This window comes from Phoenix dactylifera, unplaced genomic scaffold (assembly GCF_009389715.1).
Source record: "Phoenix dactylifera cultivar Barhee BC4 unplaced genomic scaffold, palm_55x_up_171113_PBpolish2nd_filt_p 000281F, whole genome shotgun sequence".
NCBI lineage: Eukaryota > Viridiplantae > Streptophyta > Magnoliopsida > Arecales > Arecaceae > Phoenix > Phoenix dactylifera.
Genome location: NW_024067765.1, coordinates 76900 through 144428, shown reverse-complemented (window position 1 = coordinate 144428; position 67529 = coordinate 76900). Strand labels below are relative to the sequence as shown.

The 67529-nt window shown below is 40.8% G+C and overlaps 2 protein-coding genes across 25 annotated transcripts; both read right to left on the bottom strand.

Moving 5' to 3' along the window:
• Positions 1-18153: 18153 nt before the first annotated feature.
• Positions 18154-41723, bottom strand: LOC103698185 (telomere repeat-binding protein 2-like). 23 transcript variants are annotated; one of them, XR_005507795.1, is made up of 7 exons: positions 41272-41723; positions 35716-37386; positions 30821-35542; positions 22590-22691; positions 19012-19220; positions 18841-18910; positions 18154-18466 (listed from the first exon to the last, which is right to left on the bottom strand). XR_005507795.1 is itself a non-coding variant. In XM_039117838.1 (4 exons), the coding sequence occupies exons 2-4, from the start codon at positions 19085-19087 to the stop codon at positions 18248-18250; spliced, it is 375 nt and encodes a 124-aa protein (XP_038973766.1). In that variant the 5' UTR covers positions 19088-19220; positions 22590-22934; the 3' UTR covers positions 18186-18247. The 23 variants fall into 23 exon arrangements, 6 of the variants coding, with proteins under 6 accessions (XP_038973765.1, XP_038973766.1, XP_038973768.1 ...); XR_005507800.1 differs by having other exon boundaries at positions 30821-31097; XR_005507802.1 differs by having other exon boundaries at positions 30821-30869.
• Positions 41724-43554: 1831 nt separating this feature from the next.
• On the bottom strand, positions 43555-49868 carry LOC103698186 (5-methyltetrahydropteroyltriglutamate--homocysteine methyltransferase 1-like). Of its 2 annotated transcripts, none has more exons than XM_008780173.4 (14): positions 49691-49868; positions 48205-48558; positions 48035-48122; positions 46831-46958; positions 46559-46750; positions 46269-46471; positions 46023-46186; positions 45708-45788; positions 45457-45623; positions 45261-45366; positions 44795-45045; positions 44628-44700; positions 44406-44534; positions 43555-44271 (listed from the first exon to the last, which is right to left on the bottom strand). In XM_008780173.4, exons 2-14 carry the CDS (start codon positions 48552-48554, stop codon positions 43903-43905), a joined length of 2301 nt encoding a protein of 766 aa, XP_008778395.1. In that variant the 5' UTR covers positions 48555-48558; positions 49691-49868; the 3' UTR covers positions 43555-43902. The 2 variants fall into 2 exon arrangements, with proteins under 2 accessions (XP_008778395.1, XP_008778396.1); XM_008780174.4 differs by lacking the exon at positions 49691-49868 and adding an exon at positions 49494-49647.
• Between the last annotated feature and the right edge of the window lie 17661 nt (positions 49869-67529).

Below are 67529 nucleotides of genomic sequence, written 5' to 3'. Positions count from 1 at the left end.
GAAGAAGATCAAAAGCCCCTGCAGCCTTCTTCTTTTTCCATGCGTTGGAGCCAAGGAAGAAGACCAAGAGGAGGGAGACGCCTCCTCTTCTTTTCCCTTTGCTGATGGCGGCTGAACCAAGGAGAGATGGAGAGGGGGTGGCCACGTGATGAAGAGGAGAAAGGTCCATCTAGGGCGCCGGCCCTAGTCCTCCTTTAATAAGGATGAAGGGCTCCTACAAGTTAGGAGCCCTTGACTACTTTCCAAGAGGGGGCGCCGGCCCCCCTTCTCTCTTCATGTTGCGCCAACTAAGTGAAGAGGGGCTGATGCCCCTCTTACTTGGTTAACCCAATCCTCTTCCAAAGAGGATTAGGTGCCTCTCTCATGGTTTAATCCTAATCTAATTAGGATTAGCCAAATTTGGGTTCAATCTACGCTAGTCCTAATCCAATTAGGACTTGAATGAATCATGACTTAATTGAACTCTTCAATCCTAATCCAATTAGGAGTCATGTTGATTCATTAGATTAATAATTAATTTAGACTTAAGGAATCCTAATCCAATTAGGATTTGTTTAATTTTAGTCCTAATCCAATTAGGACTTTATTTGAATTCGAAGTCCTAATCCAATTAGGATTTCTAGGAATCCTACTCCAAGTAGGAATCCAATTTTAATTCAAAGTTCCTAATCTCATTAGGATTGTAGGAATCCTATTCCAAGTAGGAATCCCAGTCCTACTCCAACTAGGATTCTCAGTCCTAATCCAATTAGGACTCTAGGAATCCTACCCAAAGTAGGATTCTTGTTTCAAGTCCAATTAATTAATTCTCTTTCCTTCTTCAACTTCTTATCAATCAAATTGATTACTTGTGATTCCTAATCACGATTTCAACCATCGGATCGGTCAATACTTCTAGTGTGTGTGACCCCATAGGTTCTACTCTGACTGGTAGTGAGATATATTGTGATCTCTATCTCAATATCATTGAAAACTCCTTTTAATGGGTTGGAACGATTCCAACTCAACTCATTAGGGTTTATCGATCATCAAGATAATCCCTATGAGTCCCACCATCCACCAGTGACACCTAGCAGCATGTAGTGGCTACCCAGTAGAATAGAAAGATGAACCTCTAGGTGCAGTTAACGTGTGATACAGTCCTACTATCGTGGATCCCTACAGGACGGAGGTCATGGACAACTCGTCAAACCCCATCGTTTGTCATGTGTCAAGATTTATTCGACTTGAGTTCGCTAATGGAAAACTCTTTTTCCACTTTATATTACTGCCCTGGCCAAGGTCTTAGAACTCAGTCTAACAAATCACATAGGATCACTCCTCTTCTATCAAGGTCGATAGATTCCTTATAGGTGCATACCCTACTCCTACAGTGAACTTACTACAGCCAATCTACACTGCATGGACCCATATGGCTAGAGACCATGTATGTGTGCAGTCAAACTACAATAACCTCACTGTGAGTAGCCGAAGCACCGCAGGTCAAAGGACCAGTCACACTACTGCAACATCAAGCAAGTCACTGACGAGTGGATAGACATCCAAGTGACTTCTTGTCTTGGTCACGCTCAGTACCCTTGTTCTCTAACAAGCACCTGCACTATCACTTCAGTGTCCCTACACTGTGGACTCAAGTCTCGTCCATCCAGAAGGAAAGTGATCTGTGCACTGATCGGATCGATCACCGTCCTCGTGATGATCCATTGATCAGGAGCATTTAGAAATTAATCACCAATGATACATGGCTTAAATTCTCAACTCTTGAGAATATGTATCATCATCTTATTAATTTCTTGGACGATTCATAGACACATAAACAATATGAATGAAAAGATGCCTTTTATTTATTCAATAATAAATAGTCAAGTACAAAATTATGTCCCTAGAATCAACAATGTGTCAGCCAAATTGGCTTCTAGGGCATACATCTAACAATCTCCCACTTGCACTAAAGCCAATTGGTCATATATCTTAGGCCCATCTTCTCAAGGTGGGCTTCAGTCTTTTTCTGACTCAGCTGCTTAGTGAACGGGTCTGCCACGTTATCCGCGGAGTCTACTCTCTGCACCTCTACATCATAGTCGCGTATGAAATGGAAGCGCCGCTCTATGTGCTTGGACTTCTGATGAGACCATGGCTCCATAGCTAGTGCTATGGTGCCAATGTTATCGCAGTAAAGTGTTATGGCATCTAATGACATTACACCCAACTCTGCAATTAACTTTTAATCAGAAGGTTTCCACTGCATCCTTAGATACGGCTTAAGATTCAGCTTCTAAGGTAGAATCTATAATGATCGGTTGTTTGGAACTCTTCCAATTTACTGAACCACAATTGCACATATTCTGATGTAGACTTTCTATCATCAATATGTGTGCATCCTTCTACCTTCAACTCTGATCTTCTTTCAAAGACCAAGAACATGTCCCTAGTTCTTCTCAAGTACTTAAGACTGTTCTTCACAGCTATCCAGTGCTTCTTGCCTGGATCCGACTGATATCTGCTTGTGACACTCACAGCAAGAGCTATATCAGGTCGTGTACACAGCATGGCATACATGAGGCTTCCTATTGCCGATGCATAGGGAATCTTGCTCATGCGTTGAATCTCTTCAGATGTGTTGGGGCACATCTTCTTGGAGAGATGAATTCCATGCCTTAGGGATAAGAGACCCCTCTTGGAGTTTTCCATGCTGAACCTCTTCAGCACCTCCTCTATGTACATCTTCTGTGACAGGCCAAGCATCCTTTTAGATCTATCTCTATAGACCTTTATTCCCAAAATATAGGATGCTTCCCCAAGGTCTTTCATGGAGAATTCTTTTGACAACCAGACCTTGACCGAGGTTAGCATGGAAATATCATTCCCAATCAGGAGAATGTCATCTACGTACAGTACGAGAAAAACGACAGCACTCCCACTAACCTTTTTGTAAACACATGGTTCCTCTTTGTTTTTGATGAAATCAAACGTTTTGATTGCATCATCGAAACGAGTGTTCCAACTCCGAGAGGCTTGCTTTAGTCCATAGATGGACCTTTGCAGCTTGCAGACCTTGTGATCTCCATCACTGGAAGTGAAACCCAAAGGCTGTTCCATATAGATATCTTCATCAAGATGTCCATTCAGGAAAGCAGTTTTCACATCCATCTGCCAGATTTCATAATCATGAAATGCTGCAATGGCAAGCAATGTTCGGATGGATTTTAGCATGGCTACAGGTAAAAAGGTCTCCTGATAGTCAATGCCTTCGCGCTGACTATACCCTTTCGCCACAAGCCTTGCCTTATAGGTCTCTACCTCTCCATCCGAACCTATCTTCCTTTTGTAGATCCATTTGCATCCAATAGGTACAATACCTTCTGGTGGATCTACTAAGGTCCAGACTTGGTTGGAACGCATGGAGTCTAACTCTGACTTCATAGCTTCCAGCCATTTCTCGGAATCGATATCAGATATCGCCTCGTTGTAGGTTTTGGGATCCTGTATGTGATCCCTATCTCCCACTAGGAACATTTCCTCGGTATCCTCTTCTAGTATACCTAAGTATCTATCGGGAGGATGGGAGACCCTACTAGATCTACGAGGTGGTCGAGGGACATCGTGTACTGGCTCTTTATGAATGGGTTCTATAGGATCCATGACTCGTTGCTTTTCAGAGACTTTCTCTTCAAGCTCAATTTTCCTCCCACTGCCTCTATCAAGGATAAACTAATTTTCCAAGAAGATGGCATGACGGCTCACAAACACATTGTGATCCTCTGAGACGTAAAAATTGTATCCTAATGACTCTTTAGGATATCCTATAAAACGAGCACTTATGGTCCTAGCCTCTAACTTGTCCGCCTGTAGTCTCTTGACGTGGGCCGGACATCCCCAAATCTTGAGATGACCCAGACTTGGTTTCTTACCATGCCATATCTCATACGGTGTGGTAGGAACGGATTTAGAGGGAACTCTATTCAATAAATAAATCGCTGTGAGTAAGGCATCTCTCCAAAGGAACATAGGTAAATCAGTGAAGCTCATCATGGACCTGACCATATCCAATAGGGTCCGATTTCTCCTCTCTGACACCCCGTTGAGTTGAGGTGTACCCGAAGGTGTCCATTGTGAGACTATGCCGTTTTCTTTGAGATAGTCCCGGAATTCTCCACTAAGGTATTCTCCTCCCCGATCTGATCGAAGAGCCTTAAGAGGTTTTCCAGTTTGTTTTTCTACTTCATTCTTGAACTCTTTGAACTTTTCAAAAGACTCAGACTTGTGTCTCATAAGATACACATACCCATACCGTGAGTAATCATCGGTAAAGGTAATGAAGTAAGAATAACGTCCCCTGGCTAGCACATCGAATGGGCCACATACATCTGTATGTACTAGGGCAAGTAATTCAGTGGTCCTCTCCCCATGTCCTACAAAGGGCAGTCTTGCCATTTTTCCTTGAAGACAGGACTCGCAAACTGGATATGACTCGGAAGTCAATGAGCCTAAAATCCCATCTTTATCCATTTTGTTCATTCTGTCTTCTCCAATATGGCCAAGTCTGAGGTGCCACAAATATCTTTGGTTTATCTCATCTCTGGATCTTTTGGATCCTTTGGCACTCACATCTTGCTCGGTAACATTCACAGATACATCCATATGTAAATGATAGAGACTGTCAATCATGAAACCGCGTGCGACTATTTTATTTCTTAAATAAATAGAACAGCAGTCTTTGTCAAATGTAAAAACATGACCTTCCTGTGCTAGACATGAAACAGAAATCAAATTTCTGCTAGCAACAGGTACATAATAGCAGTCTCTAAGTATTAAACTAAATCCAGATGGTAGTCGCAGATGGTAGGTGCCCACAGCCACAGCAGCAACTTTTGCCCCGTTGCCAATCCGAAGGGTTACCGCACCTTCCGCCAGCCTTCTACTTTCCTTTAGACCCTGCATGGTAGTGCACAAATGAGCACTAGAACCAGAATCTATAACCCAACTAGAAGTAGAAGAAACCGTTAGATTAGTTTCAATTATGAGCAAGTCTATACCTTCCGAAGGTGTGTCACCTTTCTTGTTCTTCAGGCTCTCGAGGTATGAAGGACAGTTTCTCTTCCAGTGGCCTTCGACATTGCAGTGGAAACATTTTCCTTTGTCGTTAGCCTTTTTCTTTTGAACTTCCTTCTTTGGCTTCTTGTCTTTCTTCTGCTTCTTTGCAGGCTTCTTTTTCTTCCAAGTAGACTTTCTCTTGGAACCAGAAGTCAACTCAGCAGCAAGGACATTGCCCCTTGAACCTTTCAAGGCTCCCTCAGCAGTTACCAACATGTTGATTAGTTCAGTCTTAGTGCATTCAATCTTATTCATGTGGTAGTTTACTATAAACTGACCAAATGAATCAGGAAGTGACTGTAGGATCAAATCCACTTGCAATTCCTTGTGCATGTCCATACCGAGCTTCTCAAGCTCCTCTAGGTCCTTGATCATGGTCAAACCGTGATCATGGACAGACTGCCCTTCGCGCATCTTCGCTTTGAAAAGCCTCTTGGACACTTCAAAACGAGCTGTGCGACTCTGCTCACCATACAACTCTTGCAGGTGCGCCAGTATGTCCCTAGCAGTCTTCATATTTTCATGCTGGCATTGGAGTTCATTAGACATGGATGCCATCATATAGCATTTTACTCTAATGTCATCATCCAACCACTTTTTATGCAACTCACGCTGAACATCAGTAGGACGTGCTGGTAGTGTGGGGATATCTGAATCGAGTATGTAGCCTATCTTCTCACAGTCCAAAACTATTTTGAGATTTCTAAGCCAGTCTTTGTAATTGGTTCCGGTCAGTCGGTTGGTCTCAAGAATACGGGTCAGAGGGTTTGAAGCCGACATTGTATCTGCAGAGAGTAAAGATTCTAGTTAGACTTTTGTACTTGATCCTAATCTGTTCTAAGGTCTTTTTAGAACAAATGTAACTCCCACTATTTTCTCGAATTCCTTACACTCCCCTGGTAGGAAGACGGAAGTCCCACACGACTAGGGTTTCTAGTGGGTACTGCGGTCCCACCGATTTACATGCCACCTCACCTAACAGTTATTGGTGACACATAGATGGATGAGTGTACAACTCTTGTACAATGCTTCTCAAGCATGTTGCAGTGTAACTTGGTCTCTAAGCCATGAAGACCTCACCTAACAGTTATTGGTCCCATTTCTTAGTTAAGTCAGACCCACCGTATAACCGTAGGAATAAAGTCGTCATTGGGTCCTCACCTAACAGTTATTGGTGCCCAACCCCACCTTTACCCTACAACATCTCATGTCTATAGAGAGGTCCAGCCCCCAGATGCAACTTGACCACTGTGTCCAGCCGAGACAAATCAACATCAGAAAGGCCTTAGCAGCTCTACTACAGTGGAAGACCTATTGACTTAATATTGGTTAATCAGGTCTTAGTGTTTGCAACTTGAGCCCTTCATAAGAGGTAATCGAACAATTGGCCAGGTAAGCAGGTGGGAGGCTCCCCTTACTCAGAGAGTAAGGTCCTAATTAAGTAACCACCTTTCATGCTTTCCTAGACACCAATTAGATCAATTAATCTAATATGACTTGCTCATGTCGGTTCACTCTCGACTTGATTGAGGAGGTTTTGATTTAGGTCTCAATTGGGTTTGCTACATCACATGTAAACCTATCTACCCGACTCGCATTCACATCACATGCAAACGGCACATCACAGGCAGTTATAATCGCAGCATCAAATTAAAGCTAAACTTTAAATAGGTGATGATCATGGATTCTAATTAGGTCGTATTACAAGCACATGCACATCAATCGATCAAGTGGTCTTCAACTCTTGAATTGGTTCCAAGCCTCCTTGATTCGATCCTTGATCAACTCTTGATCCCATCGCCATCAACCGCTTAGATCACCTTTCATCTCATGTCTTTGATTCAGCTTGATCGTTGATGTACATCACATCACAGAAATACAACCAGATGTAAAATAAAAATAAAAATAAATTACATCTCCTTTTAGGAGGCACGCAGGCCTCTCAAAATATCAAATAAGATGCATGCAAGCATCTGAAAAATTACATGACATCGCAGATCACATCGCAGGTCATTACATTTGATACCAAAAGGGTTTGAATCCTATGATCATCACCGTATGCAACAATTATAATTTTCAGATCTGAAAACTAACTGATTGTATCATGACATAGGTCGCTGATCATGCTAATCATGATTCTAAACTTTGTAATCCCATTAACAATGCATTTAGAATCATCTTTTTATCACATAAAAATCAGCATGCAAAAAATCAGCACCCCTGAAAAATCTGCATGCAGAATTTTTCAGCATGCATGATCATTCAATTTTCAGATCTAATAAGCCTTTAAATATTTAATTCCTACCTTAATCTACGAAGCCTAGGCTCTGATACCACTGTTGGGAACCCGCCCATGCCGCTGATATTTCAAAACAAAAATCAGATGGCAGCGGAAAGGGGCATGTGCGGGATCGACGTTCATCGCATGAACGTTGTTTCTAGACCTTTCGTAATTAGGTAAGAATTAAAACTTTTAAAACTATTAGGAAGATCAAATCTTCACCTTGCGCGGGTAGATGATCACCGCAAATCTGAATTCGTGGTTTTGGAAGAGGGTTCGCTTGAAGCCGTTCAAACGTCCGGCCTCTACGGGTATCCACACGAAGCAGGATCCGATCCAAGCTCTCTATCTCACCGGGGTGCTAGCTCCCTTGCAGAGATAGCTTTTGATGGCTGATCTCCTCTCTTTCAATCAACCCTTGATTGTGCTTGAGAGGAGAAAGAAGAAGGATGAAGATGGGAAGAAGATCAAAAGCCCCTGCAGCCTTCTTCTTTTTCCATGCGTTGGAGCCAAGGAAGAAGACCAAGAGGAGGGAGACGCCTCCTCTTCTTTTCCCTTTGCTGATGGCGGCTGAACCAAGGAGAGATGGAGAGGGGGTGGCCACGTGATGAAGAGGAGAAAGGTCCATCTAGGGCGCCGGCCCTAGTCCTCCTTTAATAAGGATGAAGGGCTCCTACAAGTTAGGAGCCCTTGACTACTTTCCAAGAGGGGGCGCCGGCCCCCCTTCTCTCTTCATGTCGCGCCAACTAAGTGAAGAGGGGCTGATGCCCCTCTTACTTGGTTAACCCAATCCTCTTCCAAAGAGGATTAGGTGCCTCTCTCATGGTTTAATCCTAATCTAATTAGGATTAGCCAAATTTGGGTTCAATCTACGCTAGTCCTAATCCAATTAGGACTTGAATGAATCATGACTTAATTGAACTCTTCAATCCTAATCCAATTAGGAGTCATGTTGATTCATTAGATTAATAATTAATTTAGACTTAAGGAATCCTAATCCAATTAGGATTTGTTTAATTTTAGTCCTAATCCAATTAGGACTTTATTTGAATTCGAAGTCCTAATCCAATTAGGATTTCTAGGAATCCTACTCCAAGTAGGAATCCAATTTTAATTCAAAGTTCCTAATCTCATTAGGATTGTAGGAATCCTATTCCAAGTAGGAATCCCAGTCCTACTCCAACTAGGATTCTCAGTCCTAATCCAATTAGGACTCTAGGAATCCTACCCAAAGTAGGATTCTTGTTTCAAGTCCAATTAATTAATTCTCTTTCCTTCTTCAACTTCTTATCAATCAAATTGATTACTTGTGATTCCTAATCACGATTTCAACCATCGGATCGGTCAATACTTCTAGTGTGTGTGACCCCATAGGTTCTACTCTGACTGGTAGTGAGATATATTGTGATCTCTATCTCAATATCATTGAAAACTCCTTTCAATGGGTTGGAACGATTCCAACTCAACTCATTAGGGTTTATCGATCATCAAGATAATCCCTATGAGTCCCACCATCCACCAGTGACACCTAGCAGCATGTAGTGGCTACCCAGTAGAATAGAAAGATGAACCTCTAGGTGCAGTTAACGTGTGATACAGTCCTACTATCGTGGATCCCTACAGGACGGAGGTCATGGACAACTCGTCAAACCCCATCGTTTGTCATATGTCAAGATTTATTCGACTTGAGTTCGCTAATGGAAAACTCTTTTTCCACTTTATATTACTGCCCTGGCCAAGGTCTTAGAACTCAGTCTAACAAATCACATAGGATCACTCCTCTTCTATCAAGGTCGATAGATTCCTTATAGGTGCATACCCTACTCCTACAGTGAACTTACTACAGCCAATCTACACTGCATGGACCCATATGGCTAGAGACCATGTATGTGTGCAGTCAAACTACAATAACCTCACTGTGAGTAGCCGAAGCACCGCAGGTCAAAGGACCAGTCACACTACTGCAACATCAAGCAAGTCACTGACGAGTGGATAGACATCCAAGTGACTTCTTGTCTTGGTCACGCTCAGTACCCTTGTTCTCTAACAAGCACCTGCACTATCACTTCAGTGTCCCTACACTGTGGACTCAAGTCTCGTCCATCCAGAAGGAAAGTGATCTGTGCACTGATCGGATCGATCACCGTCCTCGTGATGATCCATTGATCAGGAGCATTTAGAAATTAATCACCAATGATACATGGCTTAAATTCTCAACTCTTGAGAATATGTATCATCATCTTATTAATTTCTTGGACGATTCATAGACACATAAACAATATGAATGAAAAGATGCCTTTTATTTATTCAATAATAAATAGTCAAGTACAAAATTATGTCCCTAGAATCAACAATGTGTCAGCCAAATTGGCTTCTAGGGCATACATCTAACAACTATCATTCAAATGAGATAGATTTAGATAGGGATAGGGGTATAGCGTTGGGCTAAAATGTTAGAAATTCTAAGTTACAGCTACTTAGGATAGAAACTACTGGTAGATTAAGAAATAAGATAAAATAAGTTGTATTGATTTGGATTGTTGAAGAATTTTTACAAAGTACAAGTTCCACTTATTTATAGTAAAAGATAATAATTTTTCTCTTTGATAGTTGCCACCATATCTGGCCTCCACTTTTGGCGATTCCAGTAACTAACGCTGATTATCCTCCACCACACATGTTTGTTAGCATGTTCGCCCTACATCAAATGTTAGATCAATAATCTTATCAGCCTTAGCTTATCTTGACATGGCTTACATTTGCCATCTCTTTTATTCAGTGTATAATACAATTCTTGTACTTGGAAGTATGTGTTAGAAGTATGCCCTAGAAGCCAAGGTAGCTGACGCATATTTGTAATCTGGAGCATAAATTTGTATTTTGATACTTATTAATAAATAAGATTGGGCAATTGTTCATCATTCATGTTTATATGTATCCATGCATCGTCCAAGAAATTAATAGATGATGACACATATTTTCAAGAAGTTGAGAATTTGAGGCACGTGTCATTAGGGATTAATTTCTAAATGCTCCTGATCGATGGATCCATCACGAGGGACGGTGATCGATCCGCTGAGATTAGTGCACAGATCACTTAGTCAAATGGACGAGTCTCAAGTCCACGGTGTAGAGACATTGGAGTGATTGTGCGAGTACTTGTTAGAGAACAAGGTACTGAGCGTGACCAAAGAAAGTAGTCACATGGATGTCTATCCACTCGTCAGTGACTACTTATGCTGCAGTTGTATAACTAGTCCTTTGACCTGCGATGCCTCAACTATTCACTATGAGGTTGATGTAGTTTGACGAGCATTTGAACTTGGGCCCAAGCCATTCGGATCCTTGTAGTGCGGATTGGCTGCAGTAGGTTTATTTTGGAATAGGGCTGCATCTAGATGGGATCAATCGATCTTGATAGATTAGAAGTGATTCTATGTGATTTATGAGACTGAGTTCGATAAATTTCTGATCAGGTATTTTGGAAAAAGAGTTTTCCATATCTCGAACTGGAAGTCGAATAAATTTAATATATGACGGACGATGGGGTTTGACGAGATATCCATAACCTCCGTCATGTCGGAATTCATGATAGAGGGACTATATCATATGCTAACTGCATTGAGAGGTTCAAACATTCCATTCTGCTGGGTTGCCACCACATACTGCTAGATGTCACTAATGAATTGTGAGACTCAAAGGCATTCACCTGGTGATCAATGAATCCTAAGAGTAGAATTGAAATAGTTTCAGTCCACTAAAAGGAGTTTCAGTGATATTAAGATAGATATCTCAATATGTCTCATACCAGTCAGAATAGAACCTACAGGGTCATACACATAGAGGATTTAATTAGTCAGACTATCATAATTGTGATTTAGAATCTCAATTAAAGTAATTATCAATATGATTGGTAATTGAATTAACCCACTAAGTGTTAGTGAGTTAATGGAAGAATAATTAAGTCGAATTGATTGCAATTAGATTGCAATTGGGCTGATTTAATGAGCCAAATCAAATTGGGTTTGACCCAAATTGATTTGGGTTCATGATTGGGTCAATTTGATTAAACCAGAATTTGTGTGGATTTTAAAGTCGACATGTCGTCGTAGAATGAATATGACTTAAGTCGTGTTCACACTATGCAGATTTTAAAGTCCACATGGCGTCGTAGGATGCATGCTCCCAATTAATTCTTCTAATGTGATTAAGAGTTAGCCTAAGTCCTAAGGTGAGGAATTGAGGATTAATCAAGTTCTAATGTGATTAAGAATTGGAGATTAATCAAGTCCTAATGTGATTAGGAATTGGAAAACCCTAGGGCCCTCATCCATAAATAGGAGGCGTGTGAGAGCCTTCTTTAAGATTTTCTTCCCACGCCTCCACCCTCTTCCTCTCCTCCTTCTCCAAGGCAGCAAGAGGAGAGCTTTCTCCTCTTCTCACGTCAGCAAGGAGAAGACCATCTTTTTCCTCCTCCAAGGCGTTGGAAAGAGACAAGAAGAATCAAAGGGAGAGAGCCATATGCCAAGGAAAGGAGAGTCCTTTCTTCCCATGCCTTGAGCCCTACTTCTTCCTCCTTGTCTATGGCAGCAAGAGGGATCTTCCTTCTCTTCCTCCATGGTAGCAAGGCAAGGAAGTTCCACGGTAAAAGCATCATCCTTCTCTTCCTCCATCGCGAGCAAGATTGAAGTAGAAAAGGTTCTTCTTCAAAGAGGTATGCTGCAGATTTTTATCTTCCAATCTATTTGATAGTAATGAGAGGTCTTTGCAAGGAGCTAGCACTCCGGTAAGATCCTATCTCAGATGATTAGATCCTTGTGTGGATATCTGTAGAGGCCGGACATGTGTGCGGCTTAACTAGAAACCTAAAAAGATCATCAGGCTACGGTGTTCTACACCTGCAGAATTTTTGAAGATGAGATCTTCAAATCTATAACTTCTGATTTTCATTTTAGTTTTATGAATCTTAATCAACCCTCCTCAGATCCTAATCTTTCCTTCCTAATGAGTTCAAAGATCTTCTGGATTTGGATCCAGAAATTTTTTTGAATTCTACGATCCGAGGCACGTTCATGCGATGAACGACGTTCCGTGCGAATTCCGCTGCGAATGTCGCATCATACGGGGCGTATCTCAGCAGTATGTATCTCTAAGACCTCTTCAATCGTCTCTGTATACTTCTACGTATTGTAGTTGATTATGGCTAGGTCTTAAGCTTTTTAGCCTGCTTATAATAAAATGACCAAACCCTCCTATTTCGATCTGTGCCTTCTCACTTGGTGAAATTTATGACGACCCTCATCTGCTCTGATTCCATCAACAACGATCCACGTTGTGTTTACACTCAACTGCCACATAGATTGCTATGATGGGATGGAAACAATGCTCTCCATATCTCATTAGCCAATGATCGAGGGGCTGATGAGATATTTGTCATCATCCTCTCGATACCTAGAAAATAAAATTCTGCAATTATAGTCTTGATTTGTTAACTGAGTATTGACGTTATGTCGAAGCATCACTTCTACTTTTGATAATCTGCTTACATCTTTTTTATTTCTGTTGAGCTCTCTGCTTTTGCCACACATCTTCCTTCATGGAACACTCTTGTGTATTGGATCATTGCACACATTACTCAAAGGATCTTCCATATCCATGGGGATCCGACGTTATCTTTTGTATTAATGGAGATTTTGATTTACTTTCCAATAAGGCTTTCTTTTTCTCTATAAATAGGCACTATGTCTTTCTCCTTGGTGCTTATCTTTCTTCCTTCTCCCACTACTCATGCCTCTCCTTGATCTCCTTTTATTTATTATGATGAGTAGAATTGAGTATTGGTTGGAGCAACCCATTTGTTTTGATTTATCGACTTCTAACTGATTGGCCAAATTGGAGTACCATCACAAATTGGGGTATCATCACAAACAAATTGTATTGCCGAATTGGAATACTATCACTAGAGGCTTGCTTGATTAGGGCTTCTAAATCGATGAATCAACATCTTTTCAACTGGCCTTTGGCCAATCCCATGCCCTCAACTTTTTTAGGCTGGTTCAGATGGACCCTTTCCCATTTTTGCTTCTATCAGTTGGATCCACACCCAAGCTCTAAGCTTGCTGCACACAATTTACCTCCACTGCAACTGAAGATGATGTGTAAGGGTAGACCACTGGATCGTCCTAAAGCTTTGACGAGACAACGACAAAGGACCTATTAGCATAGTTTAGGAGGGAAATGGGCATCTTGAGAGTATTAGTTCATTTGTTCTTGTGTTTATGCTTGTGATACTGATGTAGTTGTATTAGTTGAAAGTAATAAAGTAGCATGGCCTTCTAAATTTTGTGGTTTCTTGTGTGCCACTCGCAAGGTTACGTACTTCTCATTAATGGTTCAGCCATGAATATGCTTCAACATTCAGCCTACTTTCAACGGATTAAGCCAATAATCTTCAACACAAACTCGCAAAGATTTTTTATTTTCATAATTAATTAGACAACCCAGAAGAATTGGATTGAGTCTCTTGAAGTAGAGCTGATGTTCACTAAGAATAATGACTTCTAAAGAGAGAACAAGAGTAGCCTACGACCTGACATCCAAAACTCTCCAAGAAGAGTGGAAGAGACTAAAAGAATTGTGAAAAGAATGTAGAATGGAATCCATCATAATAAGGCATTATTATTTGTATGAGTCTCTTGGCTGAAACTTTTATAGAATTACTTCTTACTAGAAATATAAAATTATTTATTTATTTCACTTTCAAACCAAATTTATCACTTTTCTAATCTTCCAATGGCTTTTTTATATTGTATCGAGATCAATACTATCCAGGATAAATCGACGCTTGTGTTGTCATGTTGCCCTTGGCATACACACTTTGAATACATGTCATAGTGAAAAATTCTAGAAATACCCTTTGAGTAGGTTGTTCCCCAGCCCTCGTGATGTTTATGGCTCGTGTTATAATGCCATTATAATTTTGTCCTTCACTCTTGGGCAAATGATCATGAATTATTGTTGGCATGGACTTGCTAACTACACCGGTGATCCTCTGCAGTTCACCATGATCGATAATTTCCAATATCGTCCAAGTATTGATAGAAGTATCCCTCATTAGTTTAGTCTGACATAACCTTGCTAGCGTAAATTCCATACTACCTCAGTCAATAGATTCCAAGGGCTCAAACGAATAGTCTTCGGTCAATCTCTCCTAATGAGTGGTCTTCAATTTAGATTGTTCACAAACCATAGTAAATCTATATAAAATCGATTCATTCCCCATGAGGATGGAATTGGTTTCCTCTTCCACAATATATGTTGAATGTACTATGGTTGAACATATTGGCTTTCACCATAGAAATACGTTTTTCAATATATTATACTTTGACGCCAAAGATGCTACATATCATTCCATAAGTGACCTTAACACAACGGTTACTTTTGTTAGGAGTATGCCCTATTAGCCAATTTGGCAGACGCATTGTAATAGTTTTGGAGGCATGAAATTTGAATTTGATCTTTTATTAATTAATAAAATTAGGCATTTTGTTCATTCATATTATTATGTGTCCATGAATCATCCTAGAAATTAATAAAATAATAATACATATTCTCAAGAGTTGAGAATTTAAGGCATGTATAATTAATAGTTAATTTGAATAGCTCCTGATCGATGGATCATCACATAGAACGATGATCGATTCAATGAGATTAGTGCACAGATCACTTTCTTTGATGGACGAGTCTTAAGTCCATGGTGTAGGGACATTGGGGTGATTGTGCAAGTGCTTGTTAGAGAACAAGAATACTGAGCGTGACCAAAGCAATAAGTCACTTGATGTCTATCCACTCGTCAGTGACTTACTTGATACTGCAGTTGTATGATTAGTACTTAGACCTGCGATGCCTCTGCTAATCACGATAAGGTTGCTGTAGTTTGACGAGCACATAAACATGGGCCCTAAGGGTCCTTGTGATGCAGATTGGCTACAGTAGTTTTACTGTCGGATTAGGGTTGCATCTAGATGGAATCTATCGATCTTGATAGACTAGGAGTGATCCTATGTGATTTATGAGACTAAGTTCGAAAGACCTTGGCCAGGGCAGTTCTGGAAAAAGAGTTTTCTAATCTCGAACTTGAGTCAAATAAATTTGACATAAGACAAACGATGGGTTTGATGAGTTATCCATAACCTCTGTCATGTCAAGATCCATGATAGAGGTATTGTATCATACGCTAACTACACCTAGAGGTTCATCCCTTCTGTTCTGCTGGGTTGTCACTATATGCTGCTAGGTGTCACTAGTGGATTGCGAGACTCGAAGGCATTCACTTGGTGATCAGTGAACCCTAAGAGTAGAGTTGAAATCGTTTCATCCATTGAAAAAAGTTTCGATGATATTATGATAGGGATCATAATATATCTCACTACCAGTCAGAATAGAACCTATGGGGTCACACACATTAGAGGTTTTGATCGTTCCGACGGTTGGATAGCGATTTAGAATCGCAATTAAAATTGATTGTCAATTGAATCAACCCGCTAAGAGTTAGTAAGTTAAAAGAAGAAGGAATTGTAATTGGATTACAATTTAATTGATTTAATTGGACCTAATTAAATTAGGCTTAACCTTATTGAATAAGGATGGGAAGGCCTAATTAATTAAGACTCCTTATTAGATAAGGAACTTGATTCATGAAGTCCAATTCAAGTCCTAATTGGATTAGGATTCATATAAATCAATTTGGAGGACACATTAGGTTCTAATTGGATTAGAATTCAATTGATAAAGTGGGACCATATAATTCCTAATTAGATTAGGAAATCAATGCATGAAAACTAGGAAAAAATCTTCCTTTATGCCGAGTGGAGCAAAGAAGGAAAGAAGGAGGTCTGCCCCTCCTCCTTCCTAGTTAGGTCCCATGCCACATGGAGGGCCAGATGCTCCTCCTCCTCGTTCACGCGGATTGCCACATGGCATGAGCACATCCCTTGGATTCTCTTCAAACTCTTTTAAGTAAGGGTTGTGATAGAATTAAGTAAGAGATGTTGCAGATTTTAGAGGGATGAATCAAGAAGTTATTGATCTCTGAAATTATTTCTTGTCTGTATAAGTATGAGATGCCTATTTAAAGGACCCTGGTGTGAAGCATAATAGCATTGAAGCCCTCTGCTGCCGCCACCCTCTCCCTCCTTCCCTTTGGTGTGAGCAAGAGAGAAAGAAGAAGAGCCGCCGTCTTCTTCTTCCTCCCCTTCGACGTTCGTCATCTTCCTTCTTCTTCCTCTCAAAGTGATCAAGGAGTTGATTAAAGGAGAGAAATTTAGCCATCAAAGGTGATCTCTGCAAGGGAGCTAGCACCCCGGTGAGATCTTGGAGCGATCTGTACCTCGTGTGGATACTTGTAGAGGTCGGACGCTTGCGCGGCTTCAAGAGAACCAGAAATCCTGCGATCATCAGATAGCGATGAAGTTCTATCCGCTCAAAGGTAAAGATTAGATCTTTATAAATTTTATATAATTAGGAATTGTAGTTTATCTGAAATTAATCTAGTCTTTTAATTTTAATCTTTCCTTTAGATTTCATAAATCCGAGTTAGAGAACTCTAATTTTTTTTTGAAATCTACGTTCCATAGAACGTTCATGAGATGAACAACCCTGCGTGTGTCTTTCCGCTGCGATCGTCGCAACGTGTACGGGGTTAATCCGACAACTTTCTCTATAGCTACTTTTTTGTCTTCCTTCTGTAAGAGAATGATGGCAACTACACAATGTTCCAAAAGGCATGTCATAAAATTTATTTGTGCTAAGTTGCTTCCGCACCTCCAAAAGGGGATAGGCGTGCCAAAGATCTTGTTAGCACAAGTCTAATATCAAAGGTAGATGGATTTATAGACATGCTACTAATGCTGGATTTGCTGGAAAGATAGTAATTAAAGGGAGGATAGAGAATAATGTGAGTCCAGATGCCTTGACCTTCAAAAAGTTTTGCCACCATCACACCACTATTTTGAAAGAGATCAATCTAGCTAGGGATAGAGGTAGATTAAGAACTAAGATAAGTTAAACAACATTGATTTTGATTGTCAAAGAATTTTTACAAGGTGCAATTTTCACTTATTTATTTTAAAAAATAATCAGCGCCAACTCCAACAATTGCCACCATGTCTGGGCCCCACTCCTAGCTATTCCGATAACTAATGCTAGTTATTCTTCACTATGTATGTTCATGAGCATAGTTGCCACTACAAAAGAAGGAATAACTCCCGACGGTTTTTTTTGCCTCTACCGACGCTTATAAGCGTCGGCGAATTCCTAGCCCACGCTTCACAAAGCGTGGGTCAGACGTCGGGCAGGTGGGCGTGGGTCGGGTTTAACCCGACGCGTTAAAAAAGCGTCGTCGGTCTTTGCCGACGCTTTTAAGCGTCGTTCCGCCGACGCTTATAAGCGTCGGCGATAACGGTTGGTTAGGCCGACGCTTAAAAGCGTCATTAAAGACGTGCCAGTTTACGTTCCGGTTGGGCGTGGGTCGGGTTTAACCGGTCTATGCCGACGCTTTTAAGCGTCGTTCGTTTCCTAAGACGCCGACGCTTATAAGCGTCGTTAAAGGCGTGCCAATACTTTACGTTCCGGTTGCTTTTCCCGACGCTTATAAGCGTCGGCATTAATTTTTTTTTAAAAAAAAAATTTTTATGAAAGTAATTTTTAAGTACTCTGTGTACATTAAATTCTAACAAAACAATAGAAACAAATACACTGAATCACATATATAACAAAATACGAGTCACAAACAAGAACTTTGATTACATTCATATTATCATATTTGATTACATTGTACTTCAAAAACATTCTAAAAACATACAAGTCAAATTCCTACGTACACAATCTACAATATGTATCAAGGGTCGGCATCATCATCTCTACAATATTGTCATTAAGCTTGGGGCGAGCCCAGTCAACCAAGCTCTGCTCCTTGCTCGGGCGAGTCTTGTCCACAGACCGGAGTCTTCTTAAGCTCTGCTCTGCTCCGCTCCTTGCTCGGGCGAGTATTGTCATTAAACATTCTAAAAGATATTGAAAGAATTCTTGCGACTGCAACAACAAAAATTACCATTTATTGGGTTAGATTATATAATAATAGAAAGTGTGTGCTGCAAAACTACAATGAGCCTTGAGGAAGTAGGGTTTTAAGAGTCATAAAACATTAAGTAATCTCCACGAACGTAACATTCACAAATTCACATGATAACCTGTCAGCTATAGTAAAACAATTATAAGATTATCGGGTTATCGATTTCTATTGCATTAATACAGGCAGCTTAATACAATAAAAATATAAAAATCCTGTCAATGCGAGATTCCAAAGGCTTTGGTCTGTACCAAATGGAACAGATAAAATAAAGAATGTGCATAATGTTGGTAACAAAGCAGAACATGAAATAAAAAGATATTAGGGGATCATGTACCTTCAAGGAACCAATAGTAGCATTTTGAGGAATCTCAACAAAAAGTTCTGGCACCTTGAAGGACTTGATGCTAAGTTTCATTGAAAGAAAAGGACAGTACACCTCAGAACCTTGCATCAAGAAACAATATGATCAATAATTTGAAAATGGTATCAAGTGATCCGTACGTACAAAGTCGTCCATAAATGCCAATCTGTAGTGATCCTGGGACAAGCTGGCAATCACAAAGCATAAGCCCTGCCTCCATGCCTGTTCCATTCAGAAAAAAGATTGATACAATCAGAAAATATAGAATATCTTGTCCACAGACCGGCGTCCTGTTAAGAGCTCAAGAAGGACAACCCCGAAGCTGTAGACATCACTCCTAGCTGTCAAGTGACCTGCTCATAGAATAAAATATGATTCAAAATGAACTCACAGCAATTAATTAGAAAAGCAAATGAATGGATGTTGCATTCCATTCTAACAATGAAGGAAAGCGGAAGAAGGCACATAGGTTTTGATAGATTCTACTTATCATGTTGCTCAAAAAAGATCTCATGATCATCATACAAGATTAATCAAAGGAATCTCCAAAATTTTAAAAACATACAAGTCAAATTCCTACGTACACAATCTACAATATGTATCAAGGGTCGGCATCATCATCTCTACGAGTAGATGAAGTATCATCAACCTACAAAAAAAAATATTTTAGAAACTAAAAATACGAAAGTCATCACGCTCATACAAGAATACATTATAATTACATAAAATATTCAAATAGATTTAGTTATGTACCGGAGGAGCAAATCTCTGCAAAAAGGATGAAATATGGTCAAGCTGATCTTGCAAAGATTGTATCTTCAACTCTTGGCTCTGCTTCAACTCCTCCATATCGGTCCTATGACTCTGACTCATCTCCTCTATCCTTGTCTCATATGACTGCTTTATCTGTGCCATCTCTGCCTTCAGACTACAAACCTCTGCAGTGCTACTACCTTGTCTAGCATCTTGGGTATATCGGCTCACTGCAGACAACTGAGTGGGGGTAACTCCAACACCATAACCCCTCACTCGACCATAACGTTCTGGGCCCATTAATTCGGTATAGACCTGAGCCTCGACGCGACTGGCCGCATCGGATGATGATGACTCCCCGACACGCTCTGAAATAAGAGTTGTAGCTCTTTCCTATATATCTCTCAAAAAAAATGTCACATTAATATTTAAAAAAATTTAAATTTTTTTAAAAAAATATTCTGAACAAAGCAAAAATGAATACATACAACTATATCTCTCGACTCGTCCCGGACAAAGCTGCCATCTTGGTGAGTGTGGGTCATCTTATAAAACTCTACCTCACCAGGCTCCCTTCCATGCTCTACTATCTACACATACGGAAAGTATATTGGCAAACTATATATTATGATACGTGCTATATGTTAGTAAAATTTCAAATAGTTTCAAAAGAACTTACGAATTCATTTCTACGTCTCGCATAACTCTTCGAGCCTGAAGTATGAGGAACTGCTTGAGATGCTCGTGCAGCTCTGCCAATATTAGAATATGTCTGCCAAAATAAAAGCACACAGTATAATATGATTCAATGTATATATTTGCAATCTATATTAATAATAAAGATAATATAAAATATTGAAACAATATACGTGACCTGTCCTCTTTCAGAAAACCAGTAGTGAACAAGCTCCCTCCACTGCTGAGGGTATACATCAGGAGGAGTCACACGAGCAACCTCCTCCTCTGTCATACCCTCGCGCTTGAAGTCCGTCTTCAATTTTGCTTTATATTCTTTCCATTTGCGATTGAGGGACTTTAGCACCCAATCATGGCTCTCTGGAGGGAGTACAAACTTATCCTACAACAAGATTCAGAATGTTATAATAATATTAAACATCTAAAATAAAATTATGATACTAAGCAAATTAATATACAGGAGGTGTCGAATTAAAAAGAATAAATTCAATTCATTACCTGTATAAGTCTAAGAAGCTCAACCTTATACGAAGGAAGCATGTCATTCCACTTCGTATAGTTGAGTGGACACAGCTGACCCTTGCGTGTAACCGATCCTAAAAAGCTTGATAGTAGACTTCCAGCTCTATTGATGGGCTGCCCTAATTCGTTGCATCGGATGATGATCTTCTCACCCGGAGGAAGCTTCCACACATCCTTTGCTTGAGTGGGTCCCCGTCTCGTCCTCACCGTCCCTTGTCCATCTATTAAAATTAAAAAGTCTTAAAAAGTTGAAGACAAATATGAACATAAAATATGAACTTTAAATCGAATTACCCTGGATCCGGAGCTCATCCTCCGGACAATCAGCAGGAGGCTCGTGCTGAGATCCTGACTCGTGCTGCTGGTGCTCACATGGCTGCTGGGACTGCAGGGACTGCTCAGAAGTAGATCCCACTTGAGAATGTTGGAACTCCATATCTCTAAATCGTCTCCCTCGAGGTATATTGTTACCTGGAATGCACAAAAAAGAATCGTCTCCCTTTTGTTTTTTCCTTATTTTTTGATTCTAACAACAGAACATTCAAAAGTCATACAAGGATAGGTGGTTGATTGCTCTAATTCTATTGGCTTCTTGAATCTTTGCAGTAAAGGTATTTAAGTGTGAAAGGGTTTTGGTTGATAGCTAAAAGAACTTTGGCTTTAGATTTGTTCTATAGTTTAATTTTCTGCAATTTCATGGTAACTGAACTTGTGGGAAAAAGCAGAACTCGGAATATGATAATAGAATACACATAAGTAATGTTATCCTAGACTGCCAAATTTTAGTTTCTAGCCCTTTGACATGAGGTTAAGGTTCACTCATATATAAGGACCACCTTTTTTTTTAATTCTGCATGCATTTACCATTTCAATAAATTGTTCTCCATTTGTCCTCAACTATTGCAATCATACACCCACTACCATTGTAACCTTTTCTTCTCACCATGCATTACCTTGAGCTTTAATATCCTTACCACACTCATTTGATTGGATCAACTTTATTACCCAACATTTTGTACTCAACTTTCTGAATGCTCTACTGCCTTAACTACGACTCTCTAATGCATGTGCTGGTTACATAATTTCCAAAATGCATATAATCACATCTATAATTCGGTACAACTCATCGTTGTCTACTTCTCTGTTGTTTTGTTTGATTGGTCCAATGAAATTAAAATGAGTTTAGTGGAAGAATTTATAGCTATCCCTTGAAATGGAGCATCATATCTGTATCTGCTTTCATTGAAGTTGCATTCCTTGTACTTCTTTCAGTTATATTGATCTTTAGAGCCTTATCATACTAGATTTCATTGCATTCCCTTAAAAACATTAGACAGCAAATGACAAGGAGTACCTCCTAAAAAAAAATAAATTAATAAATTAACCAAGCGTCCTCTGTTACTTCATGCTTTGGTGATGGCATTAGCATATGATGTATACTTCCTGTCAAGTGTTTTTTTTTTTCTTTTATGAATTTATCTTTTAAGAACCCAGGACCATTGATATTTCTGCTCGTTAAATGCATATCATTAAATGCAGTTGCTTTGAAGGGAAAGGCACAAGTGGGCTTCTTGTGCCATATCATATTCTTTTCTTGTGTCATGTCATAAATGTATATTGGAGCAGGAGAACCCAAGAAATTTACTTGGAGCATGAGAACCCAAGTAAATTTTCACATGTGTATAAAGTAAATGTATAAAGAAATGCTTTGTAAAATGAAATAATTAATAAATAGGGCATTTTTTTCTTACTTCTGAATCAACAACAGTAATTGTAAAATGTGATTGCGGATAACTTCACGGCTCTTTCTTACTGCAGATTCTTTGCACAAAAGAACAAGCTCATCTACCAATCTGAGCAGAAGAATAACAAGTCAGCAGTAGCTTCTATTCAACAGAATCCACAACTAAATAATTAATTAGCAGACTATCTAAATTATAAACGAGATTAAAATACAAAATATTTTCACCCAAGATTCAATCAAGAGTTCAAGATTTCCATCTTGTTTCCTAATGGGAAGGATTGGCTGTCAAAAAGGAACTAATACAGATAGAGACAATTAACACCAAGTAAATTCATCCAGGTTCTATATACACCCCCCCTATTGCTCAGGACACCCCCCAAAAATTAAAAAAAAATTAAATACTCTCTACACCCCCCCATTTGCTAAGGACACCCCTAAAAAATTAAAAATACCTAAATTACCCCCCACCCTCCCCACCCCCTCACCTAAATTGCTCTCTACACCCCCCAAACCCCCCCCCCCCACCCCGCTCTTCCCCTCCAAAACACCCGTAACCCTTCCGCCCAAAAAACCAGCCTCAAGCACCTCGCCGGCGGCCAAACCCCCTCCGTCTCCCCCTTCTCCCTCTCGTCGCCGGTCGGTGCAGTGCACCTCGCCAACGCCCAAAACCCCCCCGTTCCCCCTTCTCCCTCTCGTCGCCGGCATTCTCCCGATCTCCGACCACCTCGCCGGCTTCTCCCGGAACCACCTCCCCGGCCATCTCCCGAGCAACGAGCACCTCGCCGGCGCCTCCACGACCACCTCGAGGTAGCTCCCCCCCCCCCCGCCTCCAGTGCTCCGTTCGGCACTGGATCGCCGAACAGAACCCTTCTGTTCGGCTGAACAGTGCCGAACAGAAGCCCTCTGTTCGGCAACCCTCAACCGAACAGAAGGCTTCTGTTCGGCTGCACGGTGCCGAACAGAAGCCTTCTGTTCGGCTTCTGTTCGGCTGCACAGTGCCGAACAGAAGGGTTCTGTCCGGCACCGTGCAGCCGAACAGAAGCCTTCTGTTCGGCTCTGTGCAGCCGAACAGAAGCCTTCTGTTCGGCACTGTGCAGCCGAACAGAAGGCTTCTGGTGCCAAATCGCGTGCCGTGCTGAATTTTGTGCCGAACATTTATGTATGCAATTGAATTATTTTCTTTGATATAGCCTAACATTGAATTTCTATATTTTCAGACATGGATCCCCGTCCCGCCAGAGTTAGACCTACGGCGTCAGCTAGGAGACGTCGTGCTAGGATTGCTTCTCCCGAGCCTGCTCATATGCCATCGGACTCTCCTGAGTCAAAGCATGATGATATGCCCGCTAGGGGCGAAGACGATGAGTCCGTTGGACCATGTCCAGGAGGTCCAGAGGATGAGTCCGTCCTGATCAGTTTCAGGACGCATATAGCAGCTTCCATCTGGAGGCAACAGGTATTGTTTATTTGTTATAGCATTATATTTTGTTTATTGATGTTTTATAAAGTAGTAGTAATTATACATTTATATTACAGGAACGAGCTCCACTAAAGTGCATGAACCATACTGCCAAGGTTGGTGAATGGAAGTGGTGGTCTTCAAACCAACCAAATACCAGGTTCAGAGCACTATTGAGGCAGTCGGGCCTCGTAGAGTTAGTACAGTGCTCTTATCGATTCATCGATAAGATTCTGATTTCGGGCTTCGTAGAGAGATGGCAGCCCGAAACGAACACCTTCCATATACCATTTGGCGAGATCACTATCACGTTGGATGATGTATCCGCCATTTTAGGGATTCCTGTCGCAGGTTCCTCAGTATCAGTTTCTCCTGAGAGGATGAGTGATCGGGATGCTGAGGAGCTACTTGTGGAGTTGTTGGGGGTGTCAGCTGGAGACGCGCGTCAGGAGGTACTGTCATCGCGCGGTCAGTCTGTGAGGATGGAGTGGCTGAGGACTCAGTTTCACTCTGTATCTGATAGAGACAGGCAGCAGAGGATAGAGTGTGCAGCACGAGCCTATTTGTTATTTTTGTTAGGCTGCACACTCCTTTGCTGATAAGAGTGGGACCAGGGTGCCTATAGCGTATCTGTGTTTACTGCGGGATCTGGATAGGGTGAGCACATATGCCTGGGGTACAGCTGCCTTAGCATATTTGTATCGGCAGTTGGGGATTGCGTCGAGGTCATCAGTGAGACAGATCAGTGGTTATATGACGCTTCTGCAGGCATGGATTTATGAGCATTTTCCAGCACTCAGTCCTCACCCGTCGCTCGAGTATACTGATGCCAGTCCCCGCGTGCACCGCTGGATGCCCGGTACTCCATCCCGTACCACAATGGACCATTTAGTGGTTCTACGTGAGTCATTGGACCTTTTGAGCATCGATGAGGTACGTATCATATTACCATTTGCTTGTGTTTGTCAGTACTTTTAATATGCGATATAGTATAAAACTGAAATGGACCTTTTGTTTTGCAGGTTATTTGGGATCCCCATCATCGGCTTCGGGGAGATCGCCCATATATACCCGTCGCATTTTTTAGTGGCTCCATCAAGTGCCTTGATATCGTAGAACCCTATCATCCAGAAAGGGTTCTTAGACAGTTTGGTCGTATTCAGACCATCCCTCGAGCGCCACTAGCCCCTACGCGAGCCAACAGAGGTTCCACAGCAGGCTCGTACCGGATACATTACTCCTATATGGATCAGCTTTGGGAGCGGTGGGAGGACCACGTGCTGAGCCAGGCGAGCAGGAGCCACCCAGTTACCCGGCCATCAGACAGCGTACCGGGATACATGGAGTGGTATCTCCGTATCACGCACGTTGCAGTTCAGCCTCCTCATCTGCGCTCGAGTACTCATTCTGGAGCTAGGGGAGGTCATGATGATGCTGACATGCACCGGCGGCGTAATGCAGCTGCACTCGGTATCAGTACCGACATTGTACGGATGGGTCCCTCAGAGGCTACGTCACTAGGTGCCGGGCACCTATATGAGCTATTTCTCAGATGCATCAGGTACTTCTGGGTGATGAGCCTGGCCCGAGTACAGCACCCTCTCATTCGGATCCAGGACCCTCTCATTCGGACGTACAGCAGTACACGCGTCGACGATGGCGTCATAGGGATTGATGATGGAGCCTTTGTAATCTTTGTAAAGCCTTTGATATTAATAAAAAATATATATTTTTGGTACATTTACGTGTAATCTTTGTAAAGCCTGGCCCGTTCTATTTTACACAAATATAACAGTGCACATAACAATCAATCTAACAATGCGAAGACAGATATTTTTTGATTTATATTGATGATGGAGTTTCACAGTACATGACTCTAAGAGGCCAAAAAAATTTACAACTTTCAAAAATTGTACATATATAAACAATCAATCTAACTCTACTGTCTTGCCTCCACCTCCCCCTGAGGAGATGGAGTCCCGTGGGGGGTTTGACCCTGAATCTGATACGACTGATGTTCTGCCTCCACCTCCCCCTGAGGTACCTCCAAATGTTGTTCCAATCAAAGCTGACCCTGGACAAAGTTCCCCTCCAAAAAAGGCAGCAAAGCCTAAGAGGGTGCCAGTGGCAAGACCTGGCCTTGCAAGGAGAGGGCAGCCGATTAACCTCTTAACCAAGAACATCACAGAGCCCTCTTTTCCAACAAATGTGTTAATCATCTGCTCAAGCTTGTCACCGTTAAGTTCTTGTACATCAGAAAGGTCTATTAGTTCCCCTGTTTGATTTGTTTGCTCCCACCAGCTCTTAAGTATGTTTCTGTTTACATCTGAAATCTCAACGGAAACAACAGTCGTCATATGTATTCCCAGCTGATGATGGAGTTTCACAGTACATGACTCTAAGAGCCCAAAAAAATTTACAACTTTCAAAAATTGTACATATATAAATAATCAATCTAACTCTACTGTCTCGCTAATTATAACATTAGGTGAGATGCTCTCTTTGAACTGTTGAATCCGTGCTTCATATGAATTTTCCCATCCGGTAGCACAAGGAAGATGATATTTTCGCCAGTTGGTCGCTACTGGCGGAACGGGATGTCCCGGCAACAAGAACACCTTCAAAATTAGAAATAAGAAAATATTAATAGCTACAAAATTATAAATAAGCAAAATTAAATAAGCAAAATTAAATATTCGCAAGTGTTGTGAACGTAGTACCTCAACAAAATGATTTCCATTTACGAATCCGATAGCGATATCTTTGTGGGATAGAAGAGGTACTGGCACAGAACGGAGAGGTAGGAAGGTCAGACATTGTTGCAACGAGAGATGGTATAGGACAACATTATAGTAGGATGCTATAAGATGACCCATGTCCGGCATAGTCATCCATCTGTCATATGGTGGACAATCATCATAATATGATAATGCATGAGTGATCTCAGCAATCGTCCCTTCCACACCATATAATGTGCGATAGTGGTCCGAATGACATTGCAACTCTTGCAATAAATCCTTCCTAACACGCACCCAGTCATCTTCTCCAAATCCCAGTAAGTCAGCTATTGCCCTAAATCCGCAATTCCCATCAGCTTTTACATCCTTGATATGCTGGATGTATGGTCTCAAGGCAGAAGGAATAGCATCAATATAGATAATGGGCGTATGTGACTGGGCTCTAGTACGAAAAACCTGCAAATAATATCAAATGATAGAAAATATGTAACAATGGCAGAAATATCCAAATAGTTATCCGTCTCAGCACATCCCGTACCGGCACGGCACGGCACGTCCCGACATGTCCCGTATCGGCACATCTCGGCACGGCACGTACCGACATGTCCCGTATCGGCACATCTCGGCACGGCACATTCCGTATCGGCACATCTCGGCACGGCACATCCCGTATCGGCACATCTCGGCACGGCACGTCCCGACATGTCCCGTATCGGCACATCTCGGCACGGCACGTCCCGACATGTCCCGTATCGGCACATCTCGGCACGGCACATCCCGTATCGGCACATCTCGGCACGGCACGTCCCGACATGTCCCGTATCGGCACATCTCGGCACGGCACGTCCCGACATGTCCCGTATCGGCACATCTCGGCACGGCACGTCCCGACATGTCCCGTATCGGCACATCTCGGCACGGCACGTCCCGACATGTCCCGTATCGGCACATGACATACCGGCACGGCACGGACCGTCCCATAGACGTTGTGATACCTATTGTAAGGAAATAAATATTTGGTACTTACCTTTTGCTTGGGCCGCCTCTTTTGAATCTGAGTAGATGGATTGCGGATGGTAACTTTCTCAACACCAGGTGAATAACTATCCTGTCCAGATAGAACCAACTCAAACGCAGACGGGTCACGTCGAGTAGACGTATCAACCTTCATTGAAGCGCGCCCACGTGAACCGGTCTTCCGTTTTGCAGGCTCTAAAAGAGGTGTACTATCTGGACTTGCAATCTCTCGTAACTTCTTGATCATCTGCAATTGAGAAGCCCCATCTAACTTCTTGAATCGTAGCGCAATCAAATCTAACTCTGCATCACAACTCAACTGAATTGGCTGCACGGGGGGGGGGTAGGCAGAATATCAAGTTTCCTCCAATGAGGATCTATGCAGTCGAGAGGAATGGGCCGACCTTCCACCCTGTACCGCGCAATCTGGTGAGCACATGGTATACCATGTGTGCGTCGAATAGCGCACCCACAATTTGAATCATCAAACCCAACTGAATTGGCTCGTTTCGATTGGGCGAGGACATGATTTAACGCACTTATAGATATGAAACCTCGCAACTCTTTGAATTCAGCTGGCTTGAAGTTGTGCTGCACTACCAATAAACTCTTCTCCAATGAGGCTTTAACGGAGCTGTGCTGCAACTCAATCAATCCATGTATTCTAGTCCAAGATGACTCGAAACTTCCTTGGCTTGATCCAAGCTGCTTTTTGAGCTTTGCATGTGCACTCTCGACCCTAGTAAACAAATGAAAGTTAGATATAACAATTGAGGCAAATTAAAATTAAATGAGTCTTTATTTGTGATACCTATTTGTCGTCACATTTCCGTAGTGCCTGCATGTATCCGTCCACGCCGCAACAAATCTTTCCTTGTATTTGCTCAGCCAAGTATCTGACACATACTGTAGTGCATCTGGATAGGTACCGAACTCTCTCTGCAGTGCACTCCAGCGATCATTATACTCGTCTTCCGTGGAGGACAGCACTAGTACATTCCAACTCATAATAAATTTATCCCATTTCTCCTTCAATTCGAAAAATTTTTTACACTTGGCCAAAACATTCCTACTAATATGCCATCTACATAATAAATGTCTAGCAGTAGGAAATACTCTATGAATTGCATTCATCAAAGCCAAGTCTCTATCTGTAACAATCAACTCAGGCAAAACATCATCAGCTATGACACTGCGCAATCTCTCTAATGCCCAAGTATAGCTTTCTTCCCCCTCAGAATTTAAGTATACAAAAGCAACTGAAAATGTCATGTCAGTAGATGTCACCCCCACAATCTCTAAGAGCGGAAGACGATACCTATTCGTCTTGTACGTGCAATCCATTATCAACACACGGGGAAATGCACGGAACAAATCAATGCTGCCAGGGTGTGCCCAAAATAAGTCATGCACAACATCCGTATTAGTACAATTCCTATGCCACTCAATATATTTAGCCTCTGATAATTTACCTAATAGATGTTGCATTTCAGACCTCCCGGCTTTCTCTGCAATCTTAAACCGTTGACGTACATTGTAGATAGTCTTGATAGTCGTAACATTGAGGGCATCTCTTTCCTTCAATGTGGATAATATGTCCTTTGGACGAACCAAACTCTTCGACATATCCACTAACAATTCCGTCTCCTGCTCAGATAATCTCCCTGCATATGAGTGCCCCTCCAGATTCTCTGTAGCGGGATGATTGTGCACTCCACATACGACCAGTAATATCCAATCATCCGCAGTATCCAATTTCTTTCCTCTTAATGCAAAAGGGCATCCACACTTCTTTGTCCCACAGGCAGTCTTTATTCGCTTTTCTTTTTTGGTTCGGTACGTCCCACCCCTCTCACAACCTAACGTAATTCTGGGTTTCTTAGAAATGGTACCTGCATCAGATGATTTGATTACAACAACAAAACCATTTCGCCTCCCAGCTTCACGACACCAATTACACAAGTCCTCTCTACTCTTGAAGATCTATACATTAAACAATTTATATAAGTACACAGTTGTAAAAATAGCTCGCTAAACTAATACAAAATTGCACAATACATTATAATACCTCGTAAGTTGTAAATTCGCTTGTGTAATCCAGTACAAATTCTGATCCAATTATACTCGATTCGGTTGTAGCATAGCCCTACATATAAAATAATTTATCACCAAGAATTAATGAATCAGAGGATCTGTTCGGCACAAAATTCAGCACGGCACGCGATTTGGCACCAGAAGCCTTCTGTTCGGCTGCACAGTGCCGAACAGAAGGCTTCTGTTCGGCTGCACAGAGCCGGACAGAACCCTTCTGTTCGGCACCGTGCAGCCGAACAGAAGGCTTCTGTTCGGCACCGTGCAGCCGAACAGAAGGCTTCTGTTCGGTTGAGGGTTGCCGAACAGAAGGCTTCTGTTCGGCACTGTTCAGCCGAACAGAAGCCTTTTGTTCGGCGATCCAGTGCCGAACGGAGCACGAACCGTGAAAAAAAAAATTTCGAAACAAGGTGGAACACGTACCTTTGCGGCCGATTCTTCGTCCCAAATCACTAGTTGCTTGTCCTTGCTTCGAATGGGGCTTAAATCTCCTTCAAAGATCGCCTAAACGATGTAAATGGATCGAGGGGTTTAAAGGGGGTTTGAGGGGGGGTTTTTTTTTTCTTTTCAAAACGAAACGGAGGAGGAGGAAGGGGGGGTGTATGAGAAAATCTCAAGGGCAATATGGTAATTACACTAAAGGTTAGTTTGGGTATTTTTTTTTTGGTTTTTGGGGGGTGTCCTGAGCAATAGGGGGGGTGTATATAGAACTACCCATACCATTGGCTTCTTCCATGATAGATGATATTAGATACATTTATATGTGCTTCTAAACTTGGGATAAACCTAATAAGCAGAATAAACTTTGGGAGAACAAAAGGAATGATTATATACAATTAGATGGACACCGGCTGAATTTTTGAGCAATCTCAATTTTCATCTGAATAGAGTTGTACAAGACAAAATCATATCAACATGAACAGTTAAGCATACCTTTCAATATATGGTGATTTCCTGATCCATGGCACCTCTATATGCTTATCTGAGAGCATCCATGTGAGTTATGAACATAAATGCATGCAAACACATGTATATATATCCAATTTATACACATAAATTTTCACATGTGTAGGTGGGACAACAGAAATGCTTTATACACATGTAGCCACCGACGCTTCTTTGAAGCGTGAGGATATGTGACGCCTGGGGTATTTTTTCCCGACGCTTGTGGATAGCGTCGGCAAAAAAGGGTCGCCTTTTCCCAATTTTCCTGTAGTGCTCAAATGATGTGGTCAATAAAAACAATACAATAAACTTCAAAAGGATTTTATCTTTCCCAACAGGAAGAAGAACAAGTAAATAAACTGAAGAACAGAGAATACTAGCATAAAAGGCATCCACGACTGATATCAATTATGTTTGGCTTCAGAGAATTCTCCCACAGCCAACTTAACAGTACTCAGGTTTACAGCACTCATGTCGACAAGTGACCCAAAAGAACACCATGCCCCAACTTTCCATATTAAAAAATAATAGCACTTCATGAAAAGGTAGCAGAACACAAAGACACAAGCCACAATCAAAGCAAGGCATCACCTTCAGCATATGCATGTAATCAACTAACTACGTATTTCCATTAAAAAAATATCCTAAACTTGAGCCAATCTCATCACAACTATCAGACAGAAGGCACGCATAAAACAATCCACTTCACTTGAACAAAAAAAATAAGGGGAATTCTTACTGCGCAAAATTTACCCCAAAATAGACAAAAAAAAAAACAAGAACATAACTGATTAATTAATAGCCACAAAAACAAAATACCAGAAAGATTACGAAGAACTAATACACCAAAGATCAAACTACACGAAACAAAACAATCAAACAGAAGGCATATGTGGGTCGCGGAGAAGAGAGAGAGAGAGGGGTGTAAGAGATAGACCCTCAAAGAGTGTATACATAGACCATTTGATTTCTGTTTTCCCTCGAAGCTCAGCACAAAAGCCCAATATAAGCCACAATCTATTGAAACCAAAGCAAAACACGAGAAACGAAAACCATTTCCAGAATCCATTTTTAAAGAAAGAAATGTAAAAAAAAAGGATAAACCCCATCATCAGCAACCAAGAACACATATATTAGATGGGAAAAAGATCAAAATTAAAAGGCCGAAAAAGGATGGAAGGATTAGCAACGGTAGATCTCACTTCACGTTAGGGCATTCCCTAGCGAAGTGGCCCAGCACCGGCCGGAATGGCGGCCGCCCCGGGCGGTGATCGGGATGGAAGCCCCTCCTCATACGCCGGCCCGGATCGGGCGCAACGAAACCCTAAAAATTCTCTTAGGGATTTCGCGAAGAAAGATGGAAGCCGAGAGAGAGAGAGGTCACGACGAGTGGGACTGAAGAGGGAGAGACGGTGGAAGGAACGGAACACGAGGGCTAGCGTTTTACTTGCCGAAAGCGGGAGGGAAACGGTTGAACAGAAACGGTGGGGAGCAGAACAAGCGAGAAGGAGGGAGAGGAGGGAGGAGAAGAAAACTACCTCGGGAGGGCGGAGCGGGTTGGGGTCGGTCGGTCGACGCCGGAGAGGAGGGAGGAGGAGGAGGTAGGAGTCGGACGATCCGCACCGGAGAGGAGGAAGATGGGGGCTAAGGCAACGCCGAGAGGAGGAAGACGAAGGCCGCTGGGTTCGGTGGCTTCAGCGCCGGAGAGGAGGAGAAAAAGGGGGCTCGGGAGTAGCTAGGGCAAGTCTGCGGGACGGTGGGTCTTAAGGTGCCTTCGGCGATGCTTATAAGCGTCGTTTTACCGTTTGGATTAACCACGCATATACGCGTCGTCTTAGGCCATCAACAACGACGCTTTAAAGCGTCGTTTGGCTTCAGTCTACGACGACGCTTTTAAGCGTCGTCTAATCCCTCAATTTTCCCACACTCCCTAAAAGCGTCGGTAAAATTTAGCGCGGGAGAAGAATTTACCGACGCTTTTCAATAGCGTCGGCATTTAAGCGTCGGCGTTTCCCCCTTTTACTGTAGTGTGCCCTGCATCAACTGTTAGACCAATAATCTCATCGGTCTTACTTATCCTGACATAGCTTATATTGGCCATCTCTTTTATTATGACCTATGAATTCTTGTACTTGGGAGTATCTCTGAGACCACTTCAATCGCCTCAATCTACTCTAATGTATTATGGTTAATTATGACCAAGTCTTGAGTTCTCGTCATACTTATCAATACCATGACCAAACCCTTCTTTTTCAGCCCGTGCCTTCTCACTTAATGAAATATATCGCAGCTGAACTATTACCCAGTTTAGTAAGAGTACATGACCCTCATCTACTTTGGTTCCATCAAACCTGATCCATATGGCGTTTGCTCTCAGCTGCTAGCTAGATTGCTGAGATGGCGTATAAACAACATGGATCCAAATTAAGAAGATTGTATACATTGAAATAATAAATGAAATCTAATAATACATTAATCCATTGAATTCTCTATCCTATGACTACTCAATGAATATAATAGGAAGTTCTAAAACCTTTAAACATGAGTTTCAATGATTTTGAACGAGACTTCAGTGCATGTACAATGCACATATGAGGTCAACAAACACCAATTAAATAAAAAGAAAACAAATAAAAATAAAAAGAAATGGAGAGTATCTCCTGTATTTGGAAAAAGACAAAAATTAGGGCACAATCTAGATTTGATGGCTCTAGCTGGGGGATTCTTGTGGATGTAGGAAAAAAAAGGGAAAAAAAGAATAGATGTAGAGTTACAAGGAATGGGAAGTCAGGATATATTTGAAAATTTGTCAAAAAGTGGAGTTGACAAAGGGTGGAGTCTTAAAACCCAAAGAGTTCCAATTACAATAGTAATCCAAAGCATTTAGGTTGGCACAACATTTAGAAGGGTATTCACGCAGAAAACAAAATCTATTTTAATGTAATCAATTCTGTAATTGTTTATGACTGGGTTTTCCATGCATGGTAATGAAGAAATGAAAGTCAACTTTGCCTTTTCCTTACCATGAGTCCATTTTTGCATTTCTCCACTTTTCTTAAATGTGTTTTATCATGTCCTTTTGGGTAATTATATAACTTGTGCAGTCTGCCTACTTGGAGGAGAAAAAGAAAATCACTTAGTGGTGAAAGTTCACTAGTGAATCATTGGAGGAAACATGAAAGTTTGCTATATGCCGATATCATCTAAATTTCTCTGAAGTTTCATTATATCCTTGGAAAATAATAAGTTGTCCTGAATTTTATTTATAATTGCTTTTACTCAAAGCAGGTTCTCTGGCCTAGGCGACCAGACTGAGCTATTTCGCGCTGTAGCTTGAAGCAGCTTGTAGAACAAGTGATGTTAGGAAAATTATACTTGGTGAGATAGTGTTCGTGTACAGATTCTGAATGTGGGTAAATATGATTTTTCTATCGGTTAAAGTGTTTCTTAGTTAGCGCATAATAGGCATCATACATTTTCTGATCTGACCTATCTGCACGGTCCTAATAGTTTTTAGGCATTGATCCTGTTCTATATCTGCATTCCTGTAAGCATATGGTACCTAGTTTTCGTACATAACCGATCAGAAGCCCAAAAACCAACAAAATGAAAGAAAAAGATTAAACACTATCCACGTTACCTGGTTTGCAATTCCCACAGCCAAGTCATTCTTTTGTTTCCATGCATGTTTTGAATGGACAGAACCACAACAAACAGAGGAACTTTTGAAGATGCCATTGCAAGACTACAGCGTTAACACAATGAGTGCTAGAGCTATTTTTAGACAGACAATATCAGAGTCTCATCTGATATTTTGGTTTGGGAGTCAATACAGGCGTTGTACAAAGGATATGTATTACTTTTTCCAGGTCAGCTCATCTAAAAACAATGGCATGTTTGATTTAATGTGAATCAAAGATAAAACTGTTTTCTAATCTATGGAAACATATTGCATCTGTAGTCTACTGAATGTATTAAGCAGCTTGCATATAGCATGTTGGAACTTGTACTTGTTTCTGTGTCCCCGGAGTTACGTGATCTAATACTAGATATAAATTCAGAAGGCCTGTAATCGGCCAGTGTAAGGGAAATATCATGGCGAGTCGGGTTTGTATATTCTTTTTTTTTTTTTTGGTACAACAGCAGTTTGTATATTCTTTCACCATGTGACATCTGCACTTCCTTCCAGCAGTCATGAGCGCCAACCTTCTAAGACCTTCAAAGTCAATCAGTAGCATTTTCGAGCTCTCCCTTCTGGTCGACATTTTTGACAGGTCAACATTCTGTTGGAGTTGGACTTGAGGAAGAAATCTTGGATTTGAGGGTGGTTTTGTATATTCCATTCAAAATGTGAGCAGGTGCTATAGCATTTTACACCAGTTGAACATTAAAGAACTTGCTGATAAATAATTTTCAGCTAGGCAAGATCTGAAATTACTTGATTAATTAGAATTGCTGCTTAATTAGAATTGCAGCTCATACATAACAACCAAAAGCATGAGAAGTTTAACTTCATTGCAAGAAAATATTGTTTCCTTATCCACATAATGCAAAAATACATAGGAAAAAATTATTCACATTTCTTCAATCAAAAGAACTTCCTGAACCATGACTTCATCATTGTAGAACAGAACAAATTGCCATTCTAGAACTAAATCAAATCAAGATCCAACATAATCTCCGCTACTCTAGCAAAACATGAGATCAAATCTACAATTAGGGAAAAAAAAAACTAAGAATGAGATTTAACTCTATATCAACCAACAAATTATGTTTAATAACAATTATAACAGTGATCCTAATAACATGAAAGCAAATAAAGTGCAAAGTTGAGAATAGGTATATCTAGTCATATACAAATCAAGATTGTGGGTAGGAATTACCATCTCCATCAATAGTTTCCATTCTTCTAGCTTGCTTGCAAGGTCTTCCTTTGCTTTTTTCCCCCTCTTGGTGCTATGAACATTGCATATGTATCTCCTATGGTTGACACTCTTCTTCTTGAGCCATTTCCCTTAAGCCGCAATATTTCGGTGATAAGCAATTGATATAGGATAAACATCATTAAGTCAGATTAGTGCTATGTGTTACCTCCTAGGCTTCTTTGGTGCAAAAGATAAGGATACTAAAACTTGAGATTTATCCACTACTAGATTTTTACTCCTAGGCTTCTTTGGTGCAAAAAATAAGGATACTAAAACTTGAGATTTATCCACTACTAGATTTTTACAAGTCTTTATATGATGCCTAAGCTCACCACAATGCTTACATTTGTGCATCTTTGGTGTATTCACATTAGTTCTTTTTTAGGTAGAGCTTCGAAGGCAACACCTTGTATCCAATATCAACTTTCATCCATTAGGTCTTATATAAATACCAAGATCTACCTAGTGCATAACCGATGTGGGACTAAACACACACCCATATGGGTACTCACAATTTCTACTTTGAATCACTAGTTCTATAGACATCATAAATAACTAAGTTAAGGCTAATTTCTCTTATATACTTCATTAGCATAGGAATTAAATTTTCCTTCCAGTGGGCAACCATTCTCCTTCTAGTTTCCTTCTTCACCATAATTTTTTTCTTTACAACATCGAATGAATCAAAAACTGGTCTATATCTAACCTCAGAAATCCAAGCATTGAATGACTATGAAAGGTTGTTCATTATGTGCGGGCACTTAGTTGTGATGCCAAATTGAGATCTTCTCCATAAACTAATATTTTCAGCACTAAGGTACTTGAATACCTCCAAGCTAGCCTACTTAATTTGATCCATGATATTATCATGTTGACCTTTTGTGAATGTCTTTGCAGCCTTCTATACCTTGATTTTAAACCACTATCATAAGAACTTTGTTTGGAAGTTTTGATGCAGGTGCCTCATGCATTTTTTATGTTCTACTTCGGGGTATATATATTTCACTGCTTCTTCTAGTCTTTTTTGTCAATCTAACATAAGTATTAGATCTTCTAGAGTTTCAATTGATTCTTTAAGTACATCTAAAAAACCAAGTCTAGCTATCACCATTTTTAGATTCTACAATACCAAAGGCAACTGGAAATAAACTATTATTTCCATCAAGTGCTATAGTAGCCATCATCATACTTCGGAACTTTCTGTTCAAGTGGTAACCATTCAGGCCTACAAAAGATCTACAGCCGGCTAAGAAGCCCGTACTACAAGCCCCAAAAGAAATAAAGAAGTGGTGTAAGTAATGCTTGTCACCAACCACATCTAACTTTAGCTTTAGCAGACTACCTCGGTTTCTTCTCAAAAGCTCTTCCATAAAATCCTCCATTCTCTCAACAAATCTACCCAATTCCATGAATCATGGACAATGCAAGCTCCTTTCCTCACCAAACTCTATGATATAGAAGCTTAAGATGATGGAACTGTAACAATCTCCTTCCTATTTTAATAGGTTACAGGTCACCCTCTTTTCTTGTCCAATCAATCATCTTGTCACGTATCCAAAATTATGTAGCTATCTTGTTGCCACACTTGTTCACAGATGAGCATGTATGAGGCTCCTTCAATTTTTTGACCTACACAGACAAATGTAGCAACATATTAATCCATGCAACATTATCGATAAGCACTATAACGCAAAAGATTGATATATCCTAATACCTGAAATGTATGACCATTACATAATAGAGAAGCATAGAGTCTCCAATTACAAGCTTCATCTTTACAACTTACTGTCATTTTACCTGGCTCACTTTTTAAGAACACTTACAGTAAATTCATTCAATATAGCATACTAACTTAGTGTCACCTTAAACTGTTCTTAATTTGCACAGTTTGGTTCTACTAACATGTTAGGATTCTCATTATCCATCTCATATGTCTCTCTCTCTCTCATACTCTGATATCATCATTATCATCACCACCATCAGAGTCACTACTTCAAATACAATGATAACTACTCTCAAAATCATTAATTTTGGTATCTGATTCTTTCCCCTCTTGAAATATAGTTTCATCATTAACATAGCCATTATTCTTAACAGCAAGAACTAAGATATCAGTCCCCATTGCAGCTAGACGCTCACTTTTAAAAGCCTTTAGTTTTTCCTTTGGTCATCCACTCGAATCTCTCCTATTACAGCGCAATATTTCTACACATTTTAATTTGGTCTTGGCTGCCTAGTGTTGATTGAGAAAGTTGTATAATATTAGGATCTTTTATGACAAATAAAAAGCACTCTTTCAAATCCTTATACTTCTCAAACAAACTCATTGATTTATGCTATTCTAGTATCATGTAAGACTTAGGAGATAAATTTTCTAACCACAGACCAAATCTTTATGGTCTCTTCAAGCTTCAAATTGAAGGTGTGCACTATCTCATCACATAGGTCCTTATAGCAATAACAATCAACATCAACTAATTAGCTCTTTTGTCTCCCAAAGTGATTCTTCATCCATGCAAAATTCTTAACCTTCTTAAAATACCCTCCGAGTTTCACCTTCAATTTGAATAGTGGTTGCTTCATTTTAAGAAGCCGTACATGGAATAAGTAAACATTCATGATATAGCTTATAAGAGACAAAGTTTATCAACCAAAACTGCACTAACAAAATGAAAGAAATGGAAGAATAATGCTTTTACCGGTTCACGTAATCATAACCACACAAAAAATAGAGATAAAATTGATAGAATATTTTGGCACATTCTAAGCAAAATACCAATCAAAACATGTATAACATCCAAAACTCAAAACAAGCATAAAGATAAACAAACACATATAAATGAACATGTACTGACACAAACGAACATGTACCGATATAACTGTATGTATGGACACATATACATGCATATGTGTACACAAACAAACATGCAAATGATATATCTAAACAAATAATAGATATGAAGTTCAGTGTTGTGTGCGTATGTATGTGTATAAAGTCACACATGCATTATCGGTATATGTGTACATACATTATCGGTATATGTGTACATAAGAATATGCAGTTAGAAACCACGAAGCGAGACTTCAATGGTTTCATAGCGATATAATTTGGAATGAAATAACATCAGCTAGAGTAATCAGTGAGGTAAACCAATTGATTATTATTTCTCTAACCCTTGCAGTAATATGCCATTAAAATATTTTTCTTTAAGTATTTGACATGAAACTAACAGCTATTTTACTTGGCATTCAGCGAACCATGGCAGCCGATCATGTCCATGGATCAAATCATGAAGAGAAGAGATGCGATGATAGGGCTCAAATTCCCACGACGAGGAGAGTTCTGGTGGCGAGGACAGCTCTAGCAAAACTCGATCCAAAACCAAACTTTTAGCATCCTAGTTACTTTCGGCGCCAGGGATGGCTAATGTAATCATGCGCAGGGGCGGCCCAATGCATTTGGAGGTCTAAGACAAACTCACTAAGAGAGGCCTTTTTTTTAAATGATAATTTTTTAATAAGTGTAAAATACTTTAAAATTTTATTTAAAAATAATTTTTCTAGCTTTTTGAGATGCAAAATTACTAATCAAACTTTTATACTCAAGATTTATTAAAATATTATTTTCAATCGATAATATAGCTAATACATTTAATCTTTCTTGTGACATAATTGACCGCAAATAAGATTTTATCAACTTTAATTTTGAAAAACTTCTTTCAACAGAAGCAACTGTTACAAGTATTGTTAACAAGATCCTATAAGCAATGCATGCATTTGGAAAAAAATCTTTTTTTTATATAACTTAAAGTATCAATAGGGGTACTAGTTTCTGTTCGTAAATTTTTTAAAAAAACTTTTAACTCTAAAAACTGATCAAGACCATCAATATCAAAATATTCTCCATACTTTAAAAAGTTTTCAAGATTAAAACAACACTTTTTCAAATTCTCTTCATTCAAAGATTTTAACTTTAAAATCAAGAAAAAAACCAAAAATGTTTTGATATATGGTGAATTGTTCAAACCTATTTTCAATTGAAGAAATAGCTTGATCTATTATATATAAAAAGAAATCAATTCTAAAAGATTCTTTAGCTGATCTTGCTGTCCCATCATCACTATGATCATCAAATTATTTTCTCCTATGGATCACACATTTTTCATGAAATGTAGGTTCTATTTTCATTTTATTTGCAATTTTTTTAGATGAAATCAAAGCAGTCATGAATCCATTTTCTCTATAACTTTTCAAATAAGAAAGAAGGTATTTTAATTGATCTATAGCAAAATCAATATGTATGTCTTCGGATTGTAAGTTCTTACTAACTGAGTTAACAGCAAACAATATATCATACCAAACTATTCAAAAATGGTAAAGATAAAACTTATTCAAAAAGCTGGCATTTCTAGCAAAAACTAGTAAGCATAAATAAATTCAACAACCCGTTATAACTGTAACATAGAAAGGATAATATTCTTTAAAAGAAAGAGCAGACTAGCACTCTAGAAGAAATTAACAGATTGTTTGAACCTTACAATATTGATGACATTTGAAGAATCTTTAACAGATTGTAAGTACAACATAAGAATCTTACAATATTGATGATATTTGAACCTTAACAAATGAGAGGATTCATTAACAAAATGCGAAGTCATTAAATGATAACAGGCTTTCATAACTAGAAGTTAATAAATAACAGAGCACCACAATCCAAATTTAGATGACAAAGTACTGGGCCTTACAGAAACCTAAACAAGATAAGCAAGTCAGAACTACAAACCAAAACTGGAACATTTATTTTGCTATAACCTAGAAGAATTGTTTCAACTGCAATTGCAGAACCTATTGAATATATGACAATAATCATAGTATCAAATAATGGCTGAAGCTGCTAATGTGTGGATGAAGATTAAGGTCCTACTTTCTAAGTGAAATCTAGAGTAATTAGGAACTTTGGGAGCTTTAACTAGCTTCTCAATCAGCAAGGACCTTCTTGTTGGATCTGCATTAGTATTGCCTGAGTGGCCGTAGCAATTTATATTATGACGAAAAACTAACATCAGAACCTATGAAGCTCTTTACTTTCTCCAAAGCTAGCATTCTACTTTTTGGTTCATAAAAAACAGTGAGGATAACATCACATTCACATGTTCATACAAGCTCCAAATCCTCGCAGTCAAACTGTCAAACAGATGGCGTGCCATCAAAACTACTAAACAGGGATAACAGCTTAACAGATAACAAGCTCCAAATCCTCACAGTCAAACTGTCAAACAGATGGCATGCCATCAAAACTACTAAACAGGGATAACAGCTTAACAGATAACAAGCTCCAAATCCTCACAGTCAATCTATCAAACAGATGGCGTGCCATCAAAACTACTACATGGGGATAACAACTTAACAGCTAACAAGCTCCAAATCAAGATCCCTTGACATCAAACCCCAGAAGATAACCAGAACCGAGTGCTAAACCGCTCTCCAAAAGCAGATAAAAACAGAGATTATTACCTCAATACCTCGGCAAGTGAAAAATTCAGTCTGCGTATATGGGATGGAACGTTGAGACAGGTAACGAAGCAAGCGAGGGAGAGAAGCTGACTCTCTGTTCCTTTTCGAAAGCAGCAGCAAGACTCGATCAAAACTCAATTCTTTTTTCTACTTCCCCATCAAGAAAAGAAAATCCCAGGCGAAGAGAGTGGCGAAGAGATCTCCGGCAGAGGGTAGGTAGTAGTGAGAAGATCTCCAACGAACGGAAGGGATCGGCAATGAAAGGGACTCGGATGATGAAGGGAAGAGAGGGAGAAGGTTGCCGACGGCGGGAATCGAGTCGAGGGAAGAGTTGGATCATGATTGAGAGAGACTAGGGAAATAGCGGTGCTTCGGGGATCATGGGAATAGATTAATCGCGAGTGGAAGAGAGCCACCATGCGTGCAAGATAGATAGGTCGGATTTCCTAAGACCCGTTAACTCATTAATTGCTTCAAGAATAAAAATATAATTTTAGAATTCTAATTAAGTTTTAATTTAAATATATATTATTTTGACTAATGGCACTAGGAGAATTGATATATAGGAGTATTCATGCAAAAAATAGTGTTTTACGAGGAAATACGTACCAATATCAATTTTGGAAAGCTATTCATCAAAATTCAAATATTTAAAAGGATATTCACAAAAAAAAACCCTATATATCCATATACACATACATATGTATATATACATGCATATGTAGATATTTGTGTATCTATATGAAGTAGGCTAGAATATATCCGGTCCTAACTAGTTAGAAGATAGGATCCCAACATACATGATCCGAGTCATTATGTTGATCTACTATTTATAAACTACCTACATATCAAAAATTATGAGACTCCTAACTTATAATCGAGTGGTCAAAAAATATATATACTTATTTTGTGTTAAATCTATTGTTCATCTTGGGCTACTTGATGCATAGGCTTAGAGCCTTCTAATCACATAATTTTTGGTGTATAAACAGTTTAGAGATAATACATTATATCCAATAGCTTAAATTATCAGTATTGGGCACCTATTGTCCATTCAGGACTAACCGATTCTGATTTGGAATCCGGTTGACCAGATCCAGTCCACCTCTCTCTCTGTGCATACATATACATATACAATTTCAATGGTCTACAATGAAATTTGATTTCTTAAGATCCAAGCTTAAATTCTAGTTATCGCTTCTCTCTTTCTCCGTCTCTCCCTCCAAACTACTAAATTGTAGATATTTGGATGATCATATTGTAAATTGAAATGTATCCGAATTACATGACCAAGATTTCTTCCTTTGTTCTACTATAACATGCATCACCAGAGCCTACAATCTGTTGCAAGTGGATTATTTCGTTAGATGTTTATAGATGATTATACTAAACAAATGTTCCATTTATACTGAAAATTATGATATAGACAAGGAGAGAGGATTTTAAGAGAGTTATGGCTTTTTTCCAGGGCCTCCTGATCATTTGTGAGGACTAGGTGCATGCTTGATTAGTGATAGGCAAGAAGAGAAGTTCAGATCATTAATGGTCAATTAGCCAGTTATAATGATGAGAAGAAATAGTTTTCATTATATAGATTCGAAGTTTCCTAAGTATAATCTCAGATATGTTCCTTTTTTCTAATTGATGAAATGAAGCAGTGTCTCTTTGTAGACAAGGCTTAGAGAGTGAAAGATCTTTCTTTTTTTTTTTTCACTTCTCCCTGATGACCTAGAGAGCGAAAGATTGACGAGAGGTGAATCTTACTATGTAGGACCTGTTCTATTTATTCACCTCAGCTGACTTTCTGGGTAGTGAATTAAGTCATCATATGTTTGTATTATACAAGCCAAAATAACCTCGGGTATGGCGATTCAAATTGTCCTAGGTCAATAAAATATTCCTTTTCCGAATGCCAATGGACTATAAGAATAATAATGACATCATGCCAGAAGTAGTCTGCTTCAGTTTACCTGTTAATAGCCACTAAAGTAAATATATGATGGAAGACATGGCACGGGCAGATGGAGCAGGTAATCATACAGAGCGAGTTAAATAAACCGATCTTCAACCACCGTCCATATGACTAGTTTTGCCGACCTCCAGTGGGAAAATAGGGGCGTATAATATTGGAGGGAAATATGATATATAAATTAGATCATCAGACGGTACTCTAATTACAATTTCCATGGTAATTGGTACTCCCAGTTCTACAGATGTGGGAGCATGGAGAACGCCTGCATTCCGTTCCACTAGTAATTCATATTGACATCTGAATCAAACACCTGTCTAAAATCGGTTCTCTTTCGCAATTACAATTTCATCAGTCAACAGATATCACAATTTCAAAAAGACCCTATTGTCCGTAGGAATCATTGCTATTGAGCATAAAAACAGGGGGAACCTATCAAAAACGAAGTAATAGCATTTTTTTTGGCTTTCAAACTAATCGCGGCACACAGTGACAGAAAACTGTCCCAATAATCTTGAGTGGAGAAAAGAAACAGATAAAAATACCCACATCAAAAATCTAGCCACATGCCCAGCAAACACAGACCCATATATTATTAGAGATAAGTGGAGAATCTCTCTTCAACTATAAATCATTGGAATTAACGCAGGCAGGAGCAAGCTTCACTTGGCACTGGCCAGCTGGGTGCGGAGGACCTTAGCAGCAGCAACCATGTTGGAAAGTGCTGGGTTGACCTCAGCATACTTGCGGGTCTTGAGCCCACAGTCGGGGTTAACCCACAGAATGTTGGTTTCAAGCACAGCAAGCATCTTGTTGATGCGATCAACAATCTCCTCCGTGGTTGGGATTCTTGGAGAGTGGATATCATAAACCCCTGGCCCAATACCAGCACCATACTTCACTCCCTCACGGAACACAGACAAGAGTTTCTCATCTGAACGGGAGTTCTCAATGGTGATTACATCAGCATCCATGTCAATGATTGAGTGGATGATATCGTTGAAGTTAGAGTAGCACATGTGGGTGTGAATCTGTAAGAACAGTTTTAGGCATCAAGATAAAAACAAATAATCTAGTTGGGGATTTTAACTGACAATTACAGAATTAGAACTCAATCTTTAGGTTACTCCAAAGAAGGTAGAGGCATTTGAGGATGAGAAAGAACCTGGGTTGTGTCCTTGACACCACAGTTACTGATCCTGAAGGAATGGACAGCCCATTCCAAATAGAAAGCCTGCTCAGACTTGCGCAGAGGCAAGCCTTCTCGGAGAGCTGCTTCATCAATTTGGATAACCTACCCAACCGCAAAGCAACAGCTCAGGACTATGGGTATAGGAAATGATTAACCGTATATAATAAATTATTAAGACAACGATGGAAGACTAACCTGAATACCAGCAGCTTCCAAATCTTCAACTTCTTTCTTGATAGCAAGAGCAATCTGATAGCAGGTCTCAGACCTAGTAGCAAAGCATGTATCAAGTTATATATGCTTAAATGACGAGAAGGTAGCACTAGAAGCTCCATCATGAGCATTTAGGCAGTTGGGCTTACCTTGGCTGGTCATTCCTGACAAAGGACCAGTTAAGGATCGTGACCGGACCTGTCAGCATTCCCTTCATTGGGCGAGTGGTCATGCTCTGGGCCATTGTCGACCAGAAAACAGTCATGGGCTTAGGACGGCTCACATCTCCATAGATGATGGGTGGTTTAACACATCGTGACCCATAAGATTGCACCCAGCCGTTAACTGTGAATGCAAAGCCTGATAACTGCTCCCCGAAGTATTCAACCATGTCATTTCTCTGTGAAAATAAAGCATTGATGAAATGAGTTTTTTCAGAAACTGCACACAAACAGTTATGACAAACATGTATGAAGATGTTGAAAAGGATAAACAAAGTTCTGGAAACCAACTTCACATCTTTTATGCATCGCATTTCTTGCATGCTGGAGTTTTTTAAAAAATTGAATAGAGCACATCTTATAAGGATGATGTAGCATATGAAAAATTGCCCACCTCAGGCTCTCCATGGACCAGGACGTCAATGTCAAGTTCTTCTTGAAGCTTGACAACTTTGTTAATTTCCTCTTTGATGGCCTTAACATACTCCTCTTCAGAGATTCTGCAACAAAACAAAGTAATAAATAAAGGAAATTTGCTGAAAAAAAAACATTAAAAAAAATTGACAAGCCATTGTTGAGAGAGCACCTACTTATTTGCCTTGTATTCACGCCGTACTCTTCGGAGATCCATGGTCTGAGGAAATGAACCAATAGTGGTGGTAGGAAGGACTGGAAGGTTCAGCTTCTTCTGTTGTGCATCTAATCTGGCACTAACATTTGTGGCTCGGCGATGGTCAGAACCTTTCAAATCAGCAGCCTGAGTGCAATGCCACAGTCAAATTGATAAGCAAGACCACTTCTCTGAGAAATAGAAATAAGCTACCAAATTATAGTCACTTACAGCCTTCTGAACTTCTTCATTTGTCACCCTAGGAGATGACTTCCTTGAAGCCTGAGCAGCAGCATTTGCAGAGAAGAAAGCCTGTACATAGTGGAACAATGAGATGCTATAATGTGGAATTTAAACCGCCCAACATGACAAAATTATATCCACAAGAAACTTGTTTAAATTGTTTAAAAGCCAGGTATGTGCATTGCAATGTTGTTGAAAACAAAGCTGCTTGTAGAACTTGTTCTTCAGATAACACTGAAACTTATATTTGCAGGATGACAAAACTAGCAACAGGCACCATCTGATGATTATGAAAGACTGTACCTCATCTTGCTGGCCAGCCAATGCCTTAGCCAGTGCGTTAACCTCAACCACCTTTTGTGCAGCAAAAGCCAACCATGACTTAATTTCACTATCCAATTTTGTCTCATTGACAAGATCAACAGCAGTGTGCATAAGCGAGCAGGAAGTAGAGACCACAAGCTTGTCTATGAGCAAACAACAACCATTACCAAAATGCCTAAAACTTTAACCAAAAAGAGGAAAAAAATTGCATGTGAGTGTTAGTACCTTTGCCTACAACAGACTCAAGAGCCTGAAGAGTGCTGAGAGAGGCAGCAAGATCATTGGCCCAGATGTTCCTCCCATCAACAACTCCAGCAAAAAGAAATTTGCCAGCAGGGAAACCAGAACTTTTGATCAAATCAAGTATGTTGGTTCCACGCACAAGATCAAATCCAAAACCTGAGACACCTTTCAAGGCAGTGACAGTCCTGAAATAAGCGAGAAATATGACTCAACTCTTTTTTACCCAAAAGAAAAACAATGAGGTACAGGTAAGCAAACAAGAACCAACTAACTTGTATGCCTCTGCAGGCACATCAGCAAAATAGGTCTCAATTAGCACATTCAAACCAGAGAATGATGATTCCAGTTCAGAGTAGGCATCAGTAAATGCTTGCAATTGGTGAGAATCTAGATCCATCACAAGAGTGGGCTCATCAAACTGAATCCATGTTGCACCAGCAGCCTTCAACTCAGCAATAACTTCCCTGTGTATGATGACATGGTAAGTACGGGAAACTAAGGACAAAAGAAGGCCAGAAATGGCCTGGAAGCTTGTTATCCTTACTTGTAGATGGAGAGAACATTTCCCAGAAGTGAGAGAAGAGAAAATGATTTCTCTACACCTTTAGCATGTTTTGACAGTAACAAGTATGTGACAGGTCCAATAATCACTGGAACTGTGTCAATCCCAAGCTGCACCAATGAAGAAAATTAAACAATGAGCAGTGAAGATTATATGAGCAAGATAGGCCATTTTCAGCAAGTAAGCACCATAAAAGCACACAAGAAAATATCAGGAAACCATGTCTATAACCAAGTGCACTGTACCGACCTGTACTAAACATACCATACTTCCTTCACCTATAAGGTACTGGTACATTACCAAGGTTTGGTTCAGTATATAAGTTGAACCAGTCAGTACATATCTAAATTGAGAAGAGCTGCCCTATACCGTTCGGTACTGCTTGAAACCGGGATGTAAACCATACATATCGACCCATGCTGCCTAGTTTTGAGCAGTACCGTGATAAAAGTAAGAAAAAAGGGGTTAAAAGCTATCTCAATATGGGATGTGTACCAATACCATACTGAACAGGTAGCACATTGGTACAGTACATGGTACTAAGAAAGCAAACCTGGTCTATAGCATATCATTGAACAAAATGTAACAGGCCTAATATGTAAATCTTCCCCCTAACTCCTAGAATACTTTGCAAGAGATAAATGAATTATATAACTTACGAAGTCATAAGATTTCATTTCAGGCATCTGATCAGACCTAATGAAAGTATGATCATAAAAGTTCAGATTAGCTGATTACACTGGAAGCACATTAGCTCGACTAGGTAGGCCAGACTGATGCAATAACAGTTCTTCCTCTTTTATACACATCATGCCAACACTTCTGTTTGCACATCTTTATGTCATTTCCAAAGTGAGAGATTATATAAGTGAAATTCTTGAAATACTTAGTTAAGTAAAATGGCTACAAATCTCCTTGAGGAACACTAGATTAAAAATTGAAAGCATCTGTTCCTTACAGAAGCACTATCTTAAACATGAAGAAATGTTGCATGAAAACAACAAGTGTAAACTAACAGATAATACTTAAAATGTCACGCAGACGAAAAACAAATACTCGATGAGAACCACAATAGTCAAAATTGATTTAGTGCCCAAACAAAGAGACAAAGTTTTGAGCAAACAGACCGACAAATACACAATTAATTAACATGGGTTGAAGCAGGAAGACTGATATAGGTCCATACCGCCTTTGCGTCCTTGTACTCAGCAACCGCCTTGTGAGATGCATAGGAGAACTTAGTGTTTGGACCCAATTCAGGTACAATGAAATGGCTTGAACAGGGGAAAAAGGAAAACATGTCAACAGACACACAAATAAAGTACTTCAGGACTCAAGATGGGTCAGAAGACTCACTAGTTGGTGTCAAACCACTTGGTCATCTCCATAGCAGGTACAGAGGCATTTCCTCTGGCCATAGAGAAGTATGTGTCAAACCCAATCTCTTCACCATTCCACCCATACCTGTCAGGAACTGCACCAAGCATGGCCGATGTATCGAGCACTTGATCATAGTATGAAAAAGTGTTGCTAGGAATGTATTTGATCCCAGCGCCAGCCATTTGCTTCCAAATTGAACACCTGAGATCTGCTGCGACCTTCTGCAAATCTTGGGCACTGCTCTTTCCATCCCAGAATGATTCAAGAGCAAACTTGAGCTCTCTCTTCGGCCCCATGCGAGGATATCCAACAATGTGTGACGCCATCTTTCTGATCATCCACATAGAATAAACATCATATTACCACATGAAAACTAAATTTAAATTCCTTCAATGGAGCTAAATAAAACCCCATGTTATACAGTTTGAACATTTAAAAGCACATAGCAGCATTCCTTCCCCATTTTTAAATCATTAACTTCAGAAATCCTTTTAATCCCCTAAAAGCACATATATTTATTCCTTAATTTAAAGAAAATCAACGCTCCGTCTAATTTATTTATGAAAAATGAGTGAATTAATAGTCAATCAAAACATCCGAGTACTCTTGTCAGGAGTGGAAGCAGATACTTCTTGTTGACTGATAAAGTTAGTACACTAGTCAGTTGAGGAAAAAGAATTGGCAGGGCACCACTTAATGGATCATATTCCTTCACTTTTCTACTCTAAATATACTAAAGAGTAGAAATATTATGATTAATGGCGTTAAAAAGCATTTAATAACAACATGACAGAAGTCACTTGAGACATATCAAAGCAAAATAAATATAAAAGTAAAAGAACTGTAAAACATTAGGAAAATAATTCAACACAGAGGATTTTGAATCAAATAAGATTCATAACCAATGATATCGATAGACACATTAAACTGTGCAGAGCTAAAAGAACAAACGAGAACAGCAAACTACAACGACAGATCTATAACTCGAATGAACCGACTTCATATTTATGTACTAACTACAAAAATACCAAATCCGATCGTATTAACTATCAGAGCATCTCAAAGTAAGCCGCAGATCCGTCAACTAATCCAATCCAAATTTAAGATCTAGAACTATAAATTTAAAAAAAAAATCCAGATCTGATCCACCCAGAACGTGAACTATAACTTAAGACGCACCCATTGTTGTAGATCTAGAACCAATCAATACTATAAAGATTTGAAACCAGATCCACGATAAGTAAGACCAGACCAAGACATCGTACCTCAGTAACACGATGCAAAGCTGATCGGATTTCGAAGTATAAGAAACAAGGATGAAGCAGGAAGCCCTAGATCTCAACTATCACGAGAAAGGGAAGAAAGAACCGAGACAAAGAGCAGGCGGAAGAGAGCATACAGGTTGGTAGGGATCGGGAAAGAGAGAACGGGGAGGAGGGAATAGCGGAGTTGGGGAGCTTACCCTTTGGCGGTCAAGGAAACGGTCCCGAAGTGGAGGAGAGAAGGGTCCGTAGAGAGCGTGGAAGGACGCGAAGAGGGCGTGACAGGGGCAGAGCGGAAGTGGGAGGCTATTTATCGACATGGCTACGGTGGTTGGGAGGGTGCAGCAGATCCCATTATTCTGTGAACCCCTGGACGAAAAATGTTAAATTGGTAACTGTCTTTTGCTGCCAACTCTTTTCCAATTAATTATCTTCTATTAATATTATCTGTATTTTTAAATTCAATGGCATGGGATGGTGGAAAAAAGCCAGAAAGCGACACATATGGTAGGTGGGAGTGGGGTTGGCGGGATGGTTGGATTGCGGACCATTCGCACTTTGGCGAAATGCTTTTCTCTCTTTATTTTTCTAATATTTATATAGCAAATCTATCTATATATATAATAAAATATTTATTATATATTTTTTAGTAAATTGTTATTTGATTTTTTTTAGTAAATTATACTGTTTATTGCCTCTCAAAATCTGATGGATGAGCTACCTGGCGAGCAGTAATGCTTTTCTTGGTTGGGCTAGAGGAGCATAGTATAGCGCTGAATTTGATCTACGACCAAAAAAAGATGATCAGAGTGTTGTCAGAACATATCCGATCGAAAATTATTCGATGCTTAAATTAGATAGAGTCTTGAGAAGAAACAAGAAAGATGAAAGAGCGATTGAAAATTGAGAGAATGGCTTCCAGATTTTTGTTATCATCATGCCTATGGGTTCCTGTTCTTGGTATTTATAGAATAGAGGGTGCTGATTTGCACAGTTAGGATTACGTGAACCACAAATAAGCAGTTAAGCGCTTTTCTTACCCACTGATCTAGTCTGTTATAATATGCCTTTTCAGACATGTTGTCGAGCTATAACTAATTGCGCTGATTATTCGACAATTTAATCAGTTGTTGATTTCATGAGACAACTGTCATTGTCTAATTGGTGGACTAACCTATCAGACAAGATATTAAGCATGGTGAATCCAAGCCGCATCATTTACCCTCCATTTTTGAGCCCAAGCTATGTTTACTTGGCTTGGACGAAACAAGTAGCTAATCACTTATCGGGTTAGCTAAGCTAAATTTGAGCTGTCAAATCAGCACTTAGACATTTCTGGAAACTACATTTAATAACTAGCACAATTTTCGCAAAGTCAATTCCATTTTCCAAGCATCGTGCATACAGATGGAATTTTTGCTGCTGCAACCATTCCTTCTTCTGGTTCTGACGAGGATTGATCTATGGGAGCCAACAATCGTCAAATGCCGGGCTTACACATGGCTGCTAATGGATAGGTGATTGAATGGATGCTGAGATCACCACCGTAGAAAGCTCTATTTAAGCGACGAATGCTCGCATTGGTTCCCTCCACTTAGCATGTGCTCTTTCATCTCTTGGTCTTCTCTATGGCTTCGATTCTCTGCTCCTTTTCTCTGGTGTCCTCCATTAGTTGCTTTTTCCATGAGCCTTTGTAGGTTGGCTCAGTCTCCTTTCTTCCTTCTCTATCTCCTTTAGCTGCCATGGCCGTTTCGTCTGATAGTAAACTCCCCACTAGTGGTCAATTCAGGCAGCTTCATCCCAGCATTCTGATAGCTCTGGTAATGCCAAACAAACCTCCCTCAGTCCTGGTGCTGAGGAGTGCATTGTGCATGAAGATGACTTAGACCGTTTGCGAGTTGACTATTATGTTTTGATCGATTTCTCCTTTAGGCTTCCTAGGACTAAGAGAGGGTCAATGCCTGCTAGCATGCTTAGGTCAGCCTATATGAGCGGACTTTGACGACCGGGTTAAAGCTTCCTCCATCTCCCTCCGATCTTCTTAATAATTTTTGACTAGTACCTGCCTAGTTGGTCCCAATGTGTGGTGGATTATTATTGGCTTTTTGTCTCTTTTGGCTTTTTATCTCTTTTGGTCGATCTATTCTATGCATGTTACATACTTAAGGAGCACGCAACGAGCAAGGCTGGTAGTACATCTCAGCTCAAAAGAGGTTCCAACTGATCTAGGGCAGTCCTTCCTCTATGTATGGTTGAAAGGGTCGCTTCTTTTTTATGTTGTTCAAGCATCCCTAGGGGTTTAACATCTTCTTGGGCGCTCTGAAGAAAAATTTAAATCGAGTCTCTGTCCTCTCCAATGTCGAGCAATAGATCTTGGAGTCCTTGCGCAGCATCACGACTCCTCCTGTTCAGGAGCTATTGGCTGAGAAGACCTTGGTCAATGCCAGGCTAAGCTCTACTCAGCTTCAGAGTAACAATTTTCCTATTTTTCGGTTCTTTGAGTTGTTACTAACTCCTTTTGTCTTTCCAAATATGGTGGACAAGTCCTTGGTAAGGAAGGCGGCCATCGCCAAATGCAAGGCAGTGATGCAGGGCGGCCCATCATCATCCCCCAATAGGCCATGCGATGCTTCTCCCTCTCACCCAGGTTGGGGTGTAGCTACAATTGCCATGATCCCTTAGGCCAGTCGGGTTCCGTCTAGCCCCCCTAAACAGACCCTGATGTTGAGATCCTACTGACTCCTCAGTCCATTTCTCTCAAGGTGCCAATGCCTCCTTACGCCCAGCTTCCAAGGAGGAGGTCCACCACCTCGGTTTGACTGTGAAGTCTTCTGCCTCAACTCTGACAGACCCAAAGGTAGCCTACAAGCTGATTAAGGGATCGTCCTCCCCACCAATAGGAAGAGGATGGTGGATGGAACATGGGGAGCCTTTTCGATGGGGTTTTCCAAGCTGTCATTGAGATAAGCACAATCTTATGTTCCATCGATCTTTTGTTGAGCAATTTTGTTGCTGACAACTATTTTTTTTCTGCAGAGCGCTATCCACACTATGCTCATACATAAGTAGTAACGCTAGTTCCAATAGCACGCTTGGAAGATAGACCAAGAGCAAAATGAGATAAAGAAGAGAATGAAAGTGAATCCTAAGTTCTTTGGTGTTAAGCATGCTGATTTTTTTTTTTAAAACCATAAATTCGACCACCAGCTGATGGAGGTCCTTTTAATGTTGCTCTTCCCTCTAACTTCACGCCAACCATCCCATATTTGGGAAGAATTTTGTGGGATTTTGAATTTTGAATTCAAAATTCAAGTTCATGCGCCATCACATGATGAAGCTTGATCTAATCTAAACCATTCATCATGTCGTCACTTTCCTCTTTCAATTTCGAATTCCCATGCCCACAACCAGATTAGAGAGTCATGTGGTGATTTTGTGGTGTTTAAATTCGAAATTCAAACTTAATGAGAAGTGAGATAAAGATAAAGATGACATATGACATGAAGAGAGAGAATTTGATCTTATCCAATTCTTTTCTTGAATTTATCTCTCCATGTCACCCCATCTGATGATGAAGGAGCCTGATGTGTGCCACATGTCCCATGGTGCCATTAAATAAATTAAATTAATTTTTAATCATATTAAAAAATTAATTTATGGCGCCATGCATGGATATGTGACATGTGGATTTCAAGATCCGAACAATTTCAGATCAAACCCATTTAATTAAATTAAATCCTAACAATTAGGATGATCCAATTATCTTGGGTCGAACCTAATCCAATTAGGTCAATCCCTAATTAAGCATAAATTTAATCTAATTTAATTTGGTCAACCTAAGTTCTCTTGATTCAGACTTAATCCAATCAGGTCAAAAACCCTGATTGAGCCCATAATTGAATCCAATTCAATTTGGCTCATCCTTAGTCCAATTACTGAATCAAATTGAGTTTATTAGTAATCTAATTACTAATTAATCCTTCAATAATTATTTTAATTATTTTATAAGATAATTTGCCAATCGAATTGACCAAATTATCCCTGAATGATTCTCAATCATCTATCAGTCATCTTGATCAATCAGTAAACTTCTATGCGTGTGATCTCATGGGTTCGAACCTAAGCCGGTAGTATAGGAACGTCTTCCTACACTAATTGATGTGGCCATCTAGCAATGGTATCCGACGTTCGGATAGGTCGTATATATGCGAAGCAAATATTCTGGAACCCTGGACTATGGTTACTGTATAATTCAATCCCTTTGACTTGTAATGCCAGGATGACTTAGAGCTCACTGTCAACCTTATAATTAGTACATCCATTATGTGATTAACTTTAGATATCTCGTGACTCCTCACTGAAATTATCCTGCCCAAAATTTTGCTAAATTAATCACAAGATATTATCTCATGTTTTCAGAAGGGGTCAATTCCATCTCGACTCACAACTGACTACGCAAGTACTTGACTGCACCCAGTGACCTTCCGTCACTGAATTAGAAATTCAGATAGTCGGGTACCAAAGTACAGTGAGTTGCTTGCTAGTCACAGGTTGCGGTCTCAGATCAGAGGGCTAAACTAATACCCATATCCACTCGGAACATCTTTTGATAGTAGAGCGTTCCAGAATTGGCCACGTTCAGTGAAATGTACTCTTACACTTCACCTGTGTGGTATACCAGTGGCTCCACACTCCTTGTTAAGAGGACAACCAACGTATGTGTCACACAACGACCTAATCTCGATAATGCTGTTGTCCTAGTAACAACATATCATTTGGTCGAGAACAAGTTTAAGGACTCAAAGATAAATCCTTCTTTATCATAATATAATTCCTAAGGACTTCATCATATAATGTTGCCCAAGATGACAAGCCAAGAGGGGGGGGGGGGGGGTAAATTGGTTTCTCTAAATTTTTACTTCCTTAATTGAGTTAATTGATGAGTGAGTGAAGTTAAAACAATATACAATGCAAACACACAAGAAGTATAGTGGTTCGGTGCTCTCCTAAGCACCTACGTCCACTCCCCAAGCGACCCCTTGGAAATTCACTATAATCCCGCGGATTACAGTTGGATTGTTTTCCGGGCTCACAATCCAAAAATCTTTACACTTTGGTTTTCCGGGATCATTAAAAATCTATGTTCGTTTTACGGGCTTACCAACAAACCTTCACAGTTGGTTTTACGGGTTCACCAATAAACCTACATCGTTGGTTTTACGGGCTCACCAACAAATCTTTACAAGGTGATTAAGAACAAGAAGAAAGTTGAAACTCCTAGATGAGCAAATATAACAACTATGAGCTACAAAGAAGAGTTTAGAATATAGTTATCTCTTTGATGAGACTTCTCTCTTTTTTGTCAAGATTGCTTCACACTTCAAGGGTTGATGGAGCTCTTAATGTTTCTTGGAATTTGCTCAATCACTTTCTTTTGGCTCTTTGAATGAAGCACTTGGATGAAGAAGATTAGGGCTCTTGTCTTTCTCGTGTAAACTTTGATATTTTTCAAAAGAATCGCTTCTCTGATGAATAGTATCATTTTAAATAGTTTTCCTCATTCATTGGACACCTCCCATTCGTTAGATTTTAAAAACTAGCCGTTACTTGCTGTTGGGAGGCCAAAAAGTACTTATGCAGAACTAGCCGTTATGCTTCTGCCCGTGCTGGGGTCGACCCAAACTTTTCTAGGGTCGACTCAAACCACTGTTCATCATACTTGGGGTCGACTCAACTTTCACTGGGGTCGACCCAACTTTTACTGGGGTCGACTCCTGCTGCATTGGGGTCGGCCCTCTCAGGAAATACAGAATCTTATATTTCAGCTGTTTTTCATTGGGGTCCACTCCTGCTGCATTGGGGTCGGCCCTCTCAGGAAACACAGAACCTTATATTTCAGCTGTTTTTCACTGGGGTCGACTCAACACTTTTTAGGGTCGACTCAAGGTACAGTGCGGTCGACTCAAGTTCCATTGGAGTCGACCCTCTCAGAAATTTCAGAGACACAGTTTTGAACGACACAGCCTTGGGGTCGACTCATGTTCAGTTGGGGTCGACTCCATTGGGGTCGACTCAAGCATTCCTGGGGTCGGCTCCATCTGGGGTCGGCTCAAGGAAGATTGGGGTCAGCCCTCTCAGTAAATTTCAGGGACTTGTTTTCTTGAGGCTTGAATATGGGGTCGACTTAAGCATGCTTGGGGTCGACTCCACTACTGTTCATCCGTGCCATTTTCGCAGAGGTGTGTCTGATGGTTCCATGATGTGCCGGGGTCGACTCCACCTTTCTTGGGGTCGACTTATTTCATACTTTGCTACATCTTAAGGTTAGATTCATCCATACAATCAATGAAATATACTTCAAGCAATTTTGAATGTATGCCATGGTAGTGCTTCATACTTTTAACAATAAAAATTACTATTGTGCCCTTAAGAGTACGTTTCACTTGAAACTTTGCTGAATTAGAATTTAGAATTCACTATTCCTTTTCTATCGTAAATTTTATCTCATTATTAATCATTAAAAGATATTTTGATCTCATTCTTCTAATGTATCGAGAGTGTCGAACTCACTAATGATGTATTATGTTAACTTGTAGTATTTAATTAGATATGTCCTCAATGGTTGTGTTAATCATCAAAATAATACTATCATCCTCAATCTCTCCCTTTTTGATGATTATAAAATATTGAGTATGAGCAAATTGATACATATCTTAAAATTAGAAAATTTGTTTTAGAAGAGCTCAAGTTGCTAAATTTCAGCTTTTCAAATTTGAGAGTGAAGTCTCCCCCTTTTTCATCCAAATATTGCCCATTTAAACTTTTGATTTTCTCCCCCTTTCTTTTATATTTGGTTAAAGATGAAACTTCAAAAATTTGAGATAAAACAAGAGTTTCAGGTTATGTGTCGAGGTATGAGAGGTATGTGCCAAATTCTGAATTTTGATTAAAAGTTTAGACTTTAACATTTTCATTGTTACATATCGCTCCCCCTTAAGTGTATATTATCTCCCATTATAATTTTCAAATTTGTTTGTCAACTTATTACAACTTCTTTCTTTCCTTACTTCTCCCTCTTTTTGTTATCATCAAATAGGTGCATGATGCGGTTGGATCCACTAGACCGCCTCGGACTGACTCATTTGGTTATTTTTGCTTTTGAGTCCTTGATATTAATTTTATTTCAGCATAGCCTTGCTCGGGCTAGCCGACTTGGCCTTTATTAGAGTCGCTTTGGGTTTAGTTGTTTCTTGAATTTAATTAGATCAAGTCAAGTTAAGGGGTCAGGTAGCCACCTATAAATAGATGTGGTGAGCACCTATTTCAGCATGCAAAAATTGATTGAAAGGCTTTTGCCCTAACTCTCTTCCCTTCTCTCTTCTCTTCTTGCGACGCCTTCCTCCTCTCCCTAGGCCGCCGCCCCCTCCTTCATCCGGCTGCACCACCTCTGTCCCGAGAGGCCAGCCACCTCCTCCCTCTTCTTCCTCCCCTCCTTGATCCCTTCCACCTTCTACAAACAACTCCTTCCCGTTGGATTTTCAGCCCGTCCTTCCCTGCGCAGTCATCAGTCGGAGGCTGATATCTTAAGATCCCGACGTCATCTCTAGACCCACGACCTACCGCTGGAAAGCTAACACAGAGATCTACAACATATCCAAAATTGAGATCAATCTGACGGACGGATCCTTAGAAATTGTGTCTGCAATCAGGTCGGAACTACCCTTCCAGAAATCAAGAAGAGTCAAGAATCTTGGGATACAGATCAAATTCTATCGGATCGCATCAATTTGGTATCAGAGCAGTTCAATCCTTGGCCTTGGAAGATGGTGAACACCCGCTCTACAACCTCGAAGCAGCAAGAAGTGGCATCTTCAAGGGGCGTCGACCCACATCAAGAAGGCTCGCGATCACCTGCGGCCCCGGCGGACCTGAGACCCGATCTTGATTCCACCGACCGTTTCTTGGAGTTCTTGCGTGGGAATCAAACAACTATGCAACAGAGCCAACAACAATTGATGGAGAAGATGGATACCACGCAACGCCATATTGAGATGATGTTGCAACTATTGCTAAATCAGCGGCAAGAAACTCCACCGGGGGGAGCTCCGCATCGGACCCGGGTGGAATCTCCGGCCCCTACCCGTGGACGACCAGGACGGAGGGGACCCCCTCCTCGTGAGCCTCTCCTTCCCAATCCACCAGAGGAGATGCGGCTGGACCAAGGAGAAGATCGACCTAGACCTCGACCCGAGCTCATACCGATTGGCGCACGCGCTAGGGCTCTGGGGATGAGCCCGATTGGCATCGACGACGGGTCGGATATGGAGGATGATCCCATCCAGAATTTTCAGATGAGGAACCAGCGTGTGGGGGGGTACCCACGCCGAGGATATGAACGAGATCGGGACCATAATGGAGATCGAGAGGGAGGAAATCGCGGACTGACTCTTAGGCTGAAATTTCCCAAGTTTAAAGACGGCGATCCTCTCGATTGGGTGTATCGAGCTGAGCGGTTCTTTCACTACCATGGCACAGCGGAGGACCAAAAGGTATTGATCTCATCTTTTCACCTAGAAGAGACCGCCCTGCGATGGTTTCAAACCGCCGACCGAGCCCGACCTTTCAATGGTTGGGAGGATTTTTCTGCAGCAATTTGTCGGCGTTTCGGCCCTACCGAGTACGATGACTTCCAGTCTATGCTATCAAGGGTCACCCAAAAGACTACTGTTAGAGCCTTTCAAGAGGAGTTTGAGAGGATCAGCAACCGAGTGGTGGGGTGGAGCGACTCCGCGCTGAAAAGCGTATACCTCGGAGGACTTCGTGTCGACATTCAAGCCGAGGTGAGGACTTTGCGGCCACAATCTCTGGAGGATGCCTTTGCCTTGGCCCTAATGGTGGAAGAGAAGATCAAGACCACTCGATCAGCGGCACGGGGCAGCTGGACCAACCCCCGGGCCGGCCAAACCGCAGGGGGCTCCATCGGCCAGCCGAGAGCGCCGACGGTTGCAGCAGCCAACACAGGGCCGAGGACCCCTCTTCGCTTGTCGGGTGACGTCAAGAGGGTTGAGCGTCCACCCGGGAGGACCTTGACACCAGCACAAGTGGAGGAACGTCGAGCAAAAGGCCTATGTTTTCGCTGCGACGAGAAATTTACACCGGGACACCGGTGTGCGCGGCCCGTCGGAGCGGTGATGTTGATCGACGGATTGGAGGATGAGGCCGTGGCTGAAGATGGTGATGAGGTTGCTGAGGACGAGCCCCAAGATTTAGAGGCCGAGGAAGAGGACGTGCCACCTCAGATTTCATTGCATGCCTACTCCGGATCGGCGACACCGAAAATGCTACGCGTGGACGGCATGATCAAAAGACGTGTGGTGCGTATCCTCATAGATACGGGCAGCACCCACAATTTTTTGGATGAGAGGCTCGTCAAACAGATCGGTCTCATAGCAGAGCCAACATTGGGCTTCGACGTGGCATTGGGTGACGGAGCCACATTGAGGGCGGAGGGCATATGCCGAGGCATTACTTTGACGATCCAGGGCAGCCAATTCAAGCTCGATCTCTATCCGTTCGCATTACGAGGAGCTGATTTGGTCCTTGGTACGCAGTGGCTGCAGAGTCTTGGCCCGGTTACATTCGACTTCGCCGAGATGTGGGTGACTTTCAGACGGAGCGGACGGCGAGTTAGATTGGATGGCATTCGGCCTAGCTCAAGGGCTGCACTTCAGCCCCTAGTCGGCTTGCCCGGACCCGGCGCGCACAGCTACTTGATGCAGCTCTTACCTCTGTCGACGGAGACCACGATGGAGGCAGGTATACCTACTGATTTGGCTGCTCTCTTACAGGGGTTCGCAGATTTATTTGAGGAGCCTCATGGTCTTCCACCCGAGAGGGAGCACGATCATCACATAGAGATTGTACCGGGAGCAGAACCGGCGAATGTGAGGCCTTACCGCTACCCGCACGTTCAGAAGGAGGAGATCTCAAAGATGGTACGAGAGATGTTGGAGAGCGGCATCATTCAGCCCAGTAGAAGCTCATATTCATCGCCTTGGTGCTGCTGGTACATAAGAAGGACGGGACGTGGCGATTCTGCGTCGACTACCGGGCACTTAACGCGATCACCGTTAAGGACCGGTATCCGATTCCAGTCATCGAGGAGCTGTTGGATGAGCTTGCTGGTGCGGAATACTTCAGCAAACTTGATCTCCGTGCCGGATACCACCAGATCTGTGTCAGGCCCGAAGATGTGCACAAGACGGCGTTTCGGACACACGATGGCCATTATGAGTTCCGGGTGATGCCGTTCGGCCTCACCAATGCACCAGCGACGTTCCAGGGGCTCATGAATGACATATTCAGACCATTACTACGACGAAATCAATTGAAGGTAAAGCGATCCAAGTGCCTATGGGCCGAGCCGAAGGTCGAGTACCTAGGCCATGTCATCTCTGCTGCAGGTGTGGAGCCGGACCAAGCAAAGATACATTGCATGACTGAGTGGCCGCTGCCCAAGAACCAAAAGGAGCTGCGAGGATTTTTGGGCCTAACCGATTATTACCGCCGGTTTGTGGAGGGATATGGAAAGATCGCCGCGCCACTGACCCTGCTGCTGCGAAAGGGCGAGTTTAGATGGACCGAGGCAGCGACGGAAGCATTCGAGAAGCTCAAGGAAGCCATGATGACAGCCACGGTTTTGGCGCTACCCAATTTTGCCAAACCGTTTGTAGTCGAGTGCGATGCTTTCGGTGCCGGCATTGGTGCTGTTTTGATGCAGGAGGGACGGCCAATTGCTTTCATGAGCAAGGCGTTGTCCCCTAGGACCCGCTCGCTGTCCACATATGAGAGGGAGATGATGGCGGTCATCCATGCAGTCACAAAGTGGAGGCCGTACCTTATCGGCCGCCGATTCATCGTTCGGACTGATCAGCAGAGCCTCCCATTTTTTCTTGAGCAGCGCATACATACTCCAGCCCAGCAGAGGTGGGTGTCGAAGCTTCTCGGCTACGACTATGAGATGGTGTACAAAAAAGGCGCAGAAAATCGAGTGGCGGATGCACTATCGCGCCAACCCGAGTCTGGCGAGTTGGCGGCTTTGACTACGCCGGTTTTCCCTTTTATTTCAGACTTGAGGACCGCCACATACCGGGATCCGGACCTAGTACAGATCCAGAGGGAGTTAGCAGCAGACCAGGCCACATGGGAGTTTGAGACTGAGATACTTGATCGTTTCCCTGACTTCCAACCTTGAGGACAAGGTTAAGGGAAGCGTGGTGGAGTGATGCGGTTGGATCCACTAGTCCGCCTCGGACTGACTCATTTGGTTAAATTTGCTTTTGAGTCCTTGATGTTAATTTTATTTCAGCATAGCCTTGCTCGGGCTAGCCGACTTGGCCTTTATTAGAGTCGCTTTGGGTTTAGTTGTTTCTTGAATTTAATTAGATCAAGTCAAGTTAAGGGGTCAGGTAGCCACCTATAAATAGATGTGGTGAGCACCTATTTCAGCATGCAAAAATTGATTGAAAGGCTTTTGCCCTAACTCTCTTCCCTTCTCTCTTCTCTTCTTGCGACGCCTTCCTCCTCTCCCTAGGCCGCCGTCCAAGGCCGCCGCCCCCTCCTTCATCCGGCTGCACCACCTCTGTCCCGAGAGGCCAGCCACCTCCTCCCTCTTCTTCCTCCCCTCCTTGATCCCTTCCACCTTCTACAAACAACTCCTTCCCGTTGGATTTTCAGCCCGTCCTTCCCTGCGCAGTCATCAGTCGGAGGCTGATATCTTAAGATCCCGACGTCATCTCTAGACCCACGACCTACCGCTGGAAAGCTAACGCGGAGATCTACAACATATCCAAAATTGAGATCAATCTGACGGACGGATCCTTAGAAATCGTGTCTGCAATTAGGTCAGAACTACCCTTCCAGAAATCAAGAAGAGTCAAGAATCTTGGGATACGGATCAAATTCTATCGGATCGCATCAGTGCATGGCAATAGATAAGTAGAAGCAGTAAATAATAAACAGTCAAGTTTCATTGATCAAAATGGAACATTGTAGTACATTAATGTCAAAAATACAATGTTCTTCAATCAAAGTGCAAAGTACATCAACAAGGCAAAATACATATGAGAGCTAGATAAATCCTAGGCACTAATCATAATGCTAACATCAGCCTAGGGGGTATCTAAGGGCTGTGATCTAGTCCTCATCCTCCTAGTATAAGTGGCGAGGGGAGGTCGAGCCTGATGGGACTGAGTCTGGCGTGGACCTCGCTGAGCTGGATGACTCTGTGCCGAAACCTCCGACTCAGCTGCTCGGGGCACAGATAGACCATGAACCTCTCTCTCTCTCTCCATAATGCTCTCACCTGTTCTCTGAGGTCTCCAATCTCAGTAGTCATAATATCCATCCTGCTCGTCAAACCGTCAGAGAGAGTCCTCACCTGAGCTGACACAAGCTCAATCATCCTACTCCAAAACTCCTCTGTGCACCCCGTGGGTACGGATGACGATGGGCCAGCCTCTGAAGGTGCCGTAGGATGATCCTCAGGTACCTCAGCCTTAGGGATGGGGTCTCCAACCTCTGGTGCATCACCCTCCTATGCATGTATCCCTGCTCCTGCAAGCACCCACTTTCCGTTCACCTTCTTATAACCTATGCGAACTAGGGACCGTGCAGTGTAAGTGTCGGTAAATAATAGAAGCCTGGAGATCTCTTCCTTCACAGATATGTCATGCTGTCAGAAGACCAGGGTGAGTATCATACCATAGGGCAGGGAAACTCTCGATTTGCATATAGCCTCTCTCATCTGCCTGATCATCATAGCTGGGAGGTTCAGGGGAATGCCCTGAATGACGTGCTCCATAATGACCAAATCTCGCTGATAGAGAGATAGCTATCACATTTCGGAATAGTCAAAATCCTCGTTCTCAAAGATCAACTGTAGAGCTCTCAACTTGCTTTCCGGCCTTTCTAGAGTTGCACCTTCGCAGGGGAGATGGAGCAACTTACTCAAACTTTCTTCTGAAACCCTAACCCTTACTCCTCGGACCTCAGATACAAGCCCTCCCATTCCAACTTTTAGGAACGCATAGAACTCACGAACTAAGCTCGGGTAGGTCACCAAATCTAGGGAGCAAAGATACTCCCATCCTTGCCTTCGGATTCAATCCTCCAAACGGAACCCTTCTTGATCCAAAAATTCGGAGTGGATCCTTCTCCTCATGGTAACCGGTCTCCCCGCATATTTTGCAAGTTGAACTGAAGGGGAGGGAGGAGGAGGAGGCTCTACACGTGTCTCACCTTGTGGAGGCACTGTAGAAGACTCTCTAGCATGTCTATCTACAAGGGTTGGGCGTGAGACTCTTCCGGATCTCTTAGCAACGGCTCGCTTGGGTCCCATTTTCACCAAATCCTTCCTTAGGTCTTGATCTAACGGCGTAGAGAAGCAATCTAGCACTGTTTGGAGATGATTGGAAGGGATTGGAAAGTGGGAAATAGAGTTTTAGAAAGAGGACAAGATGAAACAATGCCCTAGAATAGCTCACGGGTCCCTCTTTAAAAATAGGGTCCCACCGTTGGGGCGACCCCAGATTTTTCTTGGATCGACTCAACGTGGGGTCGACCCCATTCTGGCTCGGGTCGGCCCCAGTTCAGCCCAAATTTTTTTTTTTAATTCTTCCTTTCTTCCGATCCTTGCCAAATTTTTGTGGGACATTAATATGTGAGTAAAGAATCTAGAAATGAATAATTTTACTCGTGTTTCATGGGATTTTTAAAATAAGAGAGGAGTATCATGAGGCAACTTATTCCTTCCATTTTCTCTCAATCAAAGGGATCACATATACCTAATTCCCTCCTAAGCATGCAAAATCTATTTTCACTTAAAGATTTTGTGAATATGTCAGCTAATTGTTTCTCAGTACATACATGCTCAATACATATGTTTTCATTTTGCACATGATCTCTAATGAAATGATACCTTATTTCAATATGTTTGGCTTTAGAGTGCTGAACTGAATTTTTGGTAAGTTTAATGGCACTAGTGTTATCACACTTTATAGGAATGTTGTCTAATTTAATTCCATAGTCCTCTAGTTATTGCTTGAGCTATAGTACTTGAGCACAGCAACTTCCGGCAGCTATATACTCGGCCTCAGCCGTTGATAAAGCTACTAAATTCTGCTTTTTGCTGAATCATGATACTAAGTTATTCCCTAAGAATTGACATGTTCCACTGGTGCTCTTCCTATCTAATTTGCATCTAGCAAAATCAGCATCAGAATATGCAAGCAAATCAATACAGAAGTCTCTAGAGTACTATAATCCTATGCTTGTGGTTCCTCTCAAATATCTAATGATTATTTTGACAGCACTTAAATGTGATTCCTTAGGATTTGATTGGTATCTAGCACATATTCCTACACTAAATACTATGTCTGGTATACTGGCAGTTAGGTAAAGCAATGATCTAATTAATCCTCTCTAGAGCTTCATATCTATACTTTTTTCTTGTTCATCTTTGTCTAGTTTACTAGTGGGGTTCATAGGAGTGCCTATCCCCTTGTGATTTTCATTTCCAAACTTCTTTAGTATTTTCTTTATATACTTAGTTTGATGAATAAAGATGCCTTCCTTAGTTTGCTTGATTTGTAATCCAAGAAAGAAATTTAGTTCTTCTATCATACTCATCTCGAATTCTTCTTGCATTAATTTAGCAAACTCTTTGCAAAGATTATCATTAGTGGCACCAAAGATTATGTCATCTACATATATTTGTACTACTAGCAAATTTTTGTCTTTTCTTTTGAAGAAAAGTATTTTATCTACATTTTCTCTACTAAAATTATTATTTAGCAGAAATTTGCTTAATCGATCATACCAAGCCCTAGGTGCTTGTTTCAATCCAAATAATGCCTTATGTAATCTATACACATGATTTGGTAATTCATGATTCTCAAAAGTAGGAGGTTGTTCTACATATACTTCTTCCTCTATATAACCATTTAAGAAGGCACTTTTTACATCCATTTGATACAATTTGAAATTCATGAAGCATGCAAAAGCTAGAAGTAATCTAATAGCTTCTAATTTGGCTACGGGAGCAAATGTTTCCTCAAAATCTATCCATTCTTCTCGATTGTATCCCTTAGCTACAAGTCTAGCTTTATTTCTTATAACTACCTCATTTTCATCTAATTTATTTCTAAAGACCCATTTTGTTCCAGTTATAGAATTATGCTTTGGTCTCTTAGTTAATGTCCATACATTGCTTCTTTTGAATTGATTTAATTCTTCTTGCATTGTATTTATCCAATTTACATCTTTTTCAGCTTCTTCATAATTCTTAGGTTCTATTTGTGAAACAAAAGCAAGATAGTCATTTATATTTCTAAGAGAGGATCGAGTTCTTACCCCTTGAGATGGATCGCCAATAATTAAGTCTTTAGGATGCCCATACGCGTACCTCCATCCCTTTTGCAAGTCTTGAGATTGTGGTGGTACATGATCGTCCTCTTTATCTTGATTTGGTACGTCATTAAGATTCAATTTTTCCAACTCAAGAATTTCTGCATCATCATCAGAAGTATTTTCTCTCCTAGGAGACTCGCTATCAGACTCATCAAAAATGATATGAATTGAATCTTCAACTACAAGTGTTCTTTTGTTGAATACTCTGTATGTCCTGCTAGATGTAGAGTATCTTAAAAAGATACCTTCATCTGACTTGGCATCAAATTTACTTAGATCCTCCTTGCCATTGTTTAAAATGAAACATCTACATCCAAATACTCTAAGATATTTAGCAGTTGGCTTCTTATTCTTCCAAAGTTCATAAGGAGTTTTTTTGGTTATAGGTCTTATTAAAATACGATTTAAAATATGGCAAGCAATATTTACAGCTTCAGCCCAAAAGTACTTTGGAAGATTTGACTTACACAACATCGTGTGTGCCATTTCTGCCAAGGTCCTATTTTTTCTTTCAACAACCTCATTTTGTTGAGGCGTTTTAGGTGCTGAAAATTGATGGGAGATACTATTTTCATTACAAAATTCTTCAAAGTGTTGATTTTCAAATTCAGTTCCATGATCACTTCGAATTGCAATTAAGGTGAGCTTCTTTTCAGTTATGATATTTTTATAATATTTCAAGAATGCTGAAAATGCTTCACTCTTATATGTAAGAAATGAAACCCATGTATATCTTGAGAAATCATCTACTATGACTAGTCCATACTTTTTTTCTCCTAGACTTGCAGTTCTAGTAGGCCCAAATAGATCCATGTGTATGAGTTCAAAGGGCCTAGTGGTTGATACTATATTCTTTGATTTGAAAGATGTTTTTGTTTGTTTTCCCAATGAGCATGGTCCACAGATTTTGTCTTTTTCAAAAATTAATTTAGGCACATCTTTTATCAGATCCTTCTTGACTAGTTTTGATATTAAGTCCATACTAGCAAGTCCTAGTCTACGGTGCCAAAGCCAACTTGTTTCACTTTTTCTTTCTTCATTAGTAATTAAGCATAATCCATTTTTCTTGCCTAAATCATGAAGATCTACCATATAAATATTTCCATGCCTATGTCCCATAAGTACAATGCTATTATCTTTTGGATTTATAATTATGCATACTGAAGCTTCAAATGTGACTTTAAGACCTTTATCACAAAATTGACTATGCTAAGCAAGTTATGTTTCAGACCATCAACTAATAAGATATTTTCTATAAATGTGGGTGGAGTAATATAGATTTTACCCTTTTCAATGATAAGTCCTTTTTCATTGTCTCCATAGGTTACTACTCCACCCTCCTTAGATTTCAAGGTGACAAATTGTTCTAAGTCACCTGTCATGTGTCTTGAACAGCCGCAATCTAGATACCATCGTTTATCCCTCTTATTAGCTGTAAGACACTCTTGCAATCAAAGTCAAGAATGTGCTTTAGGTACCCATACCATGTTGGGTCCTTTAAGGTTAGTATTTGATGTTCCTTTTGGAACCCAGATTTTCTTAGACTTTAGCTTACTTATATCGCTCAATTTGTTATAGCTTGACTTTCTAAGATTACATTCATATGCTTTGTGTCCTACTTTATTGCAGCAATGACAAGTTATATTTTCAGTTTTGGCTTTCACAAATATGTTCTTTAAGTATTTTTGCTTCCTATTTGTTTTATATCCCAAACCAGCCTTATCATATACAACTTTTTGACTATCAAGAATCATATTTAATTTAGTTGAACTAAGTGTGAACTTGTCCACTAAGAATTTGTATTTTTCTGCATCTTCTTTTAGCTTGATATTTTCAGCAATTAGATTCTTGGTTTCATTTGTGAACCTCCTACTTAATGTTTCAGAATCATTAGATAGTTTCAGCTTATCCTTGATAAGAGATTGATTTTCATCTTTTAGAATTTTATTTTTATGAATTAGCTTCTTGTGTTCTTCCATCAGTTCTAAAAATGCATCATGTAACTCTTCTACCAAAAAATCACATTTAAGTTCAGAATCTACCTCATCGTCATTGGCCATGTAGCAGATTTGGGCCGTCTCTTGTTGATCTTCCTCTTCCGAACTTGACTCCTCGCTTTCACTCCATTCAGCCATGAGGTTTCTCTTTTTAAGTTTTCTTGCCATCCATTTCAATTCTGGGCAATCTATCTTGAAGTGCCCGGGCTTGTTACACTCATAGCATATTGGCACTTCTTTTTTCTTTTTCTTTTCTTTTCCCTTTTTCCGGCTTGAACTACCTCTTATGAAAGGTTTTCTTTTATGGAATTTCTTTTTACCTTTCATAAATTTTCTAAATTTTCGTGCAAGCATTGCCATTCCTTCTTCATCATATTCCTCCTCATCATCGGACTCCTCTGATGCAGTTTCCTGCTTTGGAGCTGTGGATTTCAAGGCAATGGTCTTCCTTTTCTTAACCTCCTCTTCTGAGTTTTGTTTCATTGTCAGCTCATAGGTCATGAGTGATCCAAGAAGTTCTTCTAATTGCAGTGTACTGAGATCCTTTGCTTCTTGAATTGTAGTTACTTTGGCC

Coding starts and splice junctions, on each gene's coding strand:
- LOC103698185 (XM_039117837.1), bottom strand. CDS start 19,782: ATGGCACAGATAAAGCAGTCATATGAGACAAGGATAGAGGAGATGAGT. Junction 19,090..19,620: donor TGCAGAGATTTGCTCCTCCG/GTACATAACTAA, acceptor TGAATGGAACAG/GCATGGAGGCAGGGCTTATG. Junction 18,467..19,011: donor TGGCATTTATGGACGACTTT/GTACGTACGGAT, acceptor TTGTTGTTGCAG/TCGCAAGAATTCTTTCAATA.
- LOC103698186 (XM_008780173.4), bottom strand. CDS start 48,554: ATGGCGTCACACATTGTTGGATATCCTCGCATGGGGCCGAAGAGAGAG. Junction 45,367..45,456: donor CGTGAATACAAGGCAAATAA/GTAGGTGCTCTC, acceptor GTTTTGTTGCAG/AATCTCTGAAGAGGAGTATG. Junction 45,046..45,260: donor TGGTCCATGGAGAGCCTGAG/GTGGGCAATTTT, acceptor TTATTTTCACAG/AGAAATGACATGGTTGAATA.